The sequence below is a fragment of the Glossina fuscipes genome, unplaced genomic scaffold, assembly GCF_014805625.2.
Source record: "Glossina fuscipes isolate IAEA_lab_2018 unplaced genomic scaffold, Yale_Gfus_2 1, whole genome shotgun sequence".
NCBI classification, from domain to species: domain Eukaryota; kingdom Metazoa; phylum Arthropoda; class Insecta; order Diptera; family Glossinidae; genus Glossina; species Glossina fuscipes.
The window spans coordinates 3622717-3694805 of NW_023998415.1; the positions used below are offsets into that span (position 1 = coordinate 3622717).

At 34.5% G+C, this 72089-nt stretch overlaps 1 protein-coding gene across 2 annotated transcripts; it reads left to right on the plus strand.

The window, feature by feature from the left end:
- Positions 1-2626: 2626 nt before the first annotated feature.
- LOC119631586 (paired box protein Pax-6-like) lies at positions 2627-36668 on the plus strand. 2 transcript variants are annotated; one of them, XM_038023937.1, is made up of 5 exons: positions 2627-2934; positions 22378-22575; positions 34407-34550; positions 35009-35532; positions 35597-36668. In XM_038023937.1, exons 1-5 carry the CDS (start codon positions 2778-2780, stop codon positions 36446-36448), a joined length of 1875 nt encoding a protein of 624 aa, XP_037879865.1. In that variant the 5' UTR covers positions 2627-2777; the 3' UTR covers positions 36449-36668. The 2 variants fall into 2 exon arrangements, with proteins under 2 accessions (XP_037879865.1, XP_037879866.1); XM_038023938.1 differs by having other exon boundaries at positions 34410-34550.
- Positions 36669-72089: the final 35421 nt, after the last annotated feature.

Below are 72089 nucleotides of genomic sequence, written 5' to 3' on the forward strand. Positions count from 1 at the left end.
CATTTGCTTGGATTTTATGTTCGATTGGCGAGCGAAGTCATTCAAAATCGAGGCAATATTTTTAAAAGCAAATTTTTTTTTTTTTTTTTTTTTTTTTTATATAGCTTAGAATTTATATTTTCATATGTAAGAAAGCCGAATATTGATAATTTTTTTTTTTATTTTCTTTTTCTATATATAAATTTTCAAAAAAAATTTCATTTTTATTATTCTCTAAATAAAGGAAATCTGAGAGGGGAGCACAACTGCTAACGATATCTATTGTAACGTTAGGGTGACAGTTATGCAATGACTATAGCAGTTACACCGATGCGGTTATTTTAGTATTCTTATTGTATCGTCGCATAAGCGATTTTATGCAGAGAAGCTCGATAACAGACATCCTTTGCGATATTTAGATTAATGCAAGAAAATATATAATAATTATTAATGAGCAGAATTTACGCAATTATTAAGGAATGTTACGCACACACGCACGCATATATCAATACATTATTTCCATGCAAAGTAGGGGCATTTTGAAAATTTAGTTTAAAAACATTTCATAAGAGAAAAAAAAAAAAAATTTAAAGCATGCTTTTCTTTTTTGTGTTTTTATGTTTTTTCTTTTCTTTTTTTTTTTTTTTGTTTTTTTTTTAATCAATTTACATCTCTGCAATTTCTCCTCAAACACATTTGCATGTAAATAAGCTTGTTGTGGATACATAACGAATCATAGACGAAATGTTTTGGATACTTACATATGTATATATGCCTGCATATATGTGTATGTGTGTCCATATGCATATATCTATAGGGATATATGACTTTATGTATATGTATGCATGTTTGTATGCTAACGTCGGTACAACACTTTGAAAGTTAACTGAAATTTATGTATGTAACTTGTATGTTTGTAGATAAGTGCATGCATGCATGCATGCATGCATACATATGTATACATGCGAATGTATTTATGTAATGATACGTTGTTTCAATAAGTGAGAAAAGATTGTAAAACTTAAACAAAGAAAACAATTCTATAACAATTTAGATTGATTGGAAACCACACAGTGTAGGTATGAGCGAGCAAAAAGGTGAGACCAACTGCTTATGCACACACACATATATATATATATATATATATGTATATATATATGTATTATATGCATTTATATATATATATATATATATTTATATATATATGTATACATATATGCGTATGTATGTGCTCTCTCCTAAGAACACATTTAATACTCATATATATATATATATATATATATATATATGTATATATATATGACAATATTGGGTACGAGTGAGTGTTTATATGTTCGAACATTAATGAACCACAAACACGAAAAACCGAATTGTTGGCATTCATGGACGCAAGCATGTGCAATGGGCACTGCCTACTGGAAATCCTTAACAATGGTAATTGCTGTCGTCATTAGTGGGAGAGGCCTATTTACTGTATCACTAGTGTTGTCCCTTTCATACTTATGCATTTTGTAAAAAGTTTGAACTGACAAAAGAAACCAACGGCATTAACGTAAGAAATACTATATGCATGATGTGCGAAACAACAAGCGCCATTACTGTGAGGTTTGTCAACTGACAACCGTTTCAGTAGTTTAAGACTGCTCCGGTATTGGTGGTGGTAGCGGTAGTGGTAGTGCTAGTGGTAGTGGTAGTGGAAATCGAGTGAGCGAGCATTGAAAACCACTCAGACGACAAAAGCCAAATTAATGAGAATAACAAACAGATCCGCACGCACACATGCTCATGAGAATATAATAAAACATACAAACATAATTAAGGTTGCGGGGGGAAAGTCGCCAAGTGACTTCTGTTGAATTCAAGCAGAGCAAATGTGGCCAGTTCAGTACGCTAACCGATGGATGCGTGTTTGGGTCGTGGTTGCGCTTTGACGGGATTATAAACAATTGAATTAAAAAAGTTAATCAGGAAAAATAAAAAAAAAAAAAAACAAATAAAAAAAAGAAAAAAGAAAAATCTTTTTGTGCCTTTCAGTGAACGGATGTGTAAAAAACGTATATAAATGTAAAATCTTCTGTAACAGTGTTTCGATGTTTGATTCAAATTAAAATTAAACTAATGTACGCATACACACACACCTATAAAAATACTTAAATACATTATATATTTACACAAACATACGCGCAAACACACACACACACACACACGCTCGAAAATATACATATATACATACATACAAACACACATATACACACACACACACACACACACATGTACACCTTACACTTACACCCATACAAGCTCATAAATTATGTATTTTTTTTTGTTTTGCGAATAGTGGAATAGTGGATATATGTATATACACACACACACATATATATATATATATATATATATGTATATATATATATACGTATGTACAAATAAATGAATTAAAATAAAATAATATATATAAAAAAAAAATAAAAATAAAAAAATAAAAAAGAAAATAGAAAAATTAGAAAAAGTATAAAAAAACTAATGCATAAAGGAAGTGGCGTCAACAATTGAACTAAATTGAAGTGTTTGTTGCTGTTATTGATGTTGTTGTTGTCGTTACTATTACTATTATTATTATTATTCTTACGATTATTGTGATGTTGCTGTTGTTGTGATCTTGTTGCTCTTGTTGTTGTTATTGTTGTTGTTGTTGTTGTCGTCGTCGTTGTCGTTGTCGTTACTGTTGCTGTAGCCAGCTGTTATCGTTATAGATGAGTGTATGGAATTGAATAGAGTTAGTGGTACCAAATGAAATTGTCATGTTGATTGAACCGGGAATTAGTCGGGAAATTGGATCTATAGTTGCAGCTAACTTTAACATTCCATCGCACTGGAAAATGGAACCTTCAAGAATTCCAACAGTTGGTGCTCCGACCGCTGCTAGTGTCGGTTCTATTCCCCCAATGCCTACAAATGGTAAGTTCACAATACCGACGGCTAGTTTTAATTATCAGTGAAGGCAAACAAATGCCTATATATATGTATATATATACAAACAATTGTGTATATATATATATATATACAAATCATTCTTTAAACAACGCAACGCACTCATCATCCATGCATATTATCTTAATGAATTTCATGTTGTCGCTAAATTTATTCAAAATAATTTTAAGCTAATACGTAACGTAATGATTTTCAATGCACTTTTTTTTGTTTTTTTTTTTTTTTGTTTTTTAAATATTACATGAAGGGAAGGAAGGGGTCACATATATTACGGCTTAAATTACTGAACTGGAATGAAATGAGCGAATTGTATTTGCTATTCAGCTTAAATTTTATAACCATTAACGGTGGAACAAGTACAAGTATAACAAATCTATTTGCGACACCTCTACGACAAAGTGTATGCGTTTTTATTATTGATCAGCCTGTGTTTGCGATTCGGTCTGGTCGGTCATGTTTAATCGTTTATCTATTTATCGTAGTTATGGCAAAAAAAAAGCCGAACCTCTTTGCTGATTTACACAGACGAAGCCTTAGAACTAACAAACTGCATGACAGACAGAGTAGTTTATAGATTGCAAAATCTCTTTATCTAATTTAAAAGATAAAGTCTTTAGAACGGAAGTTGTGAGGGAACATTTATCGATGAGCTAGCTAGCTATAAAGAAAATCTTAAAAGAGTAAATACTATAGCTTGATATGGCTAATATGGTCATAATTGAAGAAAAACGAAGTGGTTTTTCTATATGAAATAATCTAAAAAGTCTTGAGCCTTTTAGGGTTCGCTTCATTTATTCATTCAAAAATTCTTCATTCAACTCAAAGCTATGTACACTGTCACAAGAGACCAACAATCTCCATATTTATCAATGGGTTCAATGTTTCTTTAGATTATCTATTATTTATATTACTTTTTATATATTGTATGTAACTTGTAATAATCGATGTTATTTATGTGTTTATCGATGTGTTTATCTATCTATAGGGATTTCTTTAATGGCATTCATCAGCAAACCGTATTGAATCTTAGATATCGATATTGCGCTTGCACCGTATATATATAAAAACAATCAAATTCAAAGTGATGACTATGTATGCGTATACCATGCGTAGATGTCTATTAGCTTCTATGCATACAATACATGTCTCTGCACATACCTATGTCTTATTGGCTGCAAATTTTTTAATGACATTAAGTGTATGTATATATACATGTACCCGAAATAAATATATATATATATATATATATATATATATATATTATTATTATGTCTTTTCCTAATTATCGATTAATAATTCAAAAATATTTACGTTATATAACGATTTCAGTCTTTGTCATGACGCAAGTTCATGCTGCCCGACAATTTTTTCAATTCTTTGAAAGAAAAGAAAATGAAACTTGATTCGATGTCATACTTTATACTTGACGCCTAAATAGGCGAAAGTGTTCAAAAGCAAATCTTGTTAGCGCTCACGATCTACGAAGAAATCAAGATCTATTGTGGATTTTTAATTCTCTTGTCTTGTGTTCAACCAAAAGTAACCGCAAGAGAGACAGCAAGAGAAGAAGAGAAGAATATTTAAATTGCAATATATAAAAATAATTCAATATCGGCTTTAATCAATTTTGACATATTGCATTTTTTTAGGACTTGGCTTTACCCTTTAGTTATTTTTCGCTGTTGTTGACCGAGTCATTGAACGCAATCATTGAAATCCCACTACAAGAACAAGTGTCCTAATTGCGATTGCTTTTAAAACTCTTACAGGAGAGCGACAAATATAAATCGGTTCACAATCTCGTCTCATGGAAGAGAAAAAATAACATTTTTTTCTGGTTTACGATCTTCGATGACTACTTCTGAGTGTTACAAATAAAATTATCCCAGTACACTTGTGCTTGTCAAACTGGACGCATTTACTTTTAGCCGTGTTTTCATTTGAATTCGAAACGTTTCGCAGTTAAATTGATTAGAAATGTTCAGTGTGGTCTTATAATCGGGATTAAGCGTTCAAGTGTGGAAATATTTTTTTCTTTTTTTTTTTTTAAATGGTGCATTCGCGATTTGGTCCATCGTTGATTGGCGTTTTTCTCGAGGAACTTTCGTGCAATTTATGGAAGCCACGCTTCTAAAAGTCCTCGACTCGAGTCTGGTGAGTACAACGTAAAGACTAGCACGAAACGGTATTGTCTCATGCATGGATTAATGGAAGGATAGATGTCGTGTAAAAAAATTCTTTTGTATTGCTTTGGTTAATATTTCGGCCGTCTTTTGAAAAGCGAATCTTTCGGGTCGACAAGTTGCTGTTAGTAGCGTTTGATAAAAACCGTCTGATGATGAATTTTCACCCACAGTAACGGTACGATGCAAAAACTTTTTCTTTTGTATTATTCGAGCAATGAAGAAATGTTGTCGACGATTGTTCTTTTGTTTTTGTCACAACACTAGATATCCTTGTTGTTAGGAAGGTGGTTGCGGCTGCCGAATTATTTAAGGTATAAAGAAATCACAAGTCCGCAGTTGACTTCCGAAATCGCCATTTCATATATGTAGACCTGCTTTATATTACAAAGAGATCAAAATTAATTGTCTTGTTGCGAACAAATTCAATGAGGAAAATCTCTCAAGAATTTCAATTATCGACTATATGTTTGGCGTATTCTTGTGAGAACTTTTATTTCCACTTGAAGCATGGACGCACCCTCTCCTCTATAAAATCCGCAATAATTTAGTTTACATTCATGAAAATCCAATTCTCTAACTCGACTACTGGATTCGCCTAATCTCTAAAACATCTTAGAGCTAACTTTAGATTTTGTCGACTTATCTCTAAAGTGCATATCAATTTATAGGAGTTGATACAATCCGATCGCAGATATAATCATTTGCTTTTGCAATTGAAAGCATCTATGTTTGCCAAGTAATTTCCTCAGTAATGTCTCAATTAACAGCCCTCTTTTTCAATTCTTATATACCTCTTAATTTGATGTTTGAATTGATTCTGTTTTACGTGCTTTTTCAAGGTTTGGCTCCTATTAAAATTTCTTCTGTAATTTAGGCGACACTTTTTCGTGTTAGCACATTTTCCAGCCTCGTTTAAACCTTTGCGTATATCAGTTATGCGGCGATGCGAGTTATTCTTGTGTAATAATCATTATTTACGCATAAGATATATTTACATGAATCGCGTGAACCGCATTATCGACATTGTTCTTAACGCAATAAGTCTTCGGTGTGTTTCTTTCTTGTTGGATTTTTCTTTGAAACATAACATAAATAAATGATAAATTATATTCGTGGGAACGCATTAATGGCCGATAGGGTCGAAGATGGCTGGAATGCCATCATCGGAAGAAGGACGCGCCGGACTGAAGATGATTTAATCGCTCTGCTATTAAAAACTTGCATTAGTAATGGAGAGATAAGACGAAAAATTAAGACAATGAGCCCGTGAAGGTGATCATAAAGAATTCGACAAGAAGAACCAATAGCTAAATCATCTGAACATAAAGGGCGCATAAAATCTAAAAAAAAAAAAAATATTAAACAAAGGTTAAAAATGCGAAAAAGGTTTCCAGACCATTTTGAGAATGATGCTAACTTCCCTGCAATCAAATTACGAGTTCCCTAAATTATATCATATGAAATCAAATCTTTTAAGAGTAGAACCTTACCTTTAATAGCCGGGGATGCAATATTTGGATTTGATCGGCAATTTCTAAAAATATTATTAAGTGCCAGGAACTGTCATGAATGTTGAAATTATTTAATATTAAAATATTATTCGAAAGGCAATCGATCTCATATGCAGATGTTATAAGCAAGGAAAAGCGTTTGTAGCTAATTACTCGCGAATGCTTATCTTTATGATGATACTCACAGCTACGTTCGCTTAAGTTGGAGAACATTCTTGCCATTGGACAAAGTCGATATAATACGTTGGTGCATAATTATCAAGCGTCCTTGAGCATTCGGACACGTTCGGCTTTATTCTTGCCATCGAGCTTCTGGGGGAACCATTCACCTAAGCTTTTTGAGGCAACGAATGACCGTTGCATGGTCCCCGTTGAAGTTGTCGGTCAGCATTCAAGTTTCCAAATTTACGTTCGCTACCACGGCTGGCAAAAGTGCCTGGTCACCGAAATCCGATGCTCGACATCTTCCCAGATTAGAAATGGATAAATCATTTCCTGCATCGTTTTTCGCTGGTTGTGTCATCCAGCCGAAAAATTTGTTGAGATCGAGAAATGACTGCGCCGCTTTCCATCCTTTCTCGTCTTTATAACCTAAAAGTTGAAGATTATTTTCATTCATAAATTTATAAGATATCGCATATTTTTATTAAAATATAGCTTGGCAAAGCAATGCATGACAATTACGCACCGACCTAATATATTTTTGTTATTTCGGAAAGTAACTGCGCTGATAAGGGGTGCTTTGATGTCAAAATGGAAGGCTCTTGCAAGATCAAAATTATGTCGCAAAAGTCATGAGCGATTGTCCCTCCTTATAGGGAATATAGTAGCAAACTTCATCCATTTGATTTTCGTTCCATTGCACTGCAACAACTTGTCAAATGATTACCCCTAAAGGGCAGCACAGATTCAAATCTTTTAGCAAGTCTCCGAAACAAACCGTTGCATATTACATTCGTAACACTTGGAGATAGTGCGCTAGGTAATGGGTAATTTTAAGCCCGTTGCTGTTCGATAATCTACGTTTATATAATAATATAAAGAGGCATTTCGAACATTTCGACTGTTTGCTTTTCACCTAGTTAGTGGCTCCTCAACTAAACCAAACTAACTGGTACACTTAACTTTGAATTTAGAAAGAGCAAGTTAATGTCATTTATTTTTTGCGGGCGATATGTTATCAAATTTTTGTTTTTGATATGACCAATCACGGATGGGTCGGAGAGAAGTGGGGAAGGAGAAAGAGAAATGGAGTGGCCCCAGGGCTGGTGGTTAAGTGTTATATGTTTTTGCTGACTGAGCAGTCATTGTACTCCTAGCAAAAGATAAGGAAAACAAAAGTTAAAGTTTTCAAGTTGGGACAGCTCGACTATTAAATGCGTTCCATTACTTTTATATAGTATAATTTTTCACTTATTTCCACCAGTATAACTTTCCTATAGTCCGTAAGCCGTCTTCATCGAACACGATTTGCAAAATGCCCTGTAACCTGTAACCTTCATTGGAACCAAAAAAAAAAAAAAAAAAAAAAAAAAAAAAGCGCCGCAGAATCTTTAAATAATTAATTGCGATTTACTTTAAAATGATCACTGATGAATTATTAGTAATATTAACATATTTAACAAACGCATACGTACGTACGCACACACCCATGCACGCATAATCATCCGCATTAAATAACTTCCATAAACCACTGCATTGGTTTTCTCGAAATGAAAAACAAAAGAAAAGATACGCTACGCAGTAAACATGTATGGTTATGTTTTTTTCGTGTAACACTATTTTATTGTTTTATAATTATAAGTATACTATAACTACAACTACAACTACTACTACTAGTACTACCACTAGTACTACTATACGGTCTTATCGATACACATTTTAAGATTAAACAATTTGTTTCATTCTTATTGCTTTAAATGCTTACGAAATTTGTCTTTTATTTCGATTTCGTTTATTTCATGTGAATACTCTGTGAATAGAATCAAGTGCAACTATTTTGTATCTATCTAGCGGTACATAAATAAACTATAGAAATGTTCGAACACACGATGATGAAAGAAACTTTTTTACGTTTGATATACAATTTTTTTCTGCGGTGGAAACGACCTCATGTTAATATGTGTAGGAAGCAATTGAGTCTGTTCGGTCGTCTAAAGCTTGACATTAAGATGTTAAGATTTTTCACTTAATGTCGACTCTTTTCTGCGCGCATTTGAAATGTGTATCTCGTCCATCCTTGTTTTGTTATTACTTTTGATATATTTCAGATTATCGTACCACCTAATCTGCCAACATTGTAAATAGATTTCTTTGATTTTTATAAAGAAGAGTTTTGCCTATAAATCGAATTATTTCCCATTAATTTGCCACACTGCCTTATTTACTGGATGCGTGAATTGGGTTGTGCGACATTTTCATGGCATTGCGTAACTGTTATTATTATTCATGCTGATCACTACTGCGTGATATCGCAGTATATAGGTTCCCCCGATATGATGGTATATAGGTTACCCCGAACTGTACGCACATACGTTTTTTTTTGAAAGCTTTGAATACATCAAGCGTTTCCTCAATCGTGAGAAATGATGAGAAATGGGTACAATACGATTATTGGAAGCGCTTGAAATTCTGAAAAAGAACCATTAAAGTCGAGCACTCACAACGCCAAGTGTCTGCTCTGTGCTTTGGGGTTCATTTTTAAAATCTTTTTTAACGTCATTGCATAGTCCAACTCAAAGAATAACGCTTGACGCAATTGAGCTAATTATTGAAGGCAGAATGTTAACACTGCGCCGTACGAGATGAGAAAATTCAGAGAATTCAGTTAGTAGCATTAGACTGGCATCCATCCTCCTCCTCTGGACTCCTGTTTTATCGACAACTCCAATCCACGAAATGTATAAGTTTTATCGTCAACAAGGCAAACAGCAGTTTTGATTTTATCAGACGTGGGCCAAGAGAGTTTCATGTTGCTTGCACTGCTAGGTTGTTCTATATATAGCTAATGACTGTTTAAATGTACCTCCACTATATAGGTGGAATCCGCTATACAATCTTCACTGTAAGCGAATTAATTCCTAGGAAAAGCTATTCATGCTAGTTTGCTGCGCAATCTGCTCTGAGAATCCAGTGTCCATTTGTCGCCGTATAGATATCGTTTAGTGCTGATAAAGCTACTCATCCTAAAGAATAGTCGAATAACGCTAAATATCTATGTCTTTTGTTCATATACTTCTTAATGCTCTGTTAGACCTCTACTTTTTAGTATCAAAAATAAACACAAATATTCCATAACGAGTATCAAGACCCCTTTTTCATGTGCTTAATACTAATCCTCACAGAATAAATTATGGTAACAATGATCCTATGCAGAGATTGTGGCATTGATTGACTTTGGCATGAGCGTTTTTCTTGTAAAATTCAAAATAATTATAGCGTGTAGCGGATAATGAGAGACAATTTCGGTTATGCAGAGCAGACGCTTCCCTCGGTCGGATGAAACGGCCGGGAGGTCAAACCGGAGAAATCAAAAAAAAAAAAAAAAAAAAACGAAAGTCGGGTTTATTCTATGATCTAGTAAGGTTTTTGATTATGCCCGTGTCATTTTTCCCTAAAACTTCATAATTCACTAGTGTTGGCTTGCTGGCGTTTGCTCTTTTTGATTTCCTGGGCAATGGGGACTAAATCGCACCGTACCGTAATGTGTTATTATTAAATTTAATAAAAGCAAATAATTAATTGAATAAATCAATTCTTCCAAAACCAGTCTCTCAAAACGGAGCGCCTATGCTCAAAGCGAATTGACCTCACTTTCTCTGCATTAGACACTTCAAAGAGATCGGAATTGATTAAAAATAAGCATAATTTGAAAGGAAAAAGCACCAAAGTATTATTATTAGGTAGTCCGAAAATTTCTTGCGGTTTTTCCCGACGCCAGGTTAAAATAACTTTTTTTAGGTCGTTAGAGAGATAATTAGAGTTAAAGGTATATGTAGTGATGTACAGGCGGCTTATTGTTACTTTGTAAAAAAATTTCCAAGTAATCGTTTGTGTTGTAGTAGTGAGACGTGGCAGATCAAAGTGAGCAAATAAGACATATTTTACTTTTTTTGTAATTTGTGCGGTGTATGGAACTAATACTGTAGCAGAACGCACTTGCCAAAATTGGTTCGCGAAAATTCGTTCTGGAAATTTTCAGTGATAGCTTAAACATTTTCTGGTAGACCAAACAGTGTTGATCACGGCCAACAAAAGGTTATAATTGCAGCTGATCGACATATGACGACTCGTGACGTTGCGGAAAAACTTTATTCATCCATAAAACAAGATTATTTTATATCATAGAGGAAAATCGCAAGAAATTTCCCGACTACCTAACCTATAAAAAAGACTACACTGAGGAATATAAAGTCATGGCTGTAACTATAAACTTGTTTCCGCTTTAAACAATCTTGGCTTAGCCTTACAATTATAAATATTGGCGTCTATTTAAGCCAATGTCTTTTAGAAAATTGTGGAATTGTTCGGAGAATTATTTCATTTTTTTTTTCTTTTTGCAAAAATGAAAGATGATTTTCTTACAGTGTATAAATAAGTTCATCAATCAAATCAAGTTCGATAAATTTAATCTCTTACCAATTTCACGAATTATTATTCGACGGTTCACGTCAATTAATTGTCCTTATTTTGACGTCGGCAGTTTCCATTCACCTTCCAGAACGTGGTGTATCTTCAATTCCCCGTTTAAGACGGCCCAACAGCTCTTGAGATACCCAAATAGAAAATGGGTGCGAGCTAATCTCTCACGCAAGAAGGCAGGTAGACGGAAGGTAGTCTGATGGACTGCGCATTGCCAAGCCAGAAGCAATCCTCTGTTTGGGCAACCTGATTCCCGTGGACATTCAAAGTTTCATACAGCTTTGGATGATCTTGTACTATACGCGGCCGGACCCACCCTTGATTCTGGACTTGACATACCTCCCGGAGTGCCATCTACTACAATATCCCTTCTCAAGGTAATAAACGCTTCCAAGCACGTCATTATAAAGCACACACCCAAGCACACACCTCAATCCTCTTAAACTGCATATACCATCAGGAACTGAGCAAGCTTGATGACAATCAATCAATAAAAGAGAATCGAATGGCAGAAGAAAATGTCCGCTTCCCTGCAGAAAAGAAAATCTTCCTTCGACACTACTCTTCCACGTCCAAGAGAAAAACCCGTCGCCAGGTTAAAGTAAAAAGTACAATCAAAAGAATGGGCACAAATTGCTGTTCCAGGATTACATTTTTATAGAATTCCAGAAGCGCCCATTTATATGAACAACATAGTGAAATACAAAAAAGTATATGCTGATGTCTTTTACCGTTTTGCTTTTATTACAAAATGCAAAAAAAAGGAAGAACAATTACTTACATACATGTATATGTAACCGTCTGAGTTGACGGATGCTCAACATTATCCACAAGTTCAACTATACTTTTCATCTATTCTATCCAATGTCCGTGACATTTTTCTCCCTTTGAGATTTTTACGGGGAAGTACAGGAGCGAAGAGCTGATAATGATCATGCCTGCGAGAGTGTTTTTGTTAAGCAGTAATATATAACCTCTATGGTATTGTTAATGGGTATTAACCCTTGTTTTCCTCAGTCCCTTAATATGTTAACACTGAGGGATGATGATAATGAAAATGTTGTACGCGAAATATTATATTATCGTATATGTTAAAAGAAATGTAAGTGCCATGTGTGTGTATACGTGCATGTGGAAAGAAATATTTAATGAGCAGACAATAAATAATATTTGCGTTAATGAGGAATTAATGAGGAGATGATAGCACACTTAACGCGTTTACAATGTTAACGATGTTGCCATCAATTGTGTTGGTAAGAAAATATTTTTTATGTTATAGTATTGCGATTATTGAATGTGTGAATCGGCGTCCGCCTTTTTCGAAAATCAAAGTGCATCAAGCATTTTTTTTTTTTCGATTTTTTATTTTCAATATGACCATTTACTCATAGGAGTACATGTCGGTCAGAAAGAAGTAGGGAAGGGGATATGTTGAAACTGGTGGTCGTAGCTTAGTCGTTATGTGCGTGAACCTCTAAACAATGACTTGTTAGTAGTGATTTTCAACTACTCGGCGACTCAAGCGGGAATCATTACTTGGAGCTTTGAATAGGTACAGTCCTGTGCCAAAAAAAATTACTTTACTTCCCCTTAATTCGAAAAAGAGTGCTGCTGTGTCATTACAACTGATGAACTGATAATGGATTCGGTACGATATCTAAAGTCACCACGACCATAACACAGAGTAGAAGAGCTATTAACAACCACGATAAAGCGAGCTTTAGCTCTGTGTGGTCCTGTGATTTGTTTCAACCAAATGAAACTATCACTAAGGAGCGCAACTGCGGAGCAATGGCCGTGATATGACAAAAGTCATGCTATGGAGAATTTTCGGTATTGAGAAATTTGGTCGCATATAGGAAAACTCGCTTAGGAAACGTTTATAGTTCTAATCTCGAAAGTCCTGCCCTCCCGGCCGTTATTACTAGATATTACTCTATCCAATTTACATCGGTTTCAATAGATGTCCTGTTGTTCGTTCGAACGATGCTTTCATTTTTATGACGGGATCCAGACATGGAATCATTTATTGATCCCCTCCAAAGACAAGGATTCCTTCAGAGAGGTGTTCTGTAAATTGTCTGAGATAAGGGCGAAAGTTGTATCGGCAGATGGACGGTACTTTCATTATATAAATCTTTCGTTTTCCAGACAGACGTCATATTCACGCATCTTGAAACCCAATTCTGCATTATTTCGTTTAAAGTTGCTCGTTTAGGGTCCACGTTGACATGGAGTGAAAGATGAATATTTTCAATATAATTGACTTTTACATTTTCTTAAGAAGTGGCTTTCTTTACTTACTCCTGTCTTCGAGAAATTGTTGATTGCATATATGTGACGTAAGGTTCTCTTTCCTAAATTTCTATAGATTTTGTCGGCTTTGAAACATGCTAGAGTGTACGTTGGTATTGTCGAAGATTTGAAGCTATCTCGTTTTGAAAACATTTGTTAATACATCAGAAACCTTCTCCTCGATTTTCGATTTCTCTTAAAGTCACGACGCAAACAGAGCAGATAAACAAGAATAGAGACCGTTAGTATCGGTTGAATTAAGATATATTTTCAACAATTTTTAATAAAAAACCGATTAACAAAAAGAAGGAGATAGGACAAGAGATTATAATATAAAGCTGGCTTAACATATATGTATAGGTATATATAGATATATATATATATATTTTTTTTTTCTATACTAAGTATTTTTCTAAGTTCACCTGTTGTACACATGATGTTAAGAAGGGAGAAATTATGACTAAATTGAACGTTTTAAGCCAAGCTTGAAATCGTAATAATGAGAGAGTCATATCCAAAGATAGTATCTGTGGATTGAAATGAATATGAATAATATATGGGACTTTTCAATTTATTCGATGGCAACGAAAAATTTTAAAGCTAAGCCTATGATGTCATGATCGTCATACGATAACGTTGGCGTTCTTGTGTCATGGAACGATTTTTAAGGTGAACGCTACAAACATGCTTTGGTATGCATAATCAACGGTATGATCAAAAACTGATGAAATTATTTAGAATTAGATCCACAATAAAATATGCAACATTTTATGTATGTTGGATTTTATATTATGCTTTAATTACGGATACCTTAGAAAAAGCATTTTTGGTTGGAATTATCCAGAGGCAATCATCAGTAGGTGATAGTTTGATCGTTCATAGTCTACGGTCTTTACGACAAACGCTACTATAAGTTCTAATTTTTCTTTTTTCGTAATTCTCACAATTACGATTGCAGATCGCGTTAATTCTCAATCTTCACTTTCGATCTTTCCCAGTCTTTGACATTTCTCAGAAAGATGCCGACAAATTGGCTAAATTGACTCACAATAACGCGCTGGCTACAAATACATGTTTTACTTGTCAGGCATAAGTGTTACAGGGTGTGGCAAGTTAGTTTGCTAGATAATCTATACAATAAGTTATGAGTTGATAGGGTAGACTGACATATTCTTACTTACCTTATGGGTAATTGTAGCCTAAATCTAACCTATTACATTTGGGATTATTCCAGCAACGCGGCGAAATGTGGAAATTAAGGCAAATTTTAGTTTCTAATACGTATGTTTACACCTTACACTACTTGTGAGAAGAGTGTGCTAAGTTTGCATGGACACGTGCAACATCCATAAGAACTTCATATAGGAATAGCGATTATATAGTATACCGATTGTAGCAATCGTTTCAGAGCTATTTTCTGAGTGGAATCATTTTTTGAGTTAAGTTTTAAGCATGCCGGTCCGTCTGTCCGTCTATCCGTCTCTCTGCCAGTGTCATTGATATCTCTCTATGGGCTTTTGTGTTTAATGTAAAAATCGCAATTTTCTTGATCATTATGACGATCACTACCCGTCGTTATATGAAAAACTCTTTTCTCAGGTTACATGCCGTACGAAATGATGATGAAACATATGCAAAGAATTGGCTCCTTATTTAAACTCCTGCCCATTCAAACAAAAAAAAAGAAAGAATACTCTGTGCAGGATAACAAAATGTAATTTGTGACGCTTTACAATGGAAAATAGGATGAAATAATGGTTTGGTATATAATATATACATATACTGTAGCAAGCTTATATCGAGGTTGCCATGAAAAGCAGTCCATCGTTTTATATAGCATTTATATATATAAGGTATAATTTTTAATATTTCATGACGCAGACAAGTGAAGAATTCTAGTGGAAGTTCTATAGTTGTATAGTTTTTTGATAGTCGGTTTAGCCAGACTTATAAAGTAAGGTGTAAGGTTCTGACTCAATTTGTGATTGCATATTAAGAGATGCAGGCTAAATTGAAAATAAATTTTTACCTGTTGTTGTTTTCTTCCCAAATGCATGCAAAAAGCGTGGTCAGCTTTTTCAGTTAGAGAGATACTCTTCTTTTACTTTCCCGAACGAGGTCATGTATTTTGATTAAAGTAAACTCTATGAAGAGTAAGCAGTAAGCAGTAAGCTCAGTCTCGAATATGAAATGCTCAGCGGCATACATACTAAGATTCTGAGCTTAAAGACGACTTAATGTTTAACGTTTCGTGGCGTTAATAGCGCTAAATAGTTGTTACAAAAACAATGTGACTGAGCAAGAAACACTTTGTGAAATATAACGGACTGTTTTTCATGGACGACTGCTGGGGTAGTTTTGTGAATATGCCATTGCTCAAAAACGAAGAAAGGCGCGCATAGCGAGAACAAAGCTAAGAATCCATAATAATGTGTATATAAAAAAATAAAAGAAAACGCAATAAGGTTAACGCATGCATTACAAATTTGCAAAATGTCCCAATCATTCGAGACCTAAATTCATACCCTATTACAATTACATGATGAAACTAATTTACATTAACTATCCTTATGGAGACATTGTTGTATATCTAAAACTTTAAAGCAGTGGCCTTTTGATTCCGGGACAAGCAAACGATGATCGCATCGTACATGCGTGTGTGCAGACAATCTATCTATATCTATATCGGACAAACTTTGCATAATACACGCAAATGTTTTTTAGCAAGAATAAAAATTGTCATTTGATCTGGAAAAGTTACGGCTCTCGTGTTATATATATCAAGACCCCCCTTTCAACGTGGAGCGGAGTAATGTATGAACCTTCTGCTTCGTTTACACCTTGGCTTAATCGAATTGATCGGAAAAACGGCTACACTTAACCAATCTGTCATAGCCGTCGACCGCAATCGCCAAACCATTTAACCGTATGAAATAAAATCGTATTAAATAATACGTGTGCATTGATTTGCTTTTCGCTTTGGAGGCATTTAACTAGAAACGTTTGCTAAAAAACGTTAGCAGAAAAAACAGAAGGAAAACTATCGCAGGAATCTTTACAAATTTTGATTTTTATCCATGCAATTTGGGAAAGGTGTTAGATGTAGTTTAACCCTCCTTGATATCGGATGATCAGCCGGTCTTTTTCCCTTCGAATATTTTTTATACAAAATGAAGAGGAGCTTCTCTTCATTACAATTACGTTCGTCAATCGTGCCTTCAATATGCAAATATACAAGATTCAATTTTTTTTTTTTGGAACGGAGTAATTATAATATTGGCATGCTTGATTTCGGGCTGCGTCTAATCAGGATGTTGCCCCGTCTCGTAACAGATTTAAAGTATCGTTGACCATTAGCCGATTTTTCAATAAATCATTCTATTCGATTTCTTATTCATTTTCATCGACTAAGGGGCACTAAATTTCTTTTCTTCTCTTGCTCACCAAATTGCAATACAGACATTCACTCTGATCGGACTGCGTACTTTTATAACCAGCTATTGATAAGCCTCACAAGCCCACGGTCAGAAAGGAATCGCGTGTCTTGAGCAGGAAATTGTTCATAGTTTATTTATCTGAAGAACATTATATCCATTACAAACAGGATATATATTTTTAGATCTTAGACCACTTTTAGCACAACGCTATACGAGATGCGTCGAGATGTAGATAACATTGAGAAGGACCTGAGATAGATCTACTTTTTATTATCCTGATCGCTTTAGAGTTGTTTTCTGAATCGATCTAAGCTTGTCGGTCCGCCTGTCCTCCATCCCTCTTATTTCAAACCAATGCTCCAATTTGTGAGATATTTTGATGACATTTGCTAACCTGATTCCCCCTAAAGACGAACTGCATTCAAAACGTTTCGAATTGGACCAGGTTTTTTTATCATTTTCCATATAAAGTCTTATCAAAACGTTCGTTTCGTTATATAAACAACTATAAGGTGGCAGAAGATGCCATGGCCCACTATAGTGTTTTAATTTGTTTGATTTCAAACTAAGTCAAAAAATCATGAAAAGATTAATGAAGAGTAAAAGCGATATATATAAAAAATGAATCGAAATACTATGTGAAGACTAAAGCCATTGAAAACAAAATTGAAATCAAGTGTACAATGTAATAAAGCTCTGTATCTGAAGGAATGAATCGGTCTACCGGGATGTATGATGCTCATGCCGATGTTTGATGCAAGGTTGTCACCTATTAGCCTGTTATTACATAAAAATCAAGTCTTAATGACATGACTTGATTTGCCTTGACCTGATTTGATTATGATTCAGCAAAACTCCACAACACTACTTGCATGGCCAAGAACGCTTCCTAGGTAAAAGTTTAATGTAAGATCCGCTCAATAGAATATTACGTGAAGGTCAATCGACTTTGGAAGAGAAAGACGCGCAATATTTGGAGAAGTGGAGATTGAAAACTTACATACGGTGTTAAAGACACTGTATAGAGGGCGTTTATAAAAAGCGAACTAAGTGCTGCTGAACTAAAGACCGTACCAATATCGGCTCTCGCGTAATCCAGCACCAAAACTGAAGAGTTCAAAGAGCATCTAATCTATAATTCTGAATCTAGTCCCGGGATATCAAATCCATGTTTATATCTGCACGACATAGTTATTAATGAATTATCTTTCAATACGATCGCTTTAGCAGAACCCTGTTGACCTGGGACTAAGCGCTCATCAACTAGGTTCAACGAATGCCTGGCTGAATGACGATATCTGCGAGCAACTATATATAAAACTTCTATGCGAGAGAGGATTAGATGAAAGCAAGGGAATTGCAAAAAGAAAAACAAAAACGTCGGTAATTTTGTGTAACATATTTTGATGGAAAAGTACAAGAACAACACCTAAAATCACAATTAGCTAAAGATACTGGAAGAAGGGTAACCGAAATATTATCCTACTAGTGATTTACGTAAATGGTTTCATAATAAAACGAATAAAGAGGAATTTCAGGAGAATTGTCTTCGTCAAAAATGTAGAGATCTTGAAATACTAATTGGAGGTAGAATTTCAGCTAACTTAACACGACATTCCATGCAATGATATGCGGCTTCGTGGACTCGATTTTACGCCGGTAAGCACAGATACAAAAACTATCTAAAGGCAAATGTTCAAAAGATTAGGATTTCTAAACTGGGTTCATGTTTTAATCCGGATGCTCCGGATGCCGACTGGAGCGCTGAAGTTTCGAAATCTTCCTCAGGACGCACCGAACTGTCGCTACGTCAACTATTGAAGCCAATTGCATGAAATAATCGAAAGCGGTTAAAGTGGTCGTTCATCTTCGACTTTGCGTACACTATATTACGGATGAGCTAAGGAAGAGCTGCAAGCTGCAATAATATTCATTGACAATTGCGGTAAAATCCATATATACTACGTGTAAGTATCTGGATACACGTTAGAATATTATGGGGGAGATGGCCTTATCTCCATCAAAACATGCATCAATCCCTTGGATTTGGCTAAAGTTATCGACTGATATTCGCGCTGAACGCTGGGGGCCGTTTGAAATGAAGAATTGTCGTACATTGTCTATTTTTATAACTGCAAAGCTTACAAAGACAAATTAGTAAATAGTTCCACATTGTAAGCATTTAAGAAAGTGCGAGTGTTTTCAAAATCAAATTATAGTTCAGTAAACCTGTTACGCTTGTGAAAAAGGCTATTTCGAATGAAAGACTATTCCCAATATATTTTTATAAATTATTCAAAGTAAGTAATCGTTGTTTCAAGAGATTAACATCACTGCTAACAGCTTTAAGATTTGCCTTGAGATTGTTCCAGCAAAGAGTGACTTTTTAGCAACTGAAGTGGGTATGCGGGGTACGGCAAATTGGGGACTTCTAGTAGATCTGCTATACTGAAATCGCCTCCAAAGGAAGCGAGACGATTCAAACTTAATAATTTTAAATATATAAATCGGAAATCTAAATTTAAGGTAACCTTCAAAAGGTAATTTTAGGAAAATTCGAACTTGAGATGATACCCGATCTATGAGCGTACGATTTCACAAGTACATAGTTAATTTTATTTATTTGCTTATTTATTTGACTAATACAAGCCAGCCAGCTGTTGCGCGGTGTGCAAAGGAGCTTAAAGTTATTTATTTTATAAGCTAAATTTAAATAAATAATTCCTATGTCATTAATAAAATTAAAAAAAAAAAAAAACAATAGGCTTCTAGTCATTTACAACATACACAAATCCATACATATTACTATATGACAAGTATGGCGAGTGAATTATTAATAATTTCATCTATTCGAATCGGAAAAGGGGAACAAATTCGATAATCAACGTTAGTGTTTCTAAAGGCAACATAAAAGGGGTTGCAAAGTTCATAGTTGGAGTGAAAGCGCGGTACGTTAATTGCGATATAATGCTTCGACTCCTCGGACTAATAAAGTAGGCCACGAGGCTTAGCTATTAACCTACTGCGCCATAACGACAATTTCAAGGCCATAAAGAATTGGAAGATTAATCAATTTCAGACGGTTAATATGGAGGCGGATCATAAGCCAAATATTACGAATCGTTTGTGTACAGGCTCTATGAAATCAATATTACATTCATAACTTAAAGATCGCACTATTGACGCATATTCAAGGTTTAACCTAACCCACACAATGAACAGACTCTTTGCAATATAAGCATCATTGAATTCACGAGATCACCTTTTAAAGAACGCCTGCGTACCTCTGGCCTTATAAACGTATATGGAGATTGATGCTCATTTCCGCTCACATCCAAATCTTTAAAAAATGGATTTAGCTTAGCGAGATTCCATACATGCAGCCTCTTTAGTGGATTACTGTATTTGCGGCATCAGACAGCGGTGGACGAGTTTAAGTTTGAGCTTGACCGACAGAGACACATTGAAGAACTTTCGCAGAGCTCGACAAGCTTTTACGTTAATACAATTCATAGAGGGGCTAAAATTTAATTGGTTATCGAATATTAATTTAAGGCATCGCATAAGCTCCACGACTTCAATATACGTATCATATATTTCATTATTAAGACTGATGCTATTGCGTTGTCTGGAGCGGTTGAAAAGACCAGTTTTCGATTTATTGGTATTTACGGAGAGAGAGAGTTATTGAGCATCCAATTATTGACTGCGTCTAGACATTCGTTTATCTTAGTTTCAAAGGAACGAGTAGTTCACTGATCACAGTTGAGAGATAAAATAAGTACTCGCGTCAGACGCTCGTACCTCAGTGAAGTCATTTAGGATCAAACAATATAGAAATCTGAAACCGATCCTTAGGGCACACCTGAATGCATTTTAGCCATCCTAGTGAAATAGGTTAATAGATACGAATATCTGTCTGTCCGTCCCGGTTGTTTGAATGGTTAGTTCTCTTGCAATTGTTAGCGTTATGCAAGAGAAATAATTTATGCTAGCAACAGGAAAACTTCTTGATAGCTGATGTGCCAAATTTGGGTCATTTATAGCAAGGAACCCGTGTAGTGTGTTAAAAAAAAAAACAAACTTACGTGGCGGACGCGAGAACGCATTAGAAGCAACAATAATAACTCAAACGAAAAAACTGATAATCAAAACTAGACCGTGGTTTGATTAAAGCTTGGCAAAATACTTGCACTTTGCGTTGAGCCTTTTCTACTTTGACACGGCAAATCATTTTTTATGGACTTTTATGAAAAACTAAACGGTCTGTAAAAAATCTGTTGTTTTCCCTGACAAAGTCTATACATCTGAAGTTTTGTTTGCAATTTTTATACCCACTACTAAAGAATGATGCAAAGTAAAATGAATATTTTATCAAAACATGTGCTGTGCAGACAAGGAATCATAGAGAGTCCGTAAAGTGTATAACAAACGCTGAGTCAATCTAAGGGTATCTGTCCGTTGACTTGTGTGATCACCATTCTTCTGGTCGTAAAAGTTGCATAAATCGGCCACAATCACCTAATATTACAGAATAACGAATTTTCATTTTCATTTTCTATTTTTTTTTTTTTTTTTTTTGCGTTTCCTTTAAGAAAAGAGTAGTGGATCCATAAAGTTTAGAAATGGGCAAATAGTATTTTCATAATTTTTTTTCCTTTTTTCATTTATAATCTTTATGTACGGATTAGTATCTAATAAATTATCCTTCAAATTAATAACTTTATCAACAGCTAAATAGATTTATAAGTAGATTGCTCCTGTCCTCCTATTTTGACTGCGCAATTGCAACCTTAACTGTTCAGTCGATAAAGCAATTAGTTTTTGTACTCTACTCAACTTGCGGTATAAGGGTATATTAAGTTTATGCAACATCGAGCAGGACTTGAGGTAGATCCAATTTTCATAACATGTGATTTATTTATTTTTAAGTTTGTCTATCCGTCTCTTGGTCTTATATTGTTGTAGTTCACTAGCAGACCGTAATTTTTGAGATATTTTAATGAAATTTTGTACACTGACATGCTTTGGCCGAAAGACGAACGCTATCGAAAATCGTTCAGATCGCATCACTTTTTCAACCCTTTTTCACTTCCCATACAATGCCATATTTTGAAAACTCATTGTGTGAATAACTATATGGTAGTGAGGATATTTAATGGTAAGCCATAGCCCACTATGGTTGTTAAAGCAAAATATCTGTTCAAATAAGCGAACTTTAATGTCTCATGTTTCAATTAGTACAGAACACTTTCCCGCAATTCAAAGCGTTTTTCAGATGTATTGAAAAAGCAATGTAACATATAGTAAGTAGATCTAATGCATTGGTTTGTTTTTTAGTTGGCTTAGTTACATCTGGTCCAATCGGTGAATCGCCGATGTTTACGGGCACTTCGGCAACAGCAGCCGCACCGACCGCTTTAAGTGCATTGATGTCACAGCAACGACTCTTAGAGTTATCACGGTTCGGTGGATTGCGTGGATATGATATAGCACAACACATGCTTACGCAACAGGGTGCTGTCTCGAAACTTCTAGGTAAGTGTCCATTTATCTATAAAATGAATATGATGCGATTGCATCATCCATATATAATATAAACGATTATTTTATCGAACATATGTACGATATAAAATGCTATGTAACTGATAGCACAATATGTTGTCTGCCTGTGGACGATTAAATTTTTGTGCTCTTGTTATAACTTTAATTATACTTTTAAATAATCACAGTATTGATTTGATTTGAGTATTATTGTTTAATCATAGAGTAGTGTTATTTGTTTACTCACAAAGGATGCAAGATATTATCTTGTCCGATTTTGTCTTGCGGAAGTGCCAAAAGGTGAATGGAGATTTCACTTTATATTTATTTTGCAATTTATTTGCACCTCAGCCACTGTATCTGCTGCAACACGTTAATGAAATTTTATTCAATTTACTCGTTATTACTACAATCAGCAAACACGGAACAGCATATATTTCTGTTGTCCGTTCATACACACCCATTACAGATTAAAGTTACTGTATGTGCATATACGTATAATGTATGTATTATATGTATGTAAATATATTTATATTGACATATAAAAGTACATGTTTACGTATTATGCTTATATGCATTGGATTCGTTCACTCTATTGAAAGTGCGATCAAACATCTGTCCGACGCTATTCTTCTTTGCCAACGTTTTAGGCCAACTCTGTATACTTTCTCGTTACAATTCATGCACATGCAAGTCGTATACATAATACATACACAATATAATGCTATATATATATATAGTGGATCATATAATTCTTATAAATTAATAATGAAATACTGAACATTTCGAAGTAACTGTTTGTCAGATCATAAAAGTATATTTGTTGAAATGCATTGGAAATATTTCCACTATATATACGCATATCGATGTGTCCAGTTAGAAAGTTAGAGTTGCTTCTTGCTTTTTACCAATATAAATTTGGCTTAATTTCCCGCTCGTTTCCATAGTACTAAGCTCTGCGAATTTGAATATGATGACAACTTTAAAACATATACCCAGTGATAGATCAAATGATTTCGAAAATTGTCTATGACATCTCTTTATTTACACAAAAGCGCTCGAGAAACATAAATACGTAAAGCAATTATTTACGAAAACGAATCCAAGGCAAGATACATATTGTGATTGCCACAGAGTAGATATGGGTTACTGAAGGTCGCTTTCAATACCCTGTGTTATGTATTTATTAACAAATAGAATTTTGAAGCGGTACACTTAACTAAAAGTTAAATAATGTGCTGTTCTTAATAGCAGCGACGTTTTTGTCGCACATAAAAGTCGTATATAAACTGCGGATAAAGAATTCGGCAAAAGCCATATACCATTCATACAAAATTTGTGTTTGTAACTTGGCTACACTTTCCTAAAACACACAAACACAAGCGCATGTTTTTTTTTTGCTTAAGATTGGCATAATTATTTTTATCCGTAACGCAAGAACTTGCCATCGTTTACGCAGCTGTACAGAATTGATTCAATTCCGTAAAGAATTGCATTTGCACTGCGAATTCTGTATAGAGTGCAAGAAACACATCGCCATTGTACAAATTCCTAATTTTCTCTCCGATCATTGTGATCGAATATATATTGTGGTTGAATCACTTCTTTCCCGTTACGAATGATTTTTTTTCTTTCTTGGAAAATTTCTTATTTGCTTTCATTAAACATATGATTATTCTTATCAGCTGTTTAATTATATGATTATTCTTATCAGCTGTTTTTCTTTATTTATTCTGCCGGGTAGTTAGATTTTTGTTTATCTTTAATGATCCTACAAAGGTAGAAATCTTACAATAAAACTTAAGTGAAATGAATGTCGGGAAATATTGGAAAATCGGTGGAAATTTTGAATTGAAAACGGGTCTAAGAAGTTAAATTCATTTTAATCTTTTGTTTTTCTTCTATATAATGAAAACAAATCACTAAAGAGCGGTACTCGACTATGGTTTAAGCTCTGACTTCACTATTCGCTATTAATATTTCAAGAACATCGTAGTGCTTCTTGAGTTAAATATAAAGGTCAACTTATCCTTAAATTATTATTCGACGTTATATCATAAGTAGTTGTAAGAGCAATAAATTATTTTTCAAAACTTTGTTAAAAATATATATGTGTATATATGTAGTTAGGCCTAAGTGGAGAACATGATTTCGCGGTTGGCGATATTAGTAACAGTACTGACATTTACGCAGTTGTTTTCCGGCAACACTTAGGCAATAAAGACACATTGTTCAGAAAAATAGCAAATTCTTTCAAAAAAGAAGAGTTCTTAAGTGCTTTTTTCGGGACGCAATTATATAACGACAGCATTTGTATAATAGGATTTCAGAACTAGCAACTCCTGAGGTACGCATAATATTCTCCAGCTAGTTATGACTTCTCGTTGGACTTCCAAGACCAAAAATAATTTTAATAGAAATGTTGCAAAAAAGCCTTGAGAGGTAGATAGCTACATGCCCTTGTCAATGATAAACGTTTACCAATTTTTAAACACTGAACGCCCCTATTTTCATCGAATGTCTACATCTAAATAAAACCTAGTCACGAGATTTTAGCTGTAACTAAAATTCTTGTGTCTCTGAGGTACCAAATTTTTGAATTTTTACAGATATATCCGCAGCGATTTCAATCTTACCCCTACACACATAAGATCATCGATAATTGTTTAATTGATCATGTACTAGGTACACAAGTGCTATAAAAGTTGCTTTTCTTAAAGTCCTTCCAATTACTTGATATTAATTTTGATGTCAAATTTTCGTACCAATTTGAGCAGTACTTACATCGTAGTTTTACTAAAGTTCTTTTTTTTCTTTTTTCTTTTTTTTTTTATGTATAAAGATGAATGCATGCGGATTGGTGTAGCAATGTTAGCGGCATTACTTAAACGCGTTTTTATTTGCGTAGTTCAACAAAGCATATTATTATATCCACAATTATTTGTTATGAAAGCAATTATGTATGTGTGCGCATACGTATTACATATAAACAGAGCATATAGTCAGGAAGAAGCGTTTTTTTTGCACGATGTTTGTTGTCATAATAAAACCATATGCCTATGTGCGCTTGAGGGTTACAGACTACAAATCAAGTAGCTGGAGTTTAGAATTTTCTTGTCGAGACAAATTTAATAAAACTGACAATTACGATAGGCTTGAGAAGTAAGTATATATGATATACGTAGAGTACAAATGAATCGTTTAATCAAGCCTTTTATGGATCACCTTGAAGCTTTGTACAAGCATCTTCGACGATCTTGTGAAAATTTATGATATATTAAATATTTACGACTCAGAAAGGACTCAATATTGAATTGAAATTTGGTAAAATTATTTCGTAAGATCATTGAAAAGGTAAGCGCAAGACGAATGCAACGCTACCTAGTGAGAATGAGATTTACTTCCGTAACTAGACTGCATTCGTTTGGATGATAATTTTTTAATTATTCTTAGTGTCTACTCCTGTTATTATTAATTGATTTAATTATCCTTAAAGAAGTAAATTCTTAGACTAATGTAAGATGAGCACAGCCAACTAAAACTATCCACTTCACTTTTAAAATAAGGCTAGATAGCTAGTCTAGCCGTTTTAATTAAGTTGAATGTATTTATGTATCGCTGATATTTTTAAAAAGTTCATAGCGCTCCCAAGCTGCATTTTGGAAGTGTTCTGATAATCACCAAATATATATGTTTAATCATAAGTTTTTGCTCACTTTTGCAATTTGGAGGAGTAGGGAGACTTAAGGATCTATTGGCGGTTTGAAATAGTAAGACCAAGGGGAATCTTTGCAAATATTTATGTATATAGTAGGAGAACGCTCAATTCCCAACGATTCGCTAGCCAAAAAGTATTAATTTTATCCACGTAAGTGCTAGTGATCTTTCTTATCTAATTCATTTTTCATTGTTATCCACTTGGAATTTAAAGGCTTTAAGATATAGCTTTTATGACCGATCAACTATATGTTGTGTAAATCGTTTTGAGGTTGATTTTGGGAACGGGAGTTGTGACCTGAAGAATAGTTCTATCTTCGGTTTTCAGTATTGAAAACCTTTCGGGTATGAAAAGAAAATGCCATCATTGTTCAAAACATTGATTTTCTCTGCGATTAATTCTCTGAATACCAGATGTTGCGCATATTTGTAAAGTGATAGTAATCACAGGACAGGAGTTTTAAGACTCATGGCGGTTTGAATCCAAATTTTCAGGAGATGGTTAGGGGAATGGTTGTTTCTCTATTTAACATACACAGAAGGACTGTAATCTTTTGGTACTCTATAGGTTTTTTACCGTCCTCGCTGAGTATTGAATTACTTGATTTGAGAGATTTTTGAAATAATTTTGCTCTTTAACTGATAGACTTTATTTTGTAAAGTTGGTACACCGTTCCCGGCAACCATATTGTATTGGTTCAGAAAACACATGTGCTGACTATGACTGCTTAGGCAAACCGGCTTCAGAATATTGATATTTGCTTTGTCGTTGTCGTCATGTATGATTAAACCGTAGTCGATTTTGATTAAAATATGTATCTTACTGAAGTAGATAACGGTGTTTACGCGAACGAATCATTTTTAAGGTTGAAATGGAAATCTTCATCTGAAGGCAATGTGGTTTCTGACTGTACTTATTGTAAAACATGAGTCTTAATGTGTTGAGGTGCATCAACCAACCTTCCGCATCAGATAAACCTTTTTTATAAATATGCAACTTTTTTGATTTCTAGATTGATAGTCTTGCCATCGCGAATTCAATCCGGTTTGAAGTAAAGTCCAGTTTTCCCAATAATCAATTTAATCGATTTTTGAATGAAAATGTTCTATGCTTTTAAAAACGCAATATTATTTTATCTTTCAAAAATTGAAACTAAAATGGGAATACTTTGCTCAATGACACAAAATAATTTTGAAATGATAGCTAAAAGGTCCCTTGCAAGATGGAATTCTCTTCAATGGAACATGGATTGGGATATCATGAAAAGCACACAACAGCGTTATTAGAAAGAATGGCAAAGCTACGACAAGCATTCAATCTGGAAGTTTATTTAAAAACGTTGTGGAACTTTCATTCCCGATTTAACCTTAGTTGACTAAGGTAGGAAACATGACCAGAGTCCAAGCGGGAAATATAAACGCTTCTCAAAAACAACCACAGGAGAATAATTAAACGTTAAAGATAAAACCGAGAGAACATTGAACGCATGAGAAGTTGACACAATAAAGAGAATCATAGAATCAACATGAAGATGTCAATGTGGATTAAAGAGGACGATATTCAAATAAAGAAGGTAGAAGAAGTACAGGCACTGCTGACAGGTTATACGGTAAGACGGTATTAAAGGGAGAACTATGTACGGACACAATACAGAATATGAAGTATCGATGAATCTTTGAATTTAGAAATGAATTTCAATGAGTCATTTACTCTCAAGAAAGTGCGTCAACAAGCAGCCGAAATGCTTCAAGAACAGCTACAACAAAAATTTACGTGTTTTTACTAAATGAAATGATTGGACGGAAAACCAAAACTTTCCAATGATGAATGTACTGGAAATAAAAATTTATTTGCAAATGATATAAAACCGACAAAAGTGACCGGACAATTGGTGAAATGCTTTACTCAGTTTCATCGTCAAAGCGACCACTAAACACAGTTGTCGATATACGGAGGATATCTGCCTCTCAGACAAAATAAAAAGTCAAGAATTTTGGAAATCATATGCGACCTGGACGACCGTGTGAACGGACAAATGCTAAGAAGGATAAAACAAATTCTGTCAAAGTAACCAATGAACTGCTTTTTCGGATTATATCCAACATAGACGTGTGGTGGGGGAATATCAGACGTTAAATAGGAGATTAGGTGAGTGAGATGTAAATGCGACCGATTTACATAAAAAGGTACAATACAACTTGAACTTTACAAAAGCAAAGAAGAGATGTCCCCATGCATCTAAGAACAGCAGTAAGAAATAGTAAGCTGACAGACTGTGAGTGGCTTATGAAAAAAACAAACATTTCATATCTGTGGGGATACAGAATGATGAGAAGAACATATGCCACCCGAAGCTTTTAGCGAACACAATGAATTCAGTTTGATTGTGCGCTATTCTTGGATTCAAGCGGATCTGGCCGTATTTGTTCTGACATACAAACAATCCACACCGCTAACTCGGCATTATTGGAATGTCGTGAACAAGACGTTTATGTTTGCTTTATCTACAAAAGCTCAATAAATGATGGGATAGCTCGTCTTATTGGAAATTGCTTTTTTGCTGAACATCATGGCTTTGAGGGGTTGACCATGTATACATTAGAAGAGGGCTCTTTAAGTGCCAGTTTGGACTTGCTAGAAAGCTATCTACAGCTGAGGTTAGCGACGAAGCAACCACAAAAGAATAAAAAAGCAAGCCTTTATAACACATCCGACTGAGAAGCCACATGAGGTCCGTTTTCCTACGGCTTTAAAATGCGTACTGCGTCTATTCTTTCTGGGACTTTTTCCGTACAACATAACGATTGAAAATCCAGTCATTTTGGACCTGCGAAAAAGGGAGAAAATTAATTAATCATGTTGATGACGGCACCTTCACAATGCAATATGCATCGTCAGCTTTGATAGAGTGCTAGTCGTTTAAGCACACGATCACTATGTCCCTTTTAAAGTATGCTATAAACAAAAAAATATTATTTCTAGTGACAGATGTAACATTACCTTTCGCAGAATATACTAAGCAACTGGACCACAAAACGCTTTGAGTTAAGACACATCACGTCATCAAAACGTCGAAAATCAAGTAAGCGAAAGCTCATATCCACCGTCAGTTTAAACGACGTATACCGTATCTATTTGGACACAGATTATACAGTGAACATTTTTTGTCGCCGGTAAAAAGCACAATTAAAGGGCATTAGGATTGACATCAATTCGTCCTTATTTATAGCTGGAAAAAAGGAACAAAACTCAACTTCAAAACTCAAGTTAAGTGGTACTATCGGAATAGAAGCAATAACGGCACGGAAGTTGGACATATATCTGAATTATAATTATTAAATTCTGATTCTGAAGCTAGAAAAAATGCGCTGGTTTTCTAAAGCACTTATTTGGAACAGAAGCAAAATCCTAATCGCTAACTTTAATCTAGTATGGAGTATAAGGTAGTAGATGGCGACAATAAAGACAAGTATCTACTTATGCGCCTAAGAATGCACAGATATATTTGCATATAAACACATATCATTATACATTGTTGGTGTAGGCATATTATCCGGGGGACAAATAAACGAAAGGATAAAGTTTTAGAGATATTCAAACTGAATTATAAGGCAAGGAAACAATTTTGTAAACAGAATAACACAACAATAATCTGGATATAACATCTGGAGGATATAACATCTGTAAATGTGTGTTTGCGTGTCTTGAAACTTGAAAAGTAAAAACAAACGAATGGCTACAATTGGCTAAGGACTGAGCACTGATAAGTGCGAAAAGAGTTGCAAGAAGCAATTACCAATCGGACCAAAATTTATAAAAATACGACACCAATCTTGGCTGAAATAAGCATTGGTGCTGCATGCTGGCTTATTTTCAGCTGGCGTAATTTAGTATAATATGACTTGCCTTAGTGTACAAGCTCTTGTACTATCTATAACCGAGGTGACTGGTTTTTCTCTTTGGAAGCGGAAGAGATCCCTTCGAAATTGGCTCTCTTTTCTAATGAAAAGAAGCATTTCTTTTCCTATTTGGTTCTCTTTGATGGAGGTCATCTAATGATTGATAGCCAGCGATATCAAAAGGACTGGAGCACAGTTGGGTGTGTGATGACAACAGCACAGAAAGAATAGTGATTGGATTGGCCTACCGGAACGTGTGGATAGTCCGAAGGCAAGTGCGACTGCGGCCGCGTACAGTAGGAGAGCACCCAAAGATGTATAGCTTGGTTTAAGTTCTTGCTTGAACGATAAACCAAGAAGTTGAAGGGTGCCCACGAGGGTCAGGTTGCCCAAAAGTAGGATTACCCCAGCAGGGAGATGCACACTACCCAACGGAATGCCGGACGAGTACCTTCTTGGCTGACTGCTTGGGTACGGCCCTTCGGGCAGTATTCGTGGTGGCCGTGGTTGCCCCAAAGTTTCGCGGGGGGCTATCTAAGAGGTGCTTAGATGGGCCTCAACGTAAACCACTAAACGAGAAATCGGCCCACACTCATTTTCTATTGCGTTACCTCAAGTTAGCGAGTACCCAATGGGGATTGTCTTTCTCCCTGGGAGAAGACATTCTCTCCTAAGAGAAGAAAAAGAAAGTATGCAGATGTCGTGAGATCCACATCTTCAGTGTGTTATATTCGTAGTAAGGCTCAAAGAACTGTATAGTACCGAGAATATCCAAATATATTAAGTTTTGTAAATATTGTACCAAGTTAGGCCGAAAGAAAAGCTTAGTAATATTTCCATAAAGTACTGTGCAGACTTCATGAAATCGATGAACAATTAATATTTTTAGAACACTGCAAAATTAGAAAACAGCCAAAGGGGTTCTTTGCTGTAATAATGTGGAAAATAGATTCGCATACGATTGATTGCGAAATTATCCATAATTAATAATATATATCGGTCAATAATTCCCAGAATCAGGTAGCAAAAGAAAAAGAAAAGATTATTCTTACAAAATTGAACTTAGTCTTCAACATAATCTTCTTCAAGAGTTACATTATTTTTCTAATAATTTGCTAATTTTTTTATAAAACGATTTGCTAAGATCCCCAATGCCGCTAATTCTCATTCTAAATCTCTTTCACTGCAGCATCCTTTTGAGATTTATAAACAGATGCAAATCTGAAGAATACACTCTGTGGGGCGGCAATTCGAGCTTTAACTCACGTCATTTTGGCCCTATAGACTTCGACTTGCGATCTAATACATTTTTTCAGTTGTGAATAAAGGCATTCCCCGTTTTCTCATATCCGAACTTCATACTAACTACATTGCCTTTTGATATCTTCAAGGTGGAAGCTAGTTCTTGCAATCTCATGAAAATAAGTTCCCGAAGGTTTTCTGGTTTAATCGCCTCCTTTGGCCATTCACTTCGTTTAGCATCACCGGTGCTCGTACGACTTCGTTTGAAATCAGAAAACCTTCGATAAATTATTAGTTTCGGAGGAGAACAGTTTATATAGCACCTTGAAAGCCAATGTTGAGTTTGAACAGTAATTTTGCCACAATTAATCCAAATACTAAATTGATCGAATATGTCTTCAAATGAGATTTATGTAGTAGAAAACGGACCATATATTTATTTAGTCTTTGAAATCATATTTCATAAAACTAAACGCGATATTTCAAGGCAATCTGTTCGCGTGTATTTTCTTCTTGGTTTAAGGGAAACGAGATAAAAGTTATATTTGGCTTATGCCGTATTTTTTGATATCGGAAACTAGATTTATATAGGTATGTATAAAATACGACTGCTACGCAAAGTGGAAGTTATTTTCCCGATATATATCTTGTCAGCACCTCACAGGTATTTGTATATGTATGGTGTAAAACTTATGTTGGTCTATTCCGCCTGAGATCAAAAAACTTCACTAACCAGGGGAAACTAACGCGAAGATGTTGCTAGCGAAAAATTTAATACTTCCATCGCTAGGTGACCCAGAATTTTTCTCGGACCCCTGTTGTTTGTGATTAATCTTGAAAAAAAAAAAAACAAGCAGTTCTTATAGTCGCCACTTTCAGTCTCGAATTTTTTAGATGGACGTTGCATGATAAATCATCGCCCATCATCACTCCTATATTTGATCTTCTCTTGGGTGCTGCTTGATCCTTAAATTCTCTGCTTCTCCTCTGCAGTACATATGAGCTGCTTCAGTGTGTCTGCAAGCTGCAAGTTAGCTAACTGGCAGGTTAAACATAAGGATATATCTTCTACAGCGATGTTAACAATGTCGGTCTCGCAACCAGTTACAAGTGACTTAAGTTCTAAGAAAAACGGCTAAGACAGATTATTTTCTTGAGACGTTCTTGCATTTTTTGTTTTTTCATTTGCCTTTTCATAAGCAACGCAACTTCGCCGAATATAATTTATAGTTTGTTTCAATTAGTTTGTCGCAGTAGTTGGCTATTCTTTTCTTCTTTTTTTTTTTGGAAAAATTCACAGCCACACTGTCTGACTTTGACAATTTGTAATTTACTACGACCTTGGAGTGTTTTCTACTTTGAACCTTGTTGTAACTAAAATAAAGTTCTCTTTCGTTACGAAAGCGAAGAGCGTTAATAATATGGTATTCGCAGAGGGCCATCGTAGACTGCGTAACATCCTTGCGCTCATTAGTATGTTCTGTAAGATTATTAATCTTTCATATTTACTTTCGACTATAAAGTTGTCGTCCGTCATTCTTCCTTGTTATGTTTTGAGTATTGCAGGTATGTCCCATTATTTCTGTGGTCTCTGCTACTGTATACGTATGCTATTGCGTTTCGTTCATACTTTAGTTACTTCGACGCTTCACCAGTAAACTTCTTTAAGGTGTGTTCAACTTGACTTTGTTGGCATTGAAGCATAGTTCAAGTTTATGAAGTGGTTACTACGCTATTCCAAATGTACTACGTTACACAATCTGGAATACTGGAATTGTATTGAAACGTTCTCTTTTCAATCGGATTCCGCGTTTGCAGTGCTTTTATTTATTTATGGTCTTCTTCATATTATCTTCATCATGTAATATGTATCCAAAGTTGCCATAGATGTCGGTTTTCGCGGTATCAAGTTTTGCGATCATTACCTCACCTCTGTCATCTCTGTGGAACATATATTCTGAACTGTTCGATATTCTTTCTGCGCAGTCTGTTACAATCGTTTGGCAGTATTAAATGTTACCCCAACCAGCCTGTGATTTAGACCGTTGTCTAAATTTTTTTAAACTACATATGCTAGCGTTAAGTAGCATTTTAAATTTACCTCTATTATGCTCATATCGTCCGGTAGCAAGGCCGATTCCGAATCTGGCATTTCCTTTGCAAAGGTGCGAATTTGAACTTTGTCTTCAGTTTTCTAAATAATCCGACACGCCTATTTTTACTAGTTTAGCTTGGTGGTCCGTTTCATCACAGCATAGCGTAGTATTTTCCTTTATTCATGTCACATTTGCTGTATTTAGTCATATGGCCGACCTCCAGGCCGTTTGATTGGAATATTCTTTTTCCTTACGTGTATGCGTACGTGCGCATATATGTGCGTTTACATATATATATATATATATATATATATGTATATGTGTGTATGTGCGAACGTGTGCGTGTGTGTACTTGGCATAAATAATTTGTTAGTTGCATTTAAGCGTGGCCAATTGAAATAGAAGCACCAGAAGTTGGCAGTACGCTGCTTCGCTTGATTGCACATTTCTGATAAAGTTATTATAGATGCATTTCGATAAAAACTAACCAGCAAGCACCACTCACTAATAGACCGTGAACGTGAAGATGTTGGAGTACAGAATCAATGGTTCCTCAGATTTATGCAATTTTGACACAAACCTACCATTATATGTATGTTCTTCGCACACAAACATATTTGTTGCAGTACATACATAACATTTTACATTTCTACGGACTTTATGCTGCGTGCTGGGTACATATATACGGTGTTTAGCATCGTTTGTATATTTATTTATATTCATTTGTTGTTGTTATTACTTGTTTTTATTCTTATTCCGATTTATGTTTTTTTATTTTTTTTATTTTTTTTATTTTTTTGGTTTCTTTGATTTAAAAGCAAAGAAGTAAAGTTACGCACAAGCGTTTATTTGATTTTTGTTTTGTTGCAGCAGGTTCGTTACGTCCACCTGGACTAATTGGTGGCTCCAAGCCAAAGGTAGCAACACCAACAGTTGTTTCAAAAATCGAACAATATAAACGAGAAAATCCAACAATATTTGCTTGGGAAATACGCGAGCGTTTGATATCAGAAGGTAAGTGATCTCCACATAATATATTTTGCATACAATCTTAACGTATGAGCAAACAGGGGCTATCGGTAATTACGTAATATGGGGCTTATGAGTTTTTGTAATATATGCGTTAGCTTTGCAACAGGTACACGCTATAAATATATTAATTTTTTTTCTTTGCTTTTTGACTGCAACGTGATTGATTGCTCATTTGGGATGGGATCGATGTTTTGCGTTTTTTGTTTTTTATGATCGCCGACAAAGAAGAAACATTTCGCTTAAGTGGAAGCGCCCTTAGACACGGCTCGACTTGATTGATACGATTAATTAGATTGACATGAGAATTTTTCTTTAAACATTTTGTTTTCGGCGCAATTCATAAGCGAAATGTGATACCCTTGCGACGTAATAGACCTCGAGATACTAAGTGTTATGTTTGCTTTCCCTCTTTTTTTTTTTTTGTTATTTTCACTTTTTAGGTGTTTGTACAAACAGCACAGCACCGTCGGTTTCATCTATCAATCGTATTCTGCGAAATCGGGCGGCTGAACGTGTAGCCAGTGAATTTGCACGCACAGCAGCTTATGGTTTATATCCTTCTCATGCGTATGGTGGATTTTCATGGCATCCGGCGGCAACAGCAGCTCCAGCTGCAGCGGCTCCCCCACATTTTTGGCCGCCGCCGATGGGCACAACTTTGACTGCTTTGACGCCATCAGTACATATTCTACCACCGGCAACAACTAGCGCTAATACCACTAGCCGCGCTATTTCTCCTAGTTCGGCTAGTCGGGATACATTAGACTCGCCAGATGACAGTCGGCATATTGATTCAGATTATATGGACGATGACGATGAACCAAAATTTAGGCGTAATCGTACGACATTTACGCCGGAACAATTGGAAGAACTAGAAAAGGAATTCGACAAGAGTCATTATCCTTGTGTAAGTACAAGAGAGCGTCTCTCAAGTCGTACTTCATTAAGCGAGGCTAGAGTGCAGGTAAAGGTTAAAAACCGTTTTATAAAATTGTTGGTTCGATTGGTCTCTTTATTCTTTTGATTAGGTTTGGTTTTCGAACAGACGGGCTAAGTGGCGTCGACACCAACGAATGAATTTATTGAAGCGACGTAATAGCCCTACAAACAGCTCTTCAGTTACTTCTTATACAGCGCAATCGCTTGAACTGAGTAATCATCCTACAACACCCACATCACCGTCACCTAGTACCAATAGTAATACTTCGACATGCCACAATGATCATCAGCAATCGACAGCTCAAACACAAATGCATCCTGGCACTACTAGTTCATCATCTGAGATGGTGATGATCCCATCTATGCAGCATCAGCTTCAACCTTCTAATCCAGTACCAACTTCGCACGTTTCATCGCAATTACCTGGCATTCATGCACATCACAGCGATTCTCAAGCGGCGGCAGCAGCTCTCTTGTTAAATCACTATCATCAGCAGCAGCAACAGATAGCAAAAAATCACATGTCGGTAGTTTCTAATGATACGCAACATCAGCTGGCAGCAGCTGCAATGGCCATTAGTTCGGCGTCGGTAGCCACGCCTGCTGGTCTATCAATGGGAGGGGAACGCAGCGCTTTTCGATCTTTAGTTAATACACCCTCAGCGGCAGCATTTGCTTTAGGCTTAGCCCGACAATATGCTGTCGCGGCATCTTTGTCTTCCTCAGTTGATCATGAGCACCAAACACACTTACTGCCGCAAAATGAAGAAAACGTACAACCACTCTCTGTCGATGGCTCCGAGTCCGAAGAGGAAATTAATGTACACGACGACTCTAACGATGATGCCGATCTGTCTTCAAATATATATTCTTCGGCCACAGGAAGCACTAATCAACCGGCCAGACCGCCGAATCAACTAGTAAAACATGAACGTTGTTGATCAATTATCAATGGCACCGCAACAAAGTATATGTGTCACGTGCAATTAATTACCAAGAAATTCAATTTACCAAAGGTTTTTGTGTTGATCACCGATTAACAACGTTACATTAAAACATTCTATGAGCTACTTATTAACAGAGATACTTTCACATACAAACAAATAAACAAATAAACAAATAAACATACATACATACATACATACATACATATACACAAACATATACATATACACATACATACATAAATACATACATACATACATGCATACATAAATACATGCATACATAAATACATACATATATACATACATACATACACACATACATACGTACGTACATAAATACATACATATTTCAGTAAACGTTTTCTATTACCTCACTCTCACACTTTATAAATATACACATAGCCACACACCAACAGCTGTAGTTAAAAACATATCTATTTATAGGTTTATAGGTATGTACGCGCATATACACTTAAACAGAAATGCAGGTGTACGTACAGATATATAACTATGAATATAAATCCATTTGGATGGAAATGTTAATTTTATGTCATTTGTATTAATTACTCTCCTATAAAATCGAATAAAAAACAATAATGTGTCAATAAATGCAACCGAAGCATAGTTTTCATTTAATCGATTTCCCAAGCAAAACTGCGATCTGGCCACCATGAGTTATTCAAATACGCATATGTAAGTAACTATTTTTCATATATTTCACTAAATGAATTCGATAAATGCTTACCTAATCGGACATTAAAAGGTCGAGATCGTTTTCGCCACTAGTTAAGGTCTTATGATATTTTGTGCTCATGCTGCTGCGTTAGTTGCCACATACTTTCTCAACCCATTCATTCCATTCATCATCTCTCTGGATAACTTGTTTTATACCATAGATGTGTTTCTCCTTCGCTAATAAAAAGTGAACGCTTTTAAAAGTGAGAACAATAGTTTTCTTCTTGATGATGGCTTATATTCTATGGGAGTTACGCGACTGGCGATCGAGATTAAGTTCTATATTTAACAGCTTGTGATGAACCGGTTGACTGTCTTGAAATGCGTAATGGACGGCTCCCGTTTGACACAATTGGAAAACGGGTATGTTCGTTTACTTTACGAGCGCTCTTCATGAAGTTTAGCACGGATGGGTGCATTGGACCTCCTTACTCCTAAAACGCCAAAACAAAGTCATGGTTTAATTGAACATTCTCACTGCTCTGCGGAAGACGACGTCTATCTACGAATGCAATATTTAATGTCTCGCGGATATTGGCGTAATCACAACAAGCATGAAACTCCTTGGAAGTCCTTTCTCAGCCTGCTGTGGAGCTGCACTGTAGCTACACTTGTGTTTGAATTTTTGATATTCAAGGTCCGCGGAGATATGTCTACACAACCTACGATCTTGGTTTCGGTTAAGGCACTACTTCTTAGCTCCATAATAATTTAGCCATGCTACTCTTCTCATATCATGGATCACACTGGAATCCTCACTATATAAAAGATTGGTACTTAATTTCGCAGTGGCGAAGCCCTCCTCGCCGAACAGCGGGAATATCCGCTTCGAAAAGATCTTCTTAAGCTCTCTGTTGAAATGATTAGAAAAATAGTATGAATGTTGAAAACTGTTGATTCTCTAGATTGCGGCTGATACTCACCACCTTGTTTTTAGCGCCAATTTATTCTTAGACTTCGCAACTATGTGTATTGCTCCAATGAAATTTCCCGGGTTCTGGTGTGAATTGGGTTTGCAACATGTGTAAATTGCACATCAGCCCGAGATGCTGAACCAATTTGGTGTGAGCGATCTGCTTGTCTGAAGAGCTGATTTTACAATAGAAAATCGAACCATTACGGATATATCGTCCGTTAAGTTCCATCAGGAACAGCTGAATTAATAGGAACAGCTTGAATTAATCAAGAAACAAATGAAAGAATTTCAATTACATATATATATATAAACATATATATTTGTCATATTCGATACAAGTATATATCGGAGCTATTAAGTAGACCAGATACCAATTATCTCAATGGAATTTTTACGCACAAAAGACTGGAATAAATTTCTTAAGCATTTCAGTTTAGCTTATGCTTAGTTATAAATTAATTGATAACTTGGTAATGAAAGGCTTTAGGATCGTGTTTCTACGGGTGTTAAAATATATATATCCGATCCGCAACGAGGGCAATGAAATAATTGTCTTATTTTCATCGAAAAGGTAGGGGAAGAGTTCGTCTTTCTCATTCGCGTTGAATTAGGGAATTGTGTTTGGTTAGCAAGATATAACTTTAGGAAGGGATACGGATGTAATCAAATTGAACCATTTAAAATATCCTGAAACTATAATATTTTTATAGAAATGTTCGCTTTGCATCTTACTACTGCTATATATTAATTCCGAGCTTATCATTGCTTTGCAATAAGATGAGCTTATATATGCCGTTGAAGAGAAGTGCATGCCGACGATAATTGTGTTCTCATTCCTGTTGCAAGCGGTGATATGGAAAAGAACTTTAGTTGCTTGAAGTTTACATCTGTAAATACAAGCAGCATACATTTTATCGTTTGTCTTACTCTCTCACTATTTTCTGCTACATAAAGACATTTATTTTTGTTGTAGGGATACATTTAAAGATGTATTTATTGGTCGCATTGCAGTTATTGATGATAAGAACGCTGCGCTTCATCGAAAAAGTTGTTTCGTGAATTGATTTGTAAGACGTTAGTTAATTCTTGTTTTAAATTGAAGGAAAAATCGCTTTGAACTGGCTCTGGGCCAGTTTAAATACCATAAACATTGGATGATATATCTATATGTGAAACCGATTATTGCTTCTCCTTTTAAACAAGTTCAGTGGGACATTATTTGCATATTAGCTTTGAATGTTTGCGCTTTTTATTGACAGTATTTAGAATGACGACAATCCAGCGACTTTGATAAGTTGGATCTTATATCATTGACTGGGGCTATTATCGAAAACGTCAAATATTAAATTATGCCACAAGTATTGAGACTTCAAACTGTTGCATGCATGATTGTATGTACATTGTATATATATATATATATATATATATGCCTTGATTCATAGATACTTATGTATATTTATACGTTTGTGCGTGAGTGAGCGAGTCTGCGCGATTTTTCCATCCATTTACCTAAATGGCTTAAGTGTGAAAATCCAGATGTACATTAATTATTTGCAAACACGCCTCGAGCCATATGTCGGCCTGCCGACAAATCTACAAATAACTAAATTCATATATGTATGTATATATGTGTATATGTGTATATTTATATAAATATATATATATATATATATACATGTGTGTGTGTGTGTGTGTGTGTGTGTATGAACACTGCATAATGCAGTACAGAGCAAAGTTGTGGACTGCTTTGGACATTACATTCTGTGTTGTGTTATGTGTACGATAAGAGATAAATACGAAATTTATGCATCCATTTAGTATAAAGCCTGAACAAAGTAAGCCATTGTGGTTCGCATTTAATCGATCGATGAAACCACAATCACCAATATCAACGTTGCTATTTATTTCCGATACAAGACAACACCGCAACTCGACATACAAACTGCAATCAACCAACTATCGATTTATCGATCCAAATATACTTTTTTTTATTTTTTTTATTTATTTATTTTTTTTTATTTTTCTCTTTTCTGCCGTTGGTTATGTGCTTGAAGCGCGAATTAAATGTAGTGATTTTTAAAGAGCTTCACGTTCTATTAAAATTCCATTTGTAGCAGGCTTTCATAAAAGGAATATCTCGCGACGAGCACGTCACCTATATATTTGGATTAAATTTAAATGAGTACACGTGTATGCTTATGTGTGAGTGTATTTATACATACATATACATAGACATATGAATATCTGATTAAGGTGTGACAATTTTTTCGTTATTTGTTTTACCGCACGTAGTAAACACGGCCGTTAATGTTCTTGGTGCAATTGAACTCCGAACTTCATGTGATTTGAAACCTCATAGAAACAATCAGTTCTATAGAGACCTTCTTTGATTTATTGAAAATTGTGTTTGGTCCTTGGCGATACAAACTTCTCAAGACTTCAAACTTTAGTTTCTCATAAATTAAAAATTTTTTTGTTCTTTGCTCAATTTTATCGAAGATTTTTTTGGCAAGGTGCACAAAATAATATGAAAACATGGGGACGAAAAAGCGTTGCCACTCATTGGTAAACTTAGTAAAACTAAATCCAGAAAGCATTTTACTTAACATTACATCCATTTAAAGCTGTAACGGTGTGGAGGAAATCCGTGATTAATTTGAAACAATCTGAACATGATCGTGACAGTTACTTACAGATAACTTTGGGATAACTTGTAGCTACACGAATTCAACTACTTTTCGCTACGACGGATTTTCAAAGTTTCTTCGACCAAGGTGGATTCGGAGGCTATATTTGCCTTAAGAAGTATCGCACTATCAGAGCGCCTGCCAGTAAACACTCGATACGGATCTTGCTGTTAGTGTTGTGGCACGTTGAATAATTTATTTTCCGTCCGTCTCTCTGTTCCTCTTTTTATTCGCCTATTCATTTTCTTTCATGCTTTTGCTCTTGCGGTCGCCGATTCGCTCTTTGGTTCGCCCATTCACTCGACTTGCATTCGACTACTTTCGGTTCTTATAAGACATTTGGTTTATATTATATATGTCTTTTGTCTAGGGTGACAGATAGCGCGAACTGATTTAAATGTAATCTCTTCGAATCCGATGCTCCATATTACTGGAAAATTCAAGTTTTTATGCTATTGGATGCTTTCACATTGGCAAGCATTCACCTTGATAAGCAATTTCGAAAACTACAAATTTTGTGTCCATTGGCATGGACTGAAGGTGTACACCATCGTGCATTGCTTCAATTTCGCCCTTTTCCTGATGCTAGTCGATAGAAACATTACTACAGAATATATGATAAAGATTACGATTTACTCAGAAGTTATTAAGAGTCGGCATAAGAATGGAATGGGTGCGTATGGAATGTCGCAGCTGGTCTTTGGATAGCAATGTATCATTTTTGGCTGCGCGCATTTCTATTGAAGAGTCATATCTATTGATTATTTGTCACGATCTCAGGAACTGACGCATTTTCGTAGTACATTAGTTTTGGGGGCTAGATTATAATGTATTATCGCATTAAAATCGAATGACTACAAATAAACTCTTCGCTAAAGTGAAAGGTAATAAATCGAAGAAAAAAATGTTGTATCCATGTCTCTAATGAATTTTTAAGCGAATAACAAAATCACTTCAAGGAGAACAATTTGTTAGTCGCCGACGGACAGTATGCGTTGTTAAGATGTATATGCTTCGTAAGACTGGAAAAAATAATGCAATCAGGAAATATGGCAGACAAATAGACAAAACTCAATTGGTGACATTAAGTTTAAATCTCAGAAAAATTATCGACTTTACTAACTTGGTGAATAAATTTTCTGCCGTATAATGAAATCGCTTTACTGCGGCAAATTAATAAAACCGGGATAAAATGTTTGTTTAAAGAGTTCTCCTAATAATGTCGTTATAGATAGTTATGCACATATGCAACATAATGTATATATATATATATATTTATATGTATTTACAGATACATATGTATGCATATAGCATATAGCATATAGCATTTATATATATATATATACATATAAATAAGTGAAGATAATGGCTTGTTAATGAACAGTACATTTTAACGCTATCAACACTTCATTACTCTTTTGATCACTCGTCGTTAATGCAGACACCAGAGAAGAAAAATGGAAAAGAGAAACGAAAAAAAAAAAAAAAGAAAAAATTACGTGAAATTAACAAATAAGAATCGGTTGACCGGCTTGTTTGTTTATTTGTTTGCTCGTTTTCATAACCATTCATAGGTGACAGTGTTTAAGTTACGATGAATATTAAATAAAGTCGTTAAATGGTCGGTCGGAAGGTTGGCACACAAGCCAACTGAATAAAACCGATTTTTCCAGTATGTATATATATATATATATATATATATGTATCCCAATACAATAATGAAATATTCATAGGTGTATATATATGAAATTAAGCTCATCCAAGCGCTACGAATGAATTTAATGTGATCAAAAATAATCAAAGCCGTAGGATGAAACAAAAACTAATTTGTCTTATCTGAAAGTACCTAATGAGATGACAAGTGGCAAAGGTATTTCTTACTAATAATTAGAGACGATCACCTCGCCATTCAAACAGAAACATCTCTATCATCATTATCACCAATCATTTAAGGAGGACAAATACAAATGAATATCGTTAATCATCCAACATTAACGTTTAAACACTACAGTTTCCAATTAACAGAACAAATCAATTAAATCGCTCATCATTAAAAGGAGATGTGTTGAAATCAAACCCAGATAGGAGATAACATACGCCACTACAATGAGGAACAATTAAAATATTATACGAAACCCTATCTCCATTCGATATTTATATAAATATATATATATATATATATATATATAGATAGATATATATATATATAAAATTAGTTATGGTTGGTGATGGTGATATCGCGGAAGATTGCGGACAAAAAATAATAGGCAGACATTAAACAAATAGAAACTCCATGATTGGCTAAAACGGTCATCAATGTAGTTAGAATATTGTGTCACTAGAAGATGACTTGCTTCGAGTTTCCCATTTATGACTATGGAAAGTTATTAATTATTCAAATGCATTAAATATTAAACTTTCTTTTTGAAATTGAAAATTTTTAGAGAAAGTCTTTTATCGCTAACTAACTAAATCAAATCTGAAATACTTACTAACTTTATATTAATCACGTCGACAAACTCCCGTTAGAAGAGGGGGAAAAAAAAAAATAAATTAACAAAAAAAATAATACTTTTACTCCTTGGTAGAAATGATTTTAAATATTGCGAATTAAGATTGGAAAAAGCTATATACTGTGACATATCAATACTCATGCAGATAACCTGTCTTTGCAGTCATGAAAACCAACGTTATATATATATATTTAACTGATAATATAGTGGATCGACCAAACCTTAACTCTCTTTATTGTAATATGTTTCCGAAAAGATTTATGAATAATCTCTGTGCCGCAAGCAAAGGGAAATTGTGGTTCATTTTTAGTCACATAAGCCCACGAAAATCTGCTACCAATTAAGTCAACTAATGTTAAAATTCAACGGATTTTTACTATATATACTGATTTGATTTGTCGCCAGACTACTCATCACGTAAATTGTGTTTAAATTCCTTGATTTTCACTTGTGATCAGCTTCGTAATTTACACTTGTGTGTGTTCGATGATTGATCGAATATTATGATCTTAGGGTGTAACCAAAAATTAGATGATGCAGTTATTTAGAAAATAAGCAAAAATTAAATCAAACAAGATCGAGAATGAAGAGGAATAAGAATTTGAATAATTTAGAAGTGCACGAAAAGCGGAAAGGGGTTAACAAAATTATAGCAATAGCAGAGGTCTCATATGTAAAAACAATGATTACTCTAACCATCCGCCCGGGGGGCACAATGACAATAGAACGGTTGAGGAAGTGTTCATAAAATACTGATTGGCTGAGATATCCACAAGATGCATATAAAAGAGCTCACAGATTTCATAAATCCCTAAGAGCCTTCCTATCCAAGCTATTTACATTTGTCTCAAGTAGTGGGAAATAATTCAAACAATAATCGAAAAATCTTTTTTATTTATTTTTGTCACTTTAGGCCCATATTCAGTAAGATTCGCTGTGTAACTTAAGAAAAAAGTTACCAGTAAATTATTACACTTTTATGTGTTATTACATGGAAAAGGCCAACTGCTGCGATATCAATTGAAAGTTCCACGACTTTCTTATTAGGATAATTATGCATCCTATTAAAACAGGAATTTAAGTAAGAAGAAGACAAAAACGCACATTCAATAAAAATTAGTTTATGCTTTAGCCAACATCCGATAGTTGATCTTTTCCTTGAAAAGAAATTTTTATATAGCGACATTATTAAGATAATTCCAAATTATCGAAGGAACCATTTTCAATGAGATTGATATGGTCAAAAAAAAAAAAAAAAAAAAAAAAAAAATTGTAACATTCCATGGTATGCAACTAAACCACGGTAACACCAATAGTTTGTCGGTCTTATTGCCAGCAATAAAATGAAGTTATCTCAACATATTAACGGCTACAGTTATGTCAAATTGATCAGCGATCGCCTTACTTAAGAGAAGTGGATCGCGCAAAGTCCCCGGAAAACAAATGGCTCTTTGACCCTCATTAATAGAACAACAAAAACACGATATGAAAAACATAATGTTAAGCATTTTATATAATCGAACTAATGAAAATATATCTTTTAATGGTCTTACTGCCTTTCAGTGATTTTTCATTTAAATACGCAAGATGTAAAACTAACATGTTATGTAACCGTAACTAGCTACAGTAACACGTTACATGACGCTGTGTTCAGAAAATAATAAAAATGTTTATTTTAAAAATAGACGCACTACGAATATCAATAACTCTCGTTAACTGTTCCGTCAAAAGTAAAGCCCGGTTGCGCGCTTGCGTTTAAATTAAAAATTCCCTTTTTTTGTTGAACACCGTAGAATATGTGTACTAACTTAAAAAAAAAAAATATATATATATATATATATATATATATATATATATATATATAGATATATACATATATATATATATAGAAGAGAAACAAAACTAAGGGTATCCTCCTATTTTTAAGATGTTCACAGCATTTTTAGCCAAACTATGGAACCGTGTTATTTTGGGTTCCCACAATGCCTGTTTCCAAGCTTTTGTATTGCGAATATTTTAAAAAGTTCTTCAGTTTCTTTGTTGTAATTTCCCCAAATGGTCGATATTAACGAGTAACGTCCTAGAAAACTGTAATGTTCGCAATAGATGACTTTACCCTCGCGTAACTTTGTGTAATATTAAACCTATTAAGCCAGATGTGCTTGTGTTTTATTGAAACAGCTCCACGATCTTTTCATTTTTCAGCCAATTAAGCAAGGAAGCATAGAAGCTATAAGCATCTTTCCAACGAATTTTTGTATCCTACTTATCGTACATGAGAGAAGGAGGAGAGCGGCGGTTTGACTAAACCTTTGCAAACTTGAAGGCACAGATAGGAAAGTTTCAAGCCTAATTACGCATATATTTAACTATATTTGATCTAATCAACTGAAAAGGGTCGGGTCCCGTACAGATTAAATTCTCTTAAAATGTGCTGATAAAGATGATGGGGATCGGCTCAGTCGATAAGTAATTTTTTGCTGATTACATTTTTTGCTCATTTTCATCTTCTCTAATAATTATGTATGTGTGTATGTATATTGTAAATTTACACAGCCTGCCTTATGATTACATATAGATATTTATTGTCAGTTGATTGAAATGCGTTCAACAACAGTATGCAGTTAATTAGACGGTATTGTGAGCCTTTATTGATGTCCTAATGAGGTGTAAGTTTTGTTTGACTCTCATTCATGTATACACAATTTGCATATGCACATACATCATGCACATAAATTACGTATGAATGTGTAATGATAGCAAATATTAACAGAATGCATTTATGCATCTTTTATAAGGCGGCGTTTTTCAACTTTTTCATTTGTTTAAATAACCGCGGAATCCCTGAATACGCGACGATTTCTCTTTCTTTCTTTCTCTATTTTTTTTTTTTTTTTTTCGTTTTCTTTTTCAAACAACATTTATCAAGAATTTTATATATGTGCATGATTAGGAAAGTAAGGAAATGACGTTTATGACTGTTTATCGATACATTGTATTATATTTATATTTAATTTATGCCTTTTCAGCAAATTGCACTCAATCTACGTTGTACAATTCACCGGCCGGCGGCCGACATGCTCTGGATAATTTTTTCAAAAAAAACATTTGTCTCTTATTGCAGTCAAAATCAGCGGCATTTTCAATGAAAATTATTCTATTTTCTTTATTTATATGTATTATATATAATTATGAATTTGAAATTTATAGCCAAATCTTAAGCATAAACTCGCAAACGAACAACTATATACGATTGACACGTAGCGATTTCATACTTTTGCCTTCATAATGACAATCGACGTAGAAACAACTTATATGGGTGTTTGATTGAATTTTTTTTTGCTATCCATCTCATCATCACTCGCTTCTCTTTTTTCTCTTTTAATTTGGCTTTTTAACGAATTTTTAATGAATAAATTTCGAAACATAGTAAGCAGCATAAATTTGAATTTATCGGCCCTCTGTCGTATAAGTGACATTGATATGAAATTAATCTGAAAATTATGGCTAGCCTAAAAAATATTGAGCCAAATAATAGAGAGAGAGTGTTTACTAATCGCAAATGTCAATCTAAACGAATTTATGAATAAAACGAAATGACCGCAACAAAAGTAACAAAAACAACAATTTCGCGCTTCTCTGAAAGTTTAATATATTTTGCGTTTTCATCTGAAAACCACTTACTTTTATTACTTAAAGCGATTGTTTCTTTTACGTGGTCAATCTTTCGAAGGGCGGCGACCAGAAGGAAGTAGAAGTGAAGAAAGGGCAAAGATAAAGGAAGGTGGCGGCAGTATAGTGGGTCTATCTTTACCGGCTGCACTATACCTACGGCCAATGAAATTCTACCTTACTCTACCGTGGATTTGCACCCGCGAATATTGGTTCGTGATGTTTCTTCAAAGGAATATCTTTTCAATTTCGATTTTTTATATGTTCAGGATTTATCAATGCAAAAATTTGCAGCTGTTTTTCACACATCTTCTCGGATGTTCTCCAAAAGGTGGCCCAGCAAAGTTGCCTAGTTTGTTGATTTTTATAACATTAAAATATTTACTGCAAACATGTCAAATTTATGGAATTGTTTAAAAAAATCGAGAAGGTCTGCCTGCGTTGTTTAAATTATTTTTTGAAGATTATGTCATCTCTTTACTGGCAAGATTTTTCATTCTGCCAAATATTATGTCCGATCACTCAGAAAGTTACTGTGATATAACATTAACGTTAACATAAGGTAAAATACAATTATTCATCAGACGATTCTTACTAAAGGAGTGATGCCAGTTTGTGAACATGAAATTCCGAATCACTCTCTCGAATTTATTTATGAAAGATCCGCTTGAGTAGCCGAAGGCGAGGAATCTCGACTAGCAAGTCAATGGTCGTGGGTTCGAATCTCAAGTGCGGTGGAGCTTTTAAAAGCCGATAGCCTTAGATGCTAGTGCTCTTAAGAGTTTAGTCTTAGAATTTATTTCTCTGGCGAAATTAATAATAATAATAATAATAATAATAATATTTATGAAAGCGTAATTAATGTGTTAAAAAACAAAAATGCGACGTAAGTAAGTCACGAGCGTAAGTTCATGATAGCATGCTTTAGTATGTAGATTTTTGAAGAATAATATTAATTTGTAAAAAAGTGACGCAGATTTTGGTTAAAAAAATGAAATTCTAAAAACTTAACTACGGAATTTATGAAAGGAAACTAATCAAACAATTGTTGCATGTTAGCCTTACATTAGGATTATTTTGGCGCTGCAGTTAAGATATGAAGGCAATTGGTTGAGGTACGTTAGTACCGCACTTCACGGCGAGTTCGAAAGGCATAGTCTCACGAAAGATCTGAACAAAAAGTTGTAGGTACTCACAGTTCCAGCCGCCGTGAGATAGTGCCTCTGGTGAAAAACTCGAATTTGAGGGTTACGCAAAAATCTTGAATTTTTAAGCAAAAAAAAAAAAATTCACAGGATAACATTACAACCTTACCTCAATAAAATTATATCCAAATTATTTATTAACCCTACTTTGTGCGAATTTTTGAAAGATCTATAAATTCGCAAGTACAGTTATTGCAACCGACTTGTTGCCTCATGAAATTTCCAAACTTCGATTTTTTCACCAAGTTTTCTAACTTTCCTTGATCATCCGTCTAATTTCCCAAAAATTCTCCATCTGCACTCCATCGTTTTCAACACCTATTTACGAAGCACCGCGAAACATATTACATTATAAAATGATTCCATTATTCCGCCTTAAATTCCGATTCATTGCTATCAACTTGTTTCTTGTAACTTAAAGTTTCTCAAAGCAATAGGAAAGCATTTAATCTTTTATTTAGAGATTTAACACGTCACTCAATAAATCTCTGGTCTGGTACATATATATATCAATAGTGTTGACAGACCCATATGACTTTTCCATAGTAAAAGTCTTCAAACGATATCGATCAATATTTTATGACATTCTGAGAGTTAACTTACTTAGGATACAGCCTATCAGCATTAGCTTGGAAGATGTTACGGCGACTTTTGACTATTCAAAAAGTAAATTTTAGAGCGTTTGAATGATATTATGGAAAACAGTAAACTAAACCGTAGACTTATTGGGTGATGTAATATTTTATTCAGTATGTTTTTCGTTTTTATTTACAATAATTCATCTTGGAAATATTTTAAGAAAGAATTGTATTCATTGACGCATAAGCATTTAATGTATCGAAGAAGTAGTGGTAGTAGTCGAAGTTTTTTCTGCTCATATTCTCTTTTAAAGTATGCCATATGCAGTTGTAATGCGGCCGAGGTGAAACCATTCAATTAATTATTTAATGTAAATAAATGAAATATAATTGCCAAACTATCATCTTTTATAGCAAATATGTTGCTTATTCTACTAGATCTCTCGAAATGGCATTCGCCCAGCAATCTTCCTAAATTTTTTATTATTTTTCGTTTTTATTATTTTATCGTTGTTACTTGTAACGATTATTTATTGTTGTTACTTGTAACGATTGTAGACGTAGAAAGGTAAAGAACGCGGACTTTCATATATGTCAAGTAATTAGCGGCCATGACTGCTGCAAAATAGAGGATATGAGAGGAATGCCGTTTACATAAAACAACCTGATGCGACATATATCCAACTGTGACGATATGCCGAGTTGTGTGGCAAAACGGATGGCATGACGGATGTTAGCAAAGCGGAACATGATAGATATAGGATGTTGAGCCCAGGCCGAACGTTTCGGACTAAGCCGCAGGCAGAGGGAAGGAATGCCATCGGATGTCTGAGAAGATTTGGTGCTGCTTGGAATTATAGCACACGTGCTTTATGACAATTAGGTATTTGCCATCGGGTGACATTTAATATATATTTCAAATATAATTTAATTGAACGGAGCCTAGGAGTCGCACGTTATCGCATACATTTGATTGCAATCTCAAATCCGTCATCTGACATTAATCTTTTTATTAATCTTTGATATTCGGAATATGAAATATTTGAAAAATTATCGTATTTTTCACTTGGGTTGTTTTCAGATCGTGTAGCAAAAATGAACTACAACGCCCATACTCGGGCTTTCAGTACTTACTTCCAATTTATGGGCACAAACATTGCGAAATTTGGGAAAAGCTTGAATTGTCGCAATTTGGTTTTAAGAAATCAGTGCTCCGTACTCGAAAAATATTGTTCGTGTTTATGGTTTTATTGGTAAAATAAAGTAAAAACTACTTTTTTGTTTGCTTTTCTTATTTATATATTTTTAATCACATCGTCTGAATGTCTACGCGATCGGAATGTTTGTGTGGCTGGTTACACTTAAACCGCAGTGATCGAATGTTCGATTAACCATCAGTTTATTGAACGGCGCGTCATTCGATTTCCGTTACATAATATATATGTATATATATGTATATATTATATATATTATATATATATATATATTATATATATTATATATATATATATATATATATATATATATATATACATATCTGTGAATATATAGGTTTTACCTATGCGTGCTCGATTTCTGACTTCGGTTGCGATTGTGCAGAAGAGCGGGGTAGATTATACGCGATCTGCTAAGATGCAGAGTTGTTTGTCCTTTATTTCGTGTTTTGTTTCATGTTTTATTTTTATTTTTATATTTTTTACTTTTACTTTTATTTTCCATTTTTGTGTTTTCCAGCTTCGCTCCGCTTCTATAACTTGTAATTTATGTCTTTATTTAGTGAAGATTTCGTTGCCTAATTTATTGTGATACCTTTTAGGCAAACGAGCCATCGCATCTATCCCATTTGCCTGTGTGAAGGGAAAAAAGCATCGTTTGCACGGGAAACACATACTGTACATGATGCGTATGCGACTATATATTCGCGCATATCGAAATATCAAAGCAATCTGATTGACTGACCATACGTAAAAATGTCTTACTTTGGGTTTTAAGTTCATTCATATAAACATATATACACATATGTATATATGCATAGGTTAATATATGTATGCGCTTGTCTTTATACGATGTCATTAGTAGTTCCCATTCATCTTTGAGTAGCTCACCTGTACGTTAAGGTTGAGAATTAAACTACCGCAAGTCTTCGATTATGCTTATATTATATTGTCTACATGTATATACCATATGCACGCTCTCACTTTTATATACATACACACTTGCATATACTTGTACATGCACTGGGGTGCTTCAAAAATCATATCACTTTCAATCGCTACGCTTTAACTTCTTTACAAATGAACAACACGAAAGGGAATGGCTTCTTTTGATCTGGACATTCCTTAAGGTGTAAGAAATATTTAATATAAATCGCTCACAAAGGCATAAATTGCCTTCACTAACCAGTCAAAATCCATCATAACTGCAGTAATTCAACTTTTGCTGCCATCGATCTATCAGATATTAACTTAGCCTTCATTATCATAAATTCTGCTAATGACCTGATTGGTGCAAACTACAAACTCCGTAGAAAATCAAAATAGAATCGGAATGTCTATGGGCAATCGGACTTTTCTTATGTACAACAAAATAGGGACATTTCTATAAAAAAAAATAAAATAAAAAAAATATTATTTTCGGCATCTTCAGTGTAAAGATAGAAAGTGGTTTGAATAAATTGTTTACCGGCTTATGACTTTCCTTATGGCTCTGCCAAAGGGTGCTATTAATTAGGAATAGATTTTCTTAATTTCTTTGCTTTTAGTTAGGATGATGAATCAGTCCAATGCATAAATCTTTGTACGTGTATGCATTCACTGACGAGCACAATCCGTTTCTCGCTGTCGGTCATTGTCGATTTTGGTTTAGCTTCAGTGACAACGGCATAATGATGAGGTTGAAATTGACGGTGTTATGGCTGGTGTTGCTTTTGTTATTATGTATTGTTATTATTATTGGCTTGCTTGTCGCCTTTTTCCCTTGTTCTCTTTAACGTTGTTATATTTGTTGTTTTTGTTGTTTTTGTTGTTCTCTTGACTCCATTTAGAGCTTAGGACAAAGCTATTCAACATTCCAACATTTATCTGCTATCTCTTGATAATGCTCATCGAACAAAGTGAATTAAATTGTATTAAAAACACTTTATAACACACACACTTGCACACACTACATTCGACCTTTTGGCTGGCATCCGTTGTTTGTTGTCACCATTGTCACCAGTGCTAATTCAATCTCATTTGTCGTCATGTGAAACGACTATAAAACGTGATAACCTAAAACCACTTTAGTTTTATTTATTTATTTATTTATTTATTTTTTCGCTTTTTTTTTTTTTTTTTTTTTTTTTTTTTTTTGGAGAACGACTGCGTTCATCTCTAGCTTGGCTTTATCCTGTGCAGATAATATTTAAATGAACCAGAATCTGAAGCAAATGCACGAACATGCATCCCCATGCATGTGTAGGTTTGCATATCTATCCGTGTAGACAAACTCACAGCTTTGGATCACGGTTTATGGTGTGGCTAATTTTTGACAAGAAATGCATTAAAATTTAATTAATCAACGCGAATATTAAACTAAATTTAAAACGATGAAAGTATATATATATAAAAAAACAATTGTGTTAAAAAATTCTATAAAATCATCAATAATCTAGAATAGCCTCATAACGTGGCAACGGCGTCCAAAACAATTTTAGTTTGAAAAAACGAAAACTTCATGCGCCCTTCAACACTTTCCGGTAGTGTTAAAGCGGCGTACGCCTAAGGCATTTGTAAAGGTAAACACTGGCACATTCATTCCACTTTATTATTTCTCGACCTTCGTGTCTTTTGGCGAAAATTTTATAGGATTCAAAAAGGTTTGATATAGAGGACAAGTTACTTAGAACTTACATCTAAGGGATAAATCAGTAAACGGCTACACTCGGTATATGAGTTAGTTAAAATTTTCTGGCTGGGAAGCCGGCAATATTTCAAATTGTATTCAAATTTATGTTGTATGCGTGCAAGACGGAAGAACTTAAATTTTAAAAACCTATACGTAAGTGTTGATGCATATCGGACATATACGTATAAATCGATACAAAGCCTTGTGATGGGGAAGACATCAACCATTTTTCGTATCCTTCGCCGAAGATAATTCTCTTCGCGGATTGGCGCACAGAGTTCACAGTTATATTCCGAAGCCTGGGGAAGAAATGAATTTATTAATTTTACAAGCTTTAACTTAGCTTTTTAAATTATTATTGTTATTACAGCAGTTTGCAAATGTTGGACACTGCCGATCATATTGACCTTATGACTGTGCGGATACACAACATTCTGAAAAAACTGCGTACCAACTCAAGCCAAGTTGAGATTAATTAAATGTCTTGTTGTCCCATTTATATCGTATGGGGGGTCAACGCATAAGATAACCTTGATTGCGCCTAAGCTACACTTGGCTATCAATCGGACACGTTTTTAATAAACGCAAATACGACAGAATCTCGCGATTTTTCGCGAAAAAGGTTTTAAATTCTGATCTTTTATCGTTTCTTACTATGCGAAAGACGATTTTCGTCCGTCATCTCATTTATACTTCGACGCCAAAATATCTATTTAAGAAAATCCGGTCTAAAGGATCGAGACGTATGATGAATTTGATTCTTCCGGGCCAATAAGGTGTACAACATCATCAAGACTAATTTTTTGATCAACGCTGTAAACTTGTGAAACTCGTTACCGCGTAATATCAAGGCTGTTGTTATTGTGTATCAATTAAGGGTAGCAATCGGGAACTTTTATAATCCTTAGTGTAATGAGTAATTAGTTAATTAATTATGTCTAAATTCTTCTGCACTGAATAATTATTCGAGTTATCCTATTTAATATTTTTTGTTAATTATTTGTGCTGACGGAGAACTTATTGGCTTTATCGGTACTGGTTAAATCTATTTTAATCTTAATTAATTGTAATTAATAATGCAATTTAATTGTAATTGTTTATTTAGTGATTAATTATTGATGAAATAATAAATAATAAATTGGAAGACTTAAGAGTCTTAAACCGCTAGTAACTAAGGGTATTGGCTCTATTGAAAGCTTTACCACACTTGAAAATTGAACCCACGACCGACCATTGAATTGTCATCCGAGATTCTTTGCCCGCTCGGCGAAAAAAAGGAAATATCAATAATATGAAGTAACTGGTTTTAATGTATAAATCAATTTCTTCCCCAGGCAGGGCAATATGACCATGGCTTAAGGGTGTTAACCTCTTTATCGTGCTTTACTTTATTATTATTTTACTTTAATAATAATAATAAAATAATTGTGATGGTTGCTATTATTATAACTTTTCTCGCTATTCTGTAAACTTCACACATTAGCGAAAGACAGACAAACGGGCACAAGGACGTGATAAAATGTATTAAGAATATGACGATGACTAACAACCAACACAGTCATGCTTTAAAAATTTTACATTTTTATACAACTCAGTGGTGTTCGAACTTGTCGCCTCTGATTTCTTTCACTGATATTCGTGGGCATTTTACACTGTGATGCGCAATTAAGGAAAAAAATATATATTCAGGGAAGGCTGAGTTTCATACGTGCGTCTATTATGTAGATATGATGTAGGCAAGGTTTCTGAAAAGAAGAAGAATAAGAAGAAGAAAAATAGGGACTCTCTGAAATGTAGTAAATTTGATTCTTGTCCACACATATAATTACCATTGATTTAAATCAAAAATTTGACTGCAAGACATTGCGCCCATTCTGGTGCCTGGACATTGAATTACTTGTATCGATTTTGGAGGGTTTGCATTGCTACGGACAAGGACTATATAGGATAGCGTAGTGTACGGTACGCAGTGTCAAAATTCACAATTTTTATAATAATTTGAGTATGAAGGTTTTTTTAATGCATTCACATGTGAACTCAATTATGTGAACCAAATTTCGTTGCAATACATCTGGCAGCTTTTTTAAGTTTCCAAATGGGTCGATCCATTTCGTATCATCATTCTGAGGATTCCTATATATTTACTGTTGTCGTCTTTCACTTTTATTGCTTTTCATGTATTTCTTTCAATGTGTTTTAATAAAAAATTGCTTCTTGTTATGTGTATTGAAATACTTTCATAGCCTTTCTTATGTGCAAAGTGATAGACTTGCAACTGAAATTGTATTTTTTCTATTTACAATAGCATTTGTTCGTAATGTTTGTTATAAGTTGCATTCTATTTATAATTATATCTGAACTTATGTGAAATTAAATGTTTCTTTTAAGAACTTGTGTAAAATGATTTCTTCAAAATTTTTATTGATCTCTCAATATTCCCTAGATTTCCTATCTTCTTGACAAAGTGTAGAGCGAGGATTCACTGCCTTGATACCGTTGTAATCATTGCAAAGAGATATATAAGCGTGTTTATAAGTCATTAGGTTGACGATTCTGCAGTGTGTGGCAGATTGATGCCATATGGCCGTTTTCTAGTTCAATTCCCGTAATTAGCGCTGGTAATATGAGCGTTCTGTTGGATTGCAGCAGATGATAATGCACTTCCCTCAGGTCATTCCTTCATGTTGGGTCGCTATTGATATTAGCCTTTGCAGTCGATAGTTTCTATGATGAATTTTCGTTCACACTATCGAGATGGTCTTTCCTCACTTGTCTCTTTTTAGCAGTAACAAATCACTCAATAAGTTCACAGGATAACATATAGATGTCGTCACTATTGACGGATCCATGTATCTTTTAGATACCACCAACTTTCAAACATAAGGTCTGTACATTTCTTAATACTCAAACGGCTGTTTTACAAACTTCGGTTGTTTTAGCGACGCTACCCTCGATTTGCTTGCAAAATAATGCAAAAGTCTGAATTTCGTAAGTAGCGTCACTAAAACGATTGCAACATGTAGACTAGTAGTGTACATGATGCGATGCAATTTTGATACATGGGTACAACCTAAAAACCAAATAGATGTGTACCATCCTACGAGTACCTTATTGAGTGATGCTTTGCTTCTCTTTTTCATTAAACGTAACATTTAAAGCTCAAAGGAGCTACGTGGTTTGTAGCTTAGCGATATAATGTATACTGTTGCGGAAGTCTTGAAGATTTGCGTTCGTCCGAAGAACGTAACACTTTCCTTACTATGCGATAGCACCTGGTGGTGGCGCTGTGTCATTATCTGCATAATAACAATATTCGAAAATAATGCTTTTAGTTCCTCCTCTTGACTCCTACGTAACGGCTTCCAGTTGAGTTATTTATACCCTTGACTACTTATAGTACAGGATATGCACTCAAACTTGGTTTTGTGCGTTGTTTTTTTTTTTAATTTAAATACTTTTTAATTGTGTTGCGGAAACTAACCGCATAAACGTACAAAAGAGCTTTGTGTGTATTGAGTTTGTGTGGACGTGTGTAGTACGCAGAAGGGCTTAAGATAGAACCACCTTTTATTATACCGGTTGATTCAGAAAATGATTCTGTCTGTCTTTCTGTTCGTCTATCTGTCTGTCAGGCTGTTTCTGCATGCTCATCATGGATGAGTGCTATTGAAAATGGTTCGGATCGATCCCCATACAACACCAAATTTTGCGAAGTCGTTTACATGGGAAAAAATTGTAATTTTCAAAATTTTTCAACAAAAATGGCTAAGTAATTGTATTTTCACACTCTAAATTGGTCTGCATGCTTCGGATCGCCTACAGCAATATTTTAAAGTCCGTCTCATATATGAAAAAAAGTAAGAGTTTCAATATTTCATAGTTAATAAAAGTAAATTGGCGAAGAAGTCAGTTTTACCGAATATTGACAATGCAGATGTGTTTTTTTGGATGCCACCGCATACAAGGAATCTCAAGAAATATAAACCCTTATATGCCAAAAAGGCACAATCGTTAATGTTTTATGATCACAATTAGTTCCTGAGAGTAATTTGACATAAACATTAAGTGGACCAAATTTGAAAAGCAGGCATCTATTTTTTGGACCCCACTGCCCATAAGGCTTTTCATGAATAAGAAGCCCTTTAGAAAAAGTGCGAATATTTAATTTAAGTTTATGATAAAAATTGGACAATATTAGCAAATTAAGCCAGAAAATTAACAGTAGCGAATTTGGACCACGTAGATCTATTTTTTAGATCCTAACATATACAAAGGTTATCGTAGAAACAAGCCCGTATATGGAGAGAAAATCTAATTTCTAGTAAAATTTTTGGAGAGCAAATTAATTTTTCTAAATTTGTATCGTTTCATGTGATATTTTGGGCATCCGCCAATGTATGGGTTTTTATGATATATATATCTGTGCATGAAAGTAGTGTGTAATCTTTGGTGTCTTGTTATTTAAACGAGCGAATAAGTGTGCTGCTCGAATTGGTCTAGGATATTATAGTCGGCCAAAGGTCTAATAGTCGACCTTTGGCCGACTATACTATCCCCTGCTTGTTCAATTTGCAACCGTACTAAAGCTAGATTTCTTTTTCATTCTACCTTGGACACTCGTTATTATTGTAAGTTTGCTTTAAACAATTAATTTTTAAACCACTTTTCTTTTTTTCTTATATCATTGATGTCATGTTCTGACGAAATTTCTGAGGAAAACGAATAAATAGAAGAAAATGAAAAGATGTGACGACATTTAATTATAATTTCAAGAAAGATGCATTTTTATTCCAAGCCTTAAGAAATTGACTGGGACTTTATTTTGATTATAAGCAGAAAATGTTTGTTTCATTTGTCATTTCAACAGAATAGAATAATAAAAAAAAGTGGGGTAAAGCATGTAAACATAGGGAAGAAAATCGAAATATGTTTACTGCAAAGCATTTTACAAATAAAACAAGGAGTAAAAATGATAATATGATGTGCAAACTTAATATCAGGATGTGTGTGCTTTGCTGTGCGAGCGAATTTGAAATAATTTTTGTTTTTCATTTTTTTTTTTTTTTGTTATGCAAATATTTACTTGAGCTCAAGGTATCGGCTTTCGGATTTAATAAAGTTATTGAAAGGTGAATATCAAAGATGTCAGTTGGTAGTGTCGACACAGCATATACATGGCACTTGACAGTAGAATGCCCTTTAATGTCTGTGTGCCGCGAATGACCGCATTCGTTGTCAGTAGTCTTTAGTGTCCATCCTATTGTCACATTTTAAAATTATCATGAATTTTTCAAATTGCAGCGAAGATCCAAAGGCAGTTTTTAATAAATCAAAGAACGTTCGAACGTTCATACGCACAACAAATTGCCAACGGAACGTAGAAAATATGCATATAGCGCAGCTGAATGCGAAGACTCAGTCAGACTTAGTCATTGTTGTGTCCTCATGAACATCGAATAAGTTATGTGTTCAAAATCAGTTAAAAGATTTATGTACATATATACATATATATATACATATATATTGATATCTCAAAATATATATATATATATATTTATGCACACATTTCCACTAGTATGATTAATAAGAAGGTAAGGTAAGGCAAGAGAAAAGAAGCCATAAGCAAAAAAAAAAAAAAAATCTCTTAACGTCAACTAGAAAAAACTTTCAGACGACCACACGTCAAATTTTATGGCATTCAGTAGGCTGGTGTTTGTTTGACAGCCGTAGAAAGTCAACCACTTTGATTACTTCCTCCTTTTCTTTAGAGGCAAGAGGGCTTCGTCTTGTGATTAAACACTGCTATTACTTAAGAGGTGAAACATCAAAAGAGACCAAAAAAAGTCTCGACAAACATTACTCTCGCTAGATGAAGCGCTGGATGTCTCAATTTGAAAGCAATTGTACAAACACAAGTGATAAGCCTCTTCCAAATCACCTAAACACAATTGCAACATGAGAAACAACTGAGAGAAGTCCCCGACGCAATATAAAACGGAATGGGAAGTGCAAATACGTGAACTAGCTAGGATTATACACAGTATTCCAGTATCCTTCCAATCTATCAGTGAGTTATTCGTTTCACGGCTCTATTGAACACTTTACTATTACTCAAGTTGCTTCATCGTTATTGCACTAAGAACGAACCATGGATTCGCTACCACATGGTGAGTAGAGAAGGGTGGAAGTGGCAAAAGTATAATCTTCATTAAGTAGCTTAAAAAGGTTCAACGATAACAGCCACATAGTGTTCATCACTACTGGAGCGGTGAAATAAAGAAATCAAGAACAAAGTTAAGCATTTGAAAAACAAAAGAATCGCATTTTGTCGCGATTGCCGATCAACTCGTGTATCAAACATTGCACAGTAAAATCATATGAAATTGTGTATGGATAGCTTACGTAAGCCTTCAACTCTCCAAATCTCGCTACCGGCAACGAATATCTATTTGCACCATCTTTCAAAAGATGGTAAGCGTTTCGCACTGAATGAAGAACTCGTTTTGTAAGCATTTAACCAACTGGAACGGTTCGAAAAAGCCGTATTACTTGAAAGGCATAAAAACTGAATGGAAAAATCATTTATGTTTGTTATGTTTAAAAATAAAATTAAATTTTGCCAAAATATTTATGGTCTTTTATGAGATGTCTTAGTTATTAGTTCGACTATTACCTATCATATGTGTTCAGGGGGATCTCAACACTTTAAAAGACCATCACGGTTCGGCTATAACTAAACCAAACTTTCTCTACTCTTCGGTGATTTCATTCAGTATTTTTGGTTTATATTTGTAGAAGCTGGAGTTCCATTCGCGTTTTTGGTACAAAAATTCCTTGCATAAAAGTTATATTCGGATTTGGGTTGAATTGAAGTAAAAACAAGTAAAACACTACAGCGGGCCACGAGCCAGTATCTACCACTAAATAACCTATATTATCATTAAGTGATCGAAAAAATAGTTTGACCCAAATGATTTCCAATAGCCTCCGCTCATGAGCCACAACACCTTGATGAAAAGAAATTTCATTAAAAAGATTTTCCACCTCTCGATTGAACGCTAGAATAGAAGACAGACAAGCTGGCGGTTGGATAGGCAAGCTTAGATCGTTTCGGAATGTGACACAGAATCGATTATAAAAGCTGGGGCTACCTCAAGCCCTTCTGGATGCTGTATACATCCGGGGTAAGTTACTATACCCTTGCACTACAAGTGGTGGTGTAGGGTATCATAAAAATCAAAGTATTTCGTTCATCTCGCCGATCGCAATTATTTTTTCACTTTACTCTTAAATATTTTTTTGCGATAAATTTTTTGGAAAATCTTAAGTTAACATCGTGTTATCATGCTGAAACGTGTTCAATGGCCACCAACCAGGGATATTTAGACCGAGTTTTATTTTTCTTCCCCACATTTTATAAGCATAAGTATTTCTGGAAACAAGACCGGAGTCAGTAAATATCGCTTAATCGACTTTGAATCTTTCACGTGTTGAGGTATGCACGTACATCATATAAACATATTTATACCCTACACCACTTGTTATATAGGATATATTAAATTTTTCAGACTAAGTTTGCCTCTCCGTCTACACATTTTCATGTTCCACTTACAGGTCATAATTTTTGAGATATTTTGATGAAACGTGCTATCCCGACACACTTTGGCCTAAAGAAGTATGTTATTGAAAATGATTCGGATCGGTCCACTTTTTCAACAATTGCTAAGTGATCGCACTACAACTTTCTAAATTGCTATGAGAAATTTGGTTCTGCTGTGGCAGTTTTTAGAATCCGCTCTCATATAACCGTTCCTATAAAAACTGAATATATGGAGTGGTGTATATTTCTTAGGTTCCACTCCATAAAAGGTCTTTTGTGAATAATAGGCTCTTCAAAAAAATGCTTAATTTTTAATTTTTGATGATGAAAATTGGTCCATAGTAGGAAAATAAGCAAAAAAATTGATGGTAGGGGATTTGGATCGCATAGGTCTATTTGCTAGACCCCAAAAACATATATAGAAGTTAGCTCGCAAAGCAAGCCCTCGTATATAGAGAAAGTCTAATTTATAGTTTTTTATGAAGGAAAAAAAATAAAATATTTAGGATGAGAATTAAGTTTGCTAAATTCGGATCATGTTATGTGATATTTTGAGCATCTTCGAATATGCGGGCTTTCATGAAAACTACACTTTTGCATGAAAACAATGCGTAGTGTTTGGCATATTATTACTAAAAGGAGTGAACAATTGTACTAAATGATGTCGTGCAACGTATCTAAGAGTCGACCTTGCCCGATTATAACGCTCTTTCTTGTTTATAATCCAGATATCCCGTGTTTGTTATAAACATGGACAATTTTGCTAAAAATTAAAATTTAATTTTGCTTAAAAAAATTTAATTATTTTTTTAACTAAATACATTACCTACTGATGACACTTGGATACATGATCGCATACGTAAATATAATATATGAGGATATATACAAAGGAAAAAGTTCATGGAATTTAGAATAGAAGAATTGAGGATTTAAAAAAGGATAGAGGAACTTAAATTCGCTCAACATTGGTAATGCAAACCTTATCAAGCCGTATTATGGCGTTATGGTGTGAAAGAAGAGGACAAGTCATAGATAATTAAAAATAATCATTATGGCATTTGTGGGTCCAGTTCAAGGTAAGCCAGTTTTGAAAATACGTTATTTTTTCAATACCATTACGATAGAGGCCTGTGCATAAATGCGTGTTGTTTAGTGAAAAATTTTCGATTAATCGTTGATAAAGTCGCAGAAATTTTTTGAAAGATTGGCATATGGCGATGGAACATCAACATCAACTGAAATACTATTTTGATAACCATTTGGATAACTCCATGTATAGGTACAACCGATGAATGAATCGAATTGACATCAGCGAATCGCTTCTCAATTTTAAAGACATTGGAAATGGTCGACTAGCGACATAAATTGTTACGTCGTCACGTACATCATTTTCTGCAACATTTTCCTATCTCTCTGGCAACATGCCGATCCCGTGTCGAAAGAACTTACATTGGTTTCGCCAACGATTGAAGCACCGACTCATTTTCGCACTTCTTCAACTTTGCGGGGCCGCATGCCAGCCTTGTCCTGCTGCATCGAGCTGAACAAGTGGTAATCAGAAGGCGCCACGTCGGATGAGTACGCTGGGTATGGCAGAATTTCCAACTCGAGCTGCAATAGTTTATCATTGAGCAACTCTTGCAATAAGTGGCCATTTTCAGCCAATTTAAAAGGTAGACATTTGCGTTTCCTTTAGATCTTTCCTATCGCATGTAAACGTCTAGGAAGAGTGGATTCGTCAATTGTTAAGCTCTTCGAAAGTTCTTTGAGAGTTTGAGCTGGGTTTTCGTCCAATTAGTCTTGCAATTCATTGTTTTCGAACTGTTTTGCTGCTCAAGGCCGTCTCTTGTTCGTTGACATCAAAATCCTCACTTCCAACAATAGGAACATGATGGAGCGCCATCATCATAAGCTGCTGAATGTATTTGGCAGGCTTTGGCACCAGATTTCTGCAAATTAAATAGCAAAAGTAATAAAGTCGGGAATGCAATTTCGCGTGTTCCGTGATTAGCGTGGGCATAGGCTGAGTAACTCAAAAACGTTAAGTGGAAAGCTGTTATTTTAGATAGCGAAAGATCAAAATCATTGAATTTACTCGTTATGTATACTGGTATTTCGCATTTCTTTATCATTTTTACCTGTAGAAGTCGCTGGTCAAAATTTTTGCAAGCACCTAATACCACTTCTTTACTACTTCATTATGAATAACATAAACAGTTTTATTGGATTTAGTTCCTAAGATTAGAGAGAATTCCAATCGCTGTATACTATAGAAGTGTTACGTATCCGTAATGTAACATTCGTAACAGCGTTGCTTACGTGCAAATGATAGCAAGAAGGAGAGTTTTTTCTTCGATTGAGGATAAATCGTTTGCTCGATTAACTACCAAGTGGACGTTTCATCCGGTGCTTACTTTTTGATTGGCGCCATCTTCCTTTAGATATTTATAAAGCGGTTACATCATACCTCAAAGAATATATGTATTCTTGATGAGCATAAGAAATGAAATATATTCACGTCTATCTGTGTAGCTGTCTGCATCTTTGCGTATTAAAATTAATAAAAACTTAAGCTTGAACTCAAACCTTTCTTTATACAATCGACATATACATATATTAGTTTGCGGAAAAAGAAATCCATTATTTTTTGTTAAATGATCGAAGTTGACCGGCATGTTAGCAGTCATAACATCGCCCAGGAGCTAAAAATCGACCATAAAACAGTTTTAAACCATTTACACAAAGCTGGATTCAAAAAGAAGCTCGATGTTTGGGTGCCACACCAATTAACAGAAAAAAACATGATGGATCGAATTTCCATCTGCGAAGCCTTGGCCAAACGGAATGAGATAGACCCATTTATTAAACGGATGGTGACTGGAGATGAGAAATGGATCACATACGCTAACCGTGTGCGAAAACGATCGTGGTCACAGAGCGGTGAAGCATCTCAAACGGCCAGGAAGGTTTTACTACGCATTTGGTGGGACTGGAAGGGGATTATTTATTATGAGTTGCTTCCATATGGCCAAACGCTAAATTCTGATCTCTACTGTCAACAACTGGACCGTTTGAAGATAGCGATTGACCAGAAACGGCCAGAATTGGCCAACAGGAGAGGTGTCGTGTTCCACCAGGACAACGCTAGGTCACACACATCTACAGTGACTCGCCAGAAACTTCGGGAGCTTGGTTGGGAAGTTTTAATGCATCCGCCATACAGTCCGGACTTGGCACCAAGCGATTATCATCTTTTTCTTGCATTGCAAAATTTCTTTAATGATAAAAAATTGGAATCTAGGGAGGATTGTGAAAATCGACTACTAGAGTTTTTTGCAAATAGAGACCAGGACTTCTATGAGAGAGGCATTTTGAAGTTACCTTTAAAATGGCAACAAATCATACAACAAAACGGTGCATATTTGACCCAAATCGGACAATCCAAAGCATGTTAAATAAAGTCCTGAAGTTCATATAAAAATAGTGGATTTCTTTTTCCCCAAACTAATATTTGGGGTCATAAGTCAGGTGTAGTAAAGACTTGAAATTTTTAAATGATATCGAAATGAAAGGGCCTCTGATGCCATGTCTGCGCTAATAAAAAGAGCGAGATCTGATTGGCGGAAGGATACAAAATTCGTTCATTTATCATTTTTTGTTTTTCTCTTTCTATAATTTCTACTTGAGCCGACGCGGGCCGCTGAGTGACTCATTTCGCAAATTCGCACAAACAGAAGATGACGATCTGAATTCCTTGCTGACTTTAAACATGTTCATGACTAAAAGAGACGCCGGTATAAAAATGGTTATGAGTATCAAAAAGCATTAGGATATAATTAATTGCCGCAATTCTGATTGCAATTATTTCGGTAAGTAGTCTGAACGCTGACTACAAATCTATTGAAGATTTAGCATATTAGCATTTTTCAATGTTCGATATGAAAATATATCCTTAGTTATGATTTGGAAACAAACTAAAATTAGGTATTGTCGTATGCTAAATGGTCAAAGTATGGTTTCCAATTTCAAATTTCATTAAAGATTTCACATCGTCTAAAAGCATAAGCTGCAACTTTGAGAAGGTTCGTTTGAAAGCCAAAAGTGACTCTTTTTCCCAGGGATATTGCTTCAAATTTATTTCGTTTCTTTTTTTCTTGACTTCTTTTTGGAACATCTTTCCCAAATTACAATGTTTACTGATTCCGCTGAATTCATTTATCAGTAAAATCGAATTAATCCTTTCTTTTAATTACCATGGTTTGTTAATTCCATAACAAAGAACGGTAACAAAATCAACTCTCATAGACAACGATATCAGTTAGAGACTTATACAGGTAAACGTTAGAATGACTTAAAGATTTATTTCTTTTTTTAATGTTATTATAAGCATATGTTTATGTAAAAGATACGTTTGCGGGAAAGAGCTTGACTCTAAGCAAATCAGTCTAGTACGACTGCTCATTGAAGTTGAACCCCAAGATCTGTTGACGAATAATGCGATCGGCGATCGATTGCGAACTTTGATAGATTTGTAGAAACTCGCATGTACATGCTTAGGTACGGAAAGACAAAAAGACATGAAAAAAAGATACGGAAAGCCAAAGCGACAAGAAAGAAGAAAAAAAAAAAAAAAACACCGGCGAAGCTAATGCTATTATAATCCAATTAGACTATAGATTTATTTTCCCTAATGCACACAATGATTTAGAGAAATCAATTGAAGCGTTGCCTTGAAAAGACAATTGGATACCCATCGCTTTGGCGGTATTGACTCGCAATGTAAGCTAATATAGTCACTTAAGTACAATATTCAATACATGCCCTAGATGGTGTAGATAGTACAGAAGATTTTTTTTTTTTCTTGTGATAATTAGGTTTCGAAATAATTTGTATTTGAAAATTTTTTTATACGCTCTTTAGTTCTTTTAAGGGCAAACTTCAAACATGTATGTACAAATGTGTAAAGGCGAAGTAAGCGATTGACTTTTTAAGACAAAACGGACAATGAACTTAATACACTTTTACTTCTCTGTGTTGATTAAAAAATTTATTTATGGTCGATTTGATGCGATAAATAGTTGGAACATTTTCTGCGCTTAAATCAAACTAAAAAGATACAACGAAACAGTTATCGTCAATAATTTAAGCAGATATCCGACATGTGCAATGGCTAACAAATAATTGAATAAGATGGAGATTAAAAAACTAACAAAAAAAAAAAAAAAAAACAGAAAACAAAACATAAAAAAGAAAAGAAAAGAATTACGGGATTAAGTCAAAGTTTGAATATACTTTGCTACTAAACCTAAATACATACACGTAAGGTACAATTGTGTTTTTACAATACCTTTTCATGTAAATTAAACAAAATAAACCAAATTTAATATGTATGTGCATAATTATGAGAAAAAGGCAAACAATACCTTCCTACACGTTGGGGATAGTAAAAGGGAAAATGGCAAAAAAGAAGAAGCACAGCTTTCTCAATAAACAGACATCACATCACTCATCACTTTAACTTTTACTACTCAAGCGTTCGGAAGACAATCTTCTTTTTCAACTTTCAAATTCTTAGCCCTATTGAAATACTTTTCAGGATGCTAGAAATTTCTATAAATTAACACTAAATTATAAATAAAATAATTGTCACAGTACAGTTTTCGAACGGTGTGCAAAGAATTAAATGTAAGCATAAGAGGAGCACTATTTCTCTTGTCACGGCTTATGAGCGACTTAAGACCAGCCTTCACGATTCTCATACCACTGCATATTTAATTTATTAATACATTTTGTTAGCCGGAAAACCCCTTATGGTTATGGTTTATTGAGGATGAAAAAATTCACTATTTCGTCCATAGTTACAAAGTTCCCCGCAACCATTTACCCTTTTCTATTCTATTCTTAATCAGAATTAAATTTCGCGGCTCACATATAGTTGGCATCCATTCATGACTGCAATGAAATTGCAAGAAAAAAAAAAAACAAAATTTCCAAATATTATTTTGATGCTGTAAAGAGAGTGCAATGTCCGGTACTCCTTAAATCCATGCTTTGTAAATCTATTTACAAAATACATAAACAATATATAAATAAATATATTATTTATTTGCATTAGTTTTTTAGTTTAGTAGGTTTTCACATACTATGTTTACTTGAGAACGTGTTCACCGTGTAAAGCGAATCGATCTTTATATTCTTTACCTTACAGCGTTCTTTTCTAACCGGACTTAAGTTATATTTTACACGGAGACCTTTATTTTTTTTGTTAAGGATGATTTTTTTGATTTTTTTTTTTTTTTTGTCTATTGTAAAGAATTGTGCGAATAGATTGATCAAAAGGACATTACAAACCCACCATAAACCGACCCTTTAATGAGCTGATCTGCAAAGATCGATAGCTTTAGAAGGGAATATAAAATATGATATTTTCTAAACTTATATTTGATTATTAAGCGCGGTATGACAAAATTAATATACCAGCCTCTGATAAGTATATGAAAAGTTAAAATTCCCTGTCTACTGTTGAATGGAAGCGTTCATCATTGTCTCATCGTCATGTGTGCACATTTGTACATAAATGTTTACGTGAACATATTTTGTCACTGATATGAAGACATCAAAATTCAAAATTATGTCAGAACTGAAAAGGTGTAACAGTGAACAGCAATGCGTAACTTTGCCGGCTTTGCCGGAATAATAATAAAAAATAAGAAAAGAAAAAAAAAAAAAAAAAACAAAAAAATAAGAAACACAAAAAAAGCACAAAAAGAATAACAGCAACAGGAACACAAGCGAGATCGATTTGGGAAAAAGGCAATTCGCAATTCGCAATTTAATTGAATTGAATTATGCTCGGACATTATGAAAGCTACTTTAGTTGAAGGGGTAAGTTTTTTGTGTTGTTATTGCTATTTTTATATTTGACCATTTTACGATCTTGTTTACCCATGCGTGCTATCTGTGATCAGTCAATCCAATTATTTGCAAAATTTTGTCACATAAATAACTTTGAACTGCGAATATATCGATTAGAAGTAGCAAAGGAGAACGAAGTCACAGATAGCCACGAAGCAAGTCTACGTTTGTCAATATCTTATCGTTTATTTGTTACACGGAGAAAAAAACATTGTATGTTCAATATCCAGTCATATAGATTCGATAGCCGATATCCATTATTTAACAAAACATTGTATTTTATAAAATATATAATAGAAAAATATTATCTGATGGGGAATATACTTAAAATTTAGAAAAATTGTTCGCAGTGTATTAAAGTGTGGTACCAATCGTATCTACATTTCTGCGTGATGTAGTGTTTATTCATTCGACTTTCATGTTTCACCTGTCGACAGACCGATGATGGATACTTGTATATACGTATATATATAAATACTGTTATATACTACCACCACTACTACTACTATTAGTACTGCTACTGCTATTACAACAACAACAACAACAACAACTACTACTACTACTACTACTACTACTACTACTACTACTACTATTACTACTAGTACTAGTACTACTACTACTACTATTTATGCTACTACCACTGCTAGTATTAAAACAACTATTAGTAACAAAATTTGTGCATTTATGCATCCTACATAGATGGTGAAGTCAAATGCACTGCATAAAACCTTACACACAGAAGCCTGAGAATAAAAACGGGGGGAAAAATACAAAAAAAAAATGTTAAAAACAAAGAAAAAGAGTAACAAACAAACAAACAACAAACAATCGAATTATAAGCGAAAAGGCTTTTATCAGTCGATGTGTAACGTAACGTAAAACGTTTTGTTGAAATGAATAAGTTATCCATCCGCGCATATGAATGAGGAAATTTTAAATACTCTTTTTGTTTTTTCCCTCTCTTCAGAATATGAGTGCACACATACACACACATACGCACACATTAATATACAAATATATATATAAATATATATATATATATATATATATATATATATATAAATATAATAAACAGACAAAGCCGCTGTACACTTGCTACTGTGCGCGCCTTTACGTTTGCGAAGAAACTGCAAACGACCCTATTCTCAAATCTAAATATGTATATGTGTTTATACACAATATATGCTTATTGTATGCATGCGAATATATACATATAAACACATATATATATATATATATATATATATATATATATATATATATACATAAATACATTTGCAATATTTTAGTTAATGAAGTAAAATGTTATTACAACGGTGACGAAAGCATACAATATTTTGTATACGTTGGTTGTACTCATGTTTTAGTTTAATGAATGTACATGTCACTGTAACGTATCACAAACCGTTGTACAAACGAGGTGTTAATTGAATTCGTTTTGCATAATTTATTCGGTTCCGTTGCGAATTGTTTCTTCTTTCTTTAGCAATGTTTTCGGACACGAACCGGACCACCTGTGTAATGCGCTCATGAACCGTCGTCGAGTTCAAGAGACTAGGGATGAGGGTAAGTTGGCATTCGAGTGCCTCAACCAATTGTAAATTATTCCCATTCAATTTATATGACTAAAATTTAAACGGACAACAAACAAACACATACACACACAAATATTTATGTACGAATTAAATGCAATGGCGTGCAGTTAAAATTTTGTTTCCCCGCTGCCTAAACCGAATGATATACATTCGATAAATATTGTTGAAACAAATAGAATGAATTGTCAACATGACATGTCAACAGAGATCACTATCGGAATTTGCATTTCAACGATAATTGTATTGTTGTTGTATCATACATGCTCCTACTTAACATATACATACATATTTACATATGTATATACCTATGCATAAAAAAAAAAAAAATAGATATATTGGAGGGATTCCAATAAAGCTTGTAACAGCTTGCAAGTTATATATAGTCGAGAAGTCCAAGTTTGTTATATGCACAAATTCAGATAGCTCTTTTTCCCGATTGCATTCCAAAATTGTGTATCCACTTTTTACAATTACGATACAAAGTTCGTTAATTATTATCGAGTCAGGTATAATCTATAAAAAAGTGCTTTTGCAATGTTTTTTCTCAATTTTTCCGCAGACTTTCAAATATTGTCTTCGTATTCGTTTAAGTGCTCGTCCTTTGAAAATTGTCGACAAAATTATGCGAAAATATATTAGAAGGATGTCTTCAACTCAGGTTTTCTACTCTATCGCAAATTTTTCAACTTGTGACAAGCACTCGACGACGACGACGACGACGACGAGATCAATATAGCTATGTCGAGCCAGATTTTAACGCTGATCCAATATATCTCTTTGTACGTATTACTTTATGAAATGAAATTTCTTTTAGTCATAGTTGTACAACAACGTGATTTCTCGGCGTAAATACCTATCAAAGACCAATTGGGAGGAGATCTTTTTGATTACATTTCATTGATAATTCGCAAATTCGAACTGAAAGCGATTTAAAATTTAGTGATGAACGTTTCATTTAACCTCTCCGTAATCTCTTCTTATTAGATGTTGAAGTAATTTCTTTTAAAAGCTATTAACAATATTGGTGAACTTATTTTGAAAACGTGTTTTGCTCATCTAAACACTGCACCAGTCCAATACAAATTATTTGCTTAAAAAAAAAAAAGAAGAAAAACAAAAAAACAATTGCGTGGCAATTTAACGATGGGTCAAATTTTAAGCATATCTCTCCCCCTCTTATACACACCGCAACGAGACCATCTCGACGTTTAATCGACACAACGACAAAAAAAGAATTGTTAACAATTAAAATAATCAACAAAATGAATGAAATAATAAACTAAATAGCAAACAATAAATTTTTGCATCCGATTAAACTAATTTAGTTGTAAGGAAACGTACATTCACAAATAATCACATGTGTGTATCTGTAGGTCAATAATTCTATTCGCTTAGAGTCTCCGCGGTAATACAGTCGCATATTAACTCTATCAATTCGCTTGTAACACGTTACGTATGTTTCCTACAAAAGGGACAACTTTTCAATTAATATTAAATTCCCTCCCTTGACGTCCGCATGCGGGCGTGCTGTTCACGTTCGCTAAGTCGTAACATCAATTTCCAGTCAATTGTACACTCGGAGTTTAAGCCATAGTCAATGATTAAAACCAAATTATTTGTTTTCATCGTATCGGGTACGAACAAAAGACTGAACTGAACTGTTCTCCTTTTTTTTTTGGTTTTTTTTTTTTTTTTTTTTAATAATTTCATTACGCAGATCTAGAATACGATAAAAAAAGATTTATAGTTCAAGAACTTCTAAGATCGTATATTCTTCTAAAAGTGTTAGTTACGTTACTGAACTTCACAAAATTGTAAATTCCCGTGATTAATCAAATTTTAGAATAAATTTTAGCCATTGACTGCACAACTGACCGCTAATTGAAAAGATCCAACTTGACATGCGTATTTTGTGATAAAATTCAGAACAGAACAAAGAGAGTACAAAACATTAAAAGACAATAGTTACAACTGCACCAACTATTCATTTCGGTTTTCGGCAATTACCGTTCTTGCATCACGATAACACTTAACGCAAAATAATCATCTTCCTTGCTAGGCTTAATATTTTCGAGACTCTCTCTTTGTCGCGCTATACATATATATGTGTCATTTGTGCCGTTTTTGTTGAAGACACAAAGCCGTGTAGGATAAAAGAAAAAGCGATTCTAAGCTTAACAAGCTAAACAAATAAAAACACTCCCCAATAAGCCACGGCCCGTCATTAAGTTTCCTACGTCATCCTGATATAACGACTATCAAGGATAAGGTTGAAAGGTTGGTGGTGGATCTAAACCATTTTCAATAGCGTTCCATAACACGTCAGTGTACCAAATTTAATCAAAATAAACATAGGAAAACTTAGGGACGGACAGACAGACAAGCTTAGATCGATTCAGAAAGCGATTTTGAATAGATCGGTAAAATAAGCAGTGCATTCACCCCAACTCCTTCTGGCTCTTGTATACTTCGACACAAACTTAATATGCCAAGTGGGCTGGTGAGATGTAAGGAATGTTGAAAACTAAAATAGTTTTGAAATAGAACATGGTGTCCAAAAAATGATGTGTATTTTTATTCTACATTGCATTCTTGACAATGACGATATAGTTTTCTTCACCGGCCTGAATAAGAGAAATGTTATTTGATCTCATTTTATTAAACATTACTATAAATAATTTAGGTCTTATTGCAGATTTCAATCTAAAATTATTTGCAACGAAAAGCATTCTGGCAAAAATTTCATGATCGGCCGGAACTTGCTTACGTTCCTGTCTTACGCGTTCAAACTACTCTCATCTATTTCATTTCCTTCTCGTAGTTTATCCCTACTTGCTCGTGCAATTGCTGTAAAAGGAAAAAACCAGGCGGTTTGCATCCGGCGATTTTATTGTCATCTGCTGCCAATCGATATGCTTCCTAAGTTAAGGTCATGCAACCGATAACTCTGTATTAGCGTTTACTTCAGTGCATCTAAGACATTAGTTTCAGATTTAAGAATATATAATACGTTATATAGAACTGATTCAGTTCTATACCGAACTCAACTACATATTTCTATACAGAATATGATGAAAACACTGCTATTACCTGCTTCGTAGGAAATCTGGGGCAGTTTACTGTTTTCGATATCGGGCACGTGTTCGATTCGACATTCGTTCCGGATAGTATCGGTTTGTGAGTTTATACAAGTCGACTGCTGTTGAACCAAGAAAAGTAACTCCATCGAGAGATAAAGAACAGAACATTTATGATGTTATGAGCGTGTGAACAATGACGTAATGCAAATAAATATAAAGAAAAAGGAGAAGCAAAGAATTAAGTAAGCAAAAAA

Excerpts from the sequence above, each read along its gene's own strand:
- LOC119631586 (XM_038023937.1), top strand. The coding sequence starts at position 2,778 with ATGTTGATTGAACCGGGAATTAGTCGGGAAATTGGATCTATAGTTGCA. Across the intron at positions 22,576-34,406 it reads TGCTGTCTCGAAACTTCTAG|CAGGTTCGTTACGTCCACCT; the intron begins GTAAGTGTCCAT and ends GTTTTGTTGCAG. Across the intron at positions 34,551-35,008 it reads CGAGCGTTTGATATCAGAAG|GTGTTTGTACAAACAGCACA; the intron begins GTAAGTGATCTC and ends TTCACTTTTTAG.